Source organism: Phoenix dactylifera, chromosome 8, assembly GCF_051530095.1.
Source record: "Phoenix dactylifera cultivar Ajwa chromosome 8, Ajwa_hap1_PhDact_Kaust_v1.1, whole genome shotgun sequence".
Classification (NCBI taxonomy): Eukaryota; Viridiplantae; Streptophyta; class Magnoliopsida; order Arecales; family Arecaceae; genus Phoenix; species Phoenix dactylifera.
In genome coordinates this window covers 20,477,420-20,535,543 of record NC_143197.1, presented here as the reverse complement: position 1 = coordinate 20,535,543, position 58,124 = coordinate 20,477,420, and the positions used below count along the sequence as shown (strand labels likewise).

Below are 58,124 nucleotides of genomic sequence, written 5' to 3'. Positions count from 1 at the left end.
AGTCGATCAAGGAGATGAGTCAACAGTGCCTACAATACCTAAGTTGTATGTATTACCTATAGACTTGGGTTATAAAAGATTTGTTGCCTTATTATCTGCATGCAAATTTTTACAACTTGAATTGTTGAAAAATCCTATAATCGTTGTATGTGGTGCAACTAAGGGCTACCTCCAAGATTTTTAAATGTCAAGATCTTAGCCATCTTGAATGGTGCACGGGACTAAGAAGGATAGTGATCTTGGTTTATTTATCTTGGACAAGATTGGAAGCCCCAACCCAAGTATGTAGAGTTGACCAAGTCAAAGAAAGCTCTAACCTACCTTTGGGTGGTGAAGTCCTCTTGCTCAGTTCCAAAACTGCCGAAAAAGGTCGAGAGCATGGATTGCGCTCCCGACTCTCAAGTGGCAACTCGGTTTGAAGATCAAATCCCTGAAGCACCCAGAGTCCATAAATCCTCCCTGGCTGAAGGCTACAAGGACTGTGAGGCAGCCACCTCCAAACCCATCTCAACAAGGTGGAAAAAGAAAGTCTCCATTCCTGACACTAAACCCAACCTTCTCCATACTACACGCCCATTGAGCTTTGTTTCTCACCATCTTCTTCTAGAATGGGAAAAGGCATGCGAATATACTTTCTCTAAAGAAGGGGCTAAGGAGATGGTGAAAACATTGATTGAACTGGAGAAAGAGAACGCTGCAATTGCCACTACTTAAAAGGAGTTGCTGAAGCTGTTGATTGGAAGGTTCAATGATGATATTTAAAATCCATAAATTCCTCTTCTTTTTGTTCCTTGTTCTTCCTTTCTATTGTTGTTGGCGATTTCATGTTGGGCTGCCGCCTCGCAGTTGTAGTTACTCAGGTCATCTCTTTTTTAGATACTGTATCTTTGCTAATGTTATCTCTGCTAATCGCCGGCCTTATCTTGGTGAGCTTCTTGAATCTATTGACTGCTCGAATGACTGCGATTGTCTCTTGCTTCCGATGATCACCCGTGGTTGTTGCCTTCGAGTGGACTCCTTTATTTGCTGGTGGAATCAGTGGTCTCCGTTTCATCTCTCTATAGTGTTCATAAATTGTACTGGGGTAGGAACTCTCATGTCCTTAGTGAGTTGAGGATTGCTTAATCTCAATAATTGTCGTATCTTAGAATATTAGAGGAGCTGGGGCTGGTGGCAAACATAGTACAATCAGAGACCTCATTCTATCCTCAAATTGTGATATCATTATACCTTAAGAGACAAAAATTTCTTCGCCATCACAAGCATTTCTTAGAGCATTAGGTGGCAACAAGATTGATGAGTGGGCCCATCTTGCTTCTGTTGGTTCTTCAGGTGGCATCTTGATAGCATGGAATTCTTATTTCTTTTTCTTCAAAACCTCCTTCCAAAATTAATTTTTTCTAACTATGACCCTGTTTGCTCTTGCCCTGCAGCAAGACCTGGTTATCACCGCTGTCTATGGGCCGAATGACGGATGCTTCAGGGACCAATTTTTTTAAAGTCTCATTGATATCAGAAGCATGCACTCATGACCCTGGCTAATTGGTGGTGACTTTAATGTGACTAAGTTGCTAGAAAATAAGAAAGCAAAATTACAGTGTGTTAAAGACAATCTTGAAGGGCTATGATTTTACTTGGAGCAATGGACGTGAACATCCTTCTCTAGCAAGATTAGATAGATTCCTTCTCTCTACTGAATGGGAGGATTTATTCCCAGCATCTTTCCAAAAAGCTCTATTAAGCTCTTCCCCCAATCATGTACTGATTGCGCTAGACTGCTAGGTCATATTTCAAAGGCCCAAAATTTTTCAGATTTGAAGCTTGGTTGAACAAGGAGCCAAATCTTCATAATATTGTAGTCAATAATTGGAGAAAGATCAGAGGTTCCTCTAATATAGCAGCTCAATGGGTTCAAATCCTAAAATGAGTTCGAAATGCTCTCAAGAAATGGGCGTCAAGTAAAAAAATTCTAATAGAGAACTGAAAGAAACCTTACTTCATGAGATAAATCTCCTTGATAAGAAGGAAGGTGTGGATCTCTCACTAGAGGAGGTTAATAAAAGATAACTACTAAAACAATTATTAGACGAGATCTACAAAAAAGAGGAAGTATATTGGAGACAAAAAATACTAACTTTTTCCCTAAGGTTGCTTTAGGAAGAAAGAGGAGGAATATTATTGCTTCGATCACTGAGGATGGCATTGAATACGAAAATCAAAATGGCAATTCTAGTAAACTCCATGATTTCTTTAAGAACATGTTTGGTGGACACTCTTTGCCAAAAGTCAAAACTAATTGTTCCTCTTTGCATGGAGAGTCCATGGTTGATCTAAACAATTTGACATAGGCCTTTACCATTGATGAAGTTAAGAAAGTCATCTTCTCATTTGGAAGCTTAAAACCCCCTGGCTCTGATGGATTTTCTGTTGTATTTTTCAAGAAATTTTGGGATGTCATAGGCGATGATATTATGGCTCTCATTGAAGACTTTCACAAATGTGCACTCGATCTCTTTAGATTGAATTTTACCTACATATCCCTTATTCCTACAAAAAGAGGGTGCTCTCTCACCGCGAGATTTGGGATTATCAGCCTTTTCAATAGCCTATATAACATCATCTTCAAAGTACCCTCTATGTGGCTTGCGAAGCATCTTTATTCACTAATTGATGATTCTCAATCTGCTTTCATCAAAGGGAGGTCTATTATTAAGAGCTTTCTTAGTGCACACAAAATGATTACATATTGTAAAAGATTGAACCTCAAAAGAATTCTTTGCAAGCTCAATTTTGAAAAGTTGTTTGATAGTTTGAACTGAGATTTTTTGGTAGAAGCTCTTTAAGTAAGAGGTTTTCCGAAGACCTTCAACCATTGGATTCATTGCTTACTATCTTTAGCTGTAGTGGCTCTCCTTATGAACGATAAACTAGGAAATTAGATCAAATGTCGCAAAGATCTTCGACAAAATAACCCCTTATCTCCTTCCTTGTTTATCTTGGCTACTGATGTTTTGACAAGGCTTCTTAAACAGAGAAGATCGATAGGGCTAGTTGAAGGAATTGAAGAAATTGATGTCTTTCACAATATTAAAAGCCTTCAATTTGTTGATGATACTCTATTCTTCTATGCCAAAAGAAAAGAAAGTATTGTCGCAGTGAAAGCCATTCTCCTAGCCTTTGAAGGGACTTAGGGTTGAGAATAATTTCAATAAAAGCTCCATTATTGGCCTTAATATGCATGAAGAGGAATCTGATGTGATGGCTGCTTTGATGAATTGCAAGAAAGGTATCCTACCTTTTACTTACTTGGGCATGCCACTATTTGACAAGAGTCTTACAAAACAATATTGGCTTCCACTGTTAGAGGAGATCAATAGAAGATTGGCTGCTTGGAAAGGGATTTGGAATAATAGCATGATGTCAGCTCTCCCTTCTTACTATATGTCGGTGTTTAAATTGCCAAAATGGGTCCTTAACAGGATTGATCAAATACACCGTGCATTCCTTTGGAAAGGAGTGGACAATGTTAGTAGCTTCAATTACTTGGTGAATTGGAATTTGGTGTGTAGGTCCAAAGAACAAGGAGGGCTGGGGATAAAAAATATTGAGCATGGGAACCTAATATTTCTTGCAAAATGGGCTTGAAAGTTTTTGTAGGGCAGTGACTCCCTTTGGTGGAAGCTTATTCAAAGAGCTTACTATTGGAGAAAGAAATTTAGAATGAGGATTAGAAAAAGCCTCAAAAGCCTATCCCCTATTTGGAAAGACATTAGCGAACTATCTGTCATTTAAATTGGGAAATGGCATGAACATCCGCTTTTGGGAGAATAGCTAGTTGGGGCCCTTGATGCTCTCCTCTTTCTTTACTGAGCTCTATGCTAATGCAGTAAGGCAAGATTGTACGGTTGCCTTGCAGTGGTCATGGAGAACACTCTCTCAAAAAGTTAAAGTAAGAGGACCCCTTATAAAACAACAAATGGATCAACTATATATCCTCAAAGAAGCTCTCTCTCATGTAAGACCGTCTCGAATTAGAGATGTCTTCCAGTGAAAATTCTCATAAGGAGGTTGTTTTATGGTGAACTCTCTCTAGAAATTTCTTAATCATGGTGGCCTTCACTGTCCTTTCTATAAGAGCCCGTGGAAGGCAGTTTTATTAGAAAAAGTAAAAAAATTTATACAGCTTGCACTAAAAAATCGACTGTATACAGGAGAGATTCTTGCTAAGAAAGAATGACAGGTTAGTGATAGATGTGTGTTGTGTGGAAGAAGAACTAAAATGATCTACCCTCTACTAAATAGGTATCCATTTGTCCGTAGTTTATGGACAACAATTAAAGTGCAGCTAAATATGAGAGGACGGCTTACCAGTATTAGTGATCTGTGGACTGAGTGGAGAAATACAAAATTCCAACAACCAATATGAAAAGTTGCGGATCAGTTATTGCTGCTATCTGTTGAAAAATATGGAATGAGCGAAATATTTAAATTTTCTTAAAGTAATCAAGTTCTATCTGATGGGGACATCAGAGCCCTTCATCCAGATGATCCTGAGCCTCCGGATTGAGCCAGACCCGTTTATTTGCATATTTATTTTATTATTTTATTTCTGGGCTTATTTGCATTTTAGGGTTTATTTGTGGTTTATTTTATTTCTGGGCTTATTTGCATTTTAGGGCTTATTTGTGTTATTTGTGGGTTTATTAGGATTTATTTCTGTGTAAGGGGGGTTTATGCAAGTTGTGTATTTGGGCCCTATATATAGGGAACTATTTTCATGATTAGGGTTTAATGAAGAATTAAGAATTTCTTTCCCCCACGTTTTCCTCTTCTTCTCTTCTCCTCCCTTCTCTTTCTTCTCTTCTTCTTCCTCCTTCTCTTCCCCTCTTCTTCTGCTTCCATTTTAAATTTGGTCCGGCATCACTATCTATTGTGTTTTGTAGAAATCTTTTCAACCTTCTTCAGCTGAAAGCATCTCTGTTCAGAGAAGCTGCTTGATCCTCATCTCAAACTTTGGAATAATTTGCAACATTGGTGCTGCACGTTGAGAGACGTTGATCTATTTTTTAGAAAAAGGCCGACTCACATCAGGGTACAGAGCTTATATAGTTGCATACTGAAGATAAAGAGATCCTTCAAATTACTTATAAGATTGTTCAGTTTGTTGAATAGTTTAACAGGTCTACCTATAGACCACTATCTTTTGTAAAAGATTTTTATTATTTTTTTGTATTTTTTTTTTTGCAAATCTTTTATTAATAGTTTTTGTAAACTCTCCTTTTCTGATAAAGGTCGGGTGGCTTTGCCTCCTCTTCATAAAAAAAAAGAGTTTGGAATCCCCAACCAAACAAGAAAGAACTAAGATCTCAAAAATCTCGACCAGTGCTATAAGAATCTAGATTTATGAGATGTCGGTTATTATGGCAAACATAGATTTATTTCATTATAGTTGTTGATATGAGGGCACTAAATCCAAATATGTTATTGTACCGTTGACTATCAACCTTCGATTGAGGAAGCCTGTCCCTCCATTAACTGAAAGAGACTTATCAGATTGTCTCCATTGTCTATTTATAGAGGCCATAGATGAAAATAACTTAATGTTGGGGCATTTCTCCTCTGTTTCATAAGAAAAGTTATTCTGTCTAAGCTAGTCTGACTAATCTAATTTGAGAGCAGCTGTTAGTAAGAAAAGAAGGGGAAGAGAAGTCATACCTGTAGTCTGAAAGCCGAAAGATAAGTACAAAAGGTCATTAGCCCAAGTAAAGCTAGCAGCAGCCAGAAAAAAAATAGAGGAAGAGGTATTAATGAAAGCCATATAAGAAAATTTTGATTGATATTTAGATATCATATTGACCAATATATCCGATTATATTGATTTATACCAATAGATATATTTACTGCCAATATATGAGTTGTCTCATATTAATAAGTTGGATTGTCAAGGATTCGTTGCATTGTTTGAGTGCAAATTCTGCAAAAAAAGTATAAATTCCTATAATTATTGAATGCGGCATATTTGTTTCCTAAATCTCCACCTTCGCCAAATCTCCATTTCACATTATCGTTGTATTTTCCATTATCCACCATAACCTCTCTCTTTCTTTGCTTCATTTTATCTCTATAACTTTCTATATCTCTTCTATTGAAATCTTAGTTAAATCTTCTCTACCTATAGTTACTTGACGCATGATAGAGGGCTCTAATACCAAATTGATGCAAGACAAAAGAAGGAGAAGGAGAGAGAAAAAGAAGAGTAGGAAAGAGAAGAAGAAGGATGAGAAGAAGGTAGAGATAGAGGGCAACTCATTATTTTGTATTGTCAAATCTCAGTAATTTAAATTGTCTTCTTAGTTGATAGAGTAATGGATTTATATAGTCAACCCAAAATCCTAATAAGAGTCCATATAGAAATAAAAAATTAGACGCCTCACAAAATTCTATTCCTAGAGTCTAATAAAATTCTATTATTCTCACATAAATAAATTTTATATTTCTATATTTGTGCCAAATAGAAGAATGCCTAGATTTCTTATCAAACGGTCATCACCATCCTTTCTTACAAATTTATGCCAGTGCCCTAAATAGGCACTATTATTAAGGAACATGAAGCATCACAATAAGAATAGTCTTATTCAAGCAAAGGTATTTGTTAGTTTCTATAGTTTATCCTTTTATTTCTAATATTTTTTACAATAAATTTTTAAGTTTTAATTTTTATTTTGTTCTATAAAAATATTTTCTTAAAATAATTAAATCCTTTTAAATATCAACATAATTAAATTATCTTAATTTTTCTAGTCACACAATTTTGGTTTCATATTTATGTTTTTCTTTAAAATTTTCTAGCATGTAGTGTTATGTTAAATATTTTAACTAATGGCTTTTTATGATTAATGTTAAAGTTTTTTCTTGCTTTTAAATTTTGTTTTAATCAAAAGGATTGCTTTCATTCCTATTTTGAATTTTCAATTATATTTTTATTGTATCCTATTTCTAGTTATTTATTTTATTTTATTCATTATTTTAGTCATATCCTTTATTCAAAATCTTGATTCCACTTTGTTGTTATGTTGTCTTAACCCACTTAGATTTATTTTTAGTTACAAAACTCAAATCATTAAACAACATATTAATATTTGGCTGTAGGTCAACATAAATTTTTTAAGGTAACGGATACTCTCAGGGCATTTGCTAACATTAATTGAAAAGATTCTATCTATTTTAGGTGCATCATTCGAAAATAAGATAGAGGCTTGCGTAAGGCAGTAATCCTAGAGGTAACTGCCAATTGAGCCTTGAAGGGTTAGACTACTGATCCCTAAAAGTTAGGTGAAAGCTATAACAAGGGATTTGCAATTCTATAAATTCCCACAAAATTGGGCATCCTAGCTACGTAATCCCCACCAAGCATTTTGAAATGGCCAAAAAACCCATTAATTAGCAAAAAATTATATAAAGCAAGAAATTTTTTTTTTAAAAAAAGTAACGGTAACGCTATCAATTGTGCGATTATTAAATGGCGACAAGAAAATTTTATACAAACGGCAAATTACAACTTGTCCCACTTATTCCTAGGATATATTATACCTATTGAGGATAAAAGGTCTTCTAAAATTTTATACCCTATTTCTAAACTAGAATTAAAAATTTTCTATCTATCAACAGTTTTCTTGGTCACTTTTGATTCCAATAATTGTGACTAATGTTTTAAGGCTTGATCAAGTCGACCAGGTTAGCTCGCCCGACTTGTGATCCATAAGCCTACATGGTATGGGTCAACGCTAGACCTAGATTTTCTAACAACGTGGGCAACCTACTATTGGTCTTCTCAACTCAACCCACTATTTGAAGAATTTTGTTTTTTTTTATTTGGATGGTATTATGGATTCAATTTATGGTTCTAGTTGTTAAACTGTAAATTACGTTTCCCATCTGACAATATGAAAATCTTATAAGATATGCTTATGAGGTGCTCATTCATATGCCTTTTACATTAATTTGTTGTGGAATAAGTTGTAAGAGTTTAAAATCTCTCATTTTCATGGTACAGATAATATATTAAAAATATTATTCCATATTTTATCATCTTTCTTCTTTTTTTTTAATAATTTCTATTTTTGAATTTTTATTTTTATTATTTTTAGTATTATTCAATTTATTTTTTATAATATCATGGGGTAATGGGTTGACCCATGATTGACATGGGCTGGATCAATCATTTGACCACTAATTGGGATTGCAGAATGGATCAATATTTCTACATTGACATATTTCTATCCTAGGGAACTCTAACAGGAATCTTGTCTTTGACCTATGTTCTTGACAAAAGAGAGTCAAATTATCTCATAATATGAACTACCATACATGGTTTAGCAATCTTGATGGTTTATTCTACTAAAGGAGAACATTTCATGCATCACATGTAGTAGGATCACAACTACTAGATGTGAAAATTGATTGGATAATATTGACCTTCATACTTTTCTATATTTCGGTGTACCTAGATATGGATTAGTACTCAGCTACTACTTGTACTTATATATGATGGAAGAAAGACACAACAAAATATTCAATTCATATATATATATATATATATATATATACAGATATGGATATATATACAGATATGGATTAGTACTCAGCTACTATTCGTTTCCAACCCTTTTTAATATCATAAAGATCTCAAAACTCAAAATGGAGTAAATTACAATAATAGTATTTCTTTTTGACAAACATAGCATAGTATGTTTCCATCAAGTAAACGGTATAAATCAGCAAGTCTAAGACCCCATTTGACAGAGCTTTTAGTGGACCAAAAATCACTTTCTATTCCATCTAAAAGTACTTTTGGACGGAATATAAATGTTTGGTAAAAAATTAAAAAGTTGTTTTAGCTTTGCTAGAAAGCTGAAAACGTCTATTTGAAAGAAGCTCCAAAATGGAGTTTATTCAAAAAAGTACTTTTAGCATGCATTGGAAAGTTGTTTTAGATTTATAAATTTTTTTTTAGACCAAAATACTCATGATAAAATCATATAATTACAGAAAGTGTCCATTTATATCATAATGCATGAAGAAAGAAATTTGCAGAAGTTCCAACAAACAAAAAACCCTAATCGTCCTTGGCTTTCTCCTTTGCCACATGATCAAGATATTATTTCTTTTCTCTATTTATTTATTCATTGTTTTGATTTTTCTTTGAGAAAAATTTTTTTTGGCTTCATTCTTCATTTTATCGCAAAGAGTCTGATGGTATTGTAATATCAAAATATCATATTATACTATAAATATAATATTATATTACATTATATCATAATACATTGATATGTTATGTTATATAATATCAAATTATATTATATTATTATGCTATAGTATACAATCTTATATTACTATATTAGATATTACATTATAGTAATATTATACTATGTTATATATTTTATGTATTAATATATATTATATTTTATTATACTTTGTTGTATAAGACTATGCAATATTTTTTAAGATCATTTTGTCATACCAAAAGTAATTCTCAATTATTTTGCTAAATACATATTAAAGTTCCACAGCACTTTAAAAATGTAGTTATCAAACAACAAATAGATTTTTTTAAAACTCTACTTCAAAAAGCTCTATTTCCAATAAAATAGAGCCTAAGTGTTTTTGGTAGGAATCAATACATTTTAAATTTTCTACCCATGCAACAATATTTTTAATTTGGTCGATTACATCCTTATGAGGCAATCTTTCAATCCAAAAACTATTGCTTGGTAGAATTACAAGGATGCAATAAGAAAGTAACATGAGACATGATTATTTATTTGCTGTTTTCAATATAGCATTTATTTTTTTAAAGAGATAAAAGAATGTTGGGAGGCTTGCATAATTAATTTGACACATGAGTGAAAAAATATACTCACAAAGTCTATAATTTTTGATTTATGTCCATACTGTTGCTGGAAATTGGACCCGGAGGTGACCACTAGCTGAGGAGGAGGAGCTCTGGTGCGGGCGATGCGTCAGCGGGCTGCATCCTCCGGGGGACCTGCAAAAAGCTGGTGCCCGGGGTTTCCGGTGCTGGCCCTCCGATGCTTAAGTCAAAGAGGGGCTTAATTTTGGAGAAGGAGATGAACAGTCTGTAGAAGTCCGAAGCCCCCTTTAAAGAGGAAGAAGTTCTCCTTTTATAGGAGGGATACAGGGTTACCTGTGATGTGACCAGATAAATTAAATGAGCTACCGTCATGATTAAGTATGTGTGGAGTGATTGATTAAAACCCCATTTGATTTTGATGAGCTCAAAGCATTTGAGTATATCTTGTGATTACTAATGAATTCAATTGAGTGTTTCAGTGAAAATTCTGTCCAAGTGTCTCTAGACTTGGTTCATAGTATTTTGGATAAGTTAAGAAGTCTGCATGAACCAAAGTCTGAGACTCGAGTCGACTCCAAGCGTATCAAGTTCACTGGCACGAGCTCGAGTCGACTCCAGACTAGTACGAGTCGACTCCGACTGAGAACAGAAAGAAGAACAGAAAGCCTCATCTCAGAACCTGTCAACGAGTCGACTCCTGAAGTGCGCGAGTCGACTCCAATGTTCAACGAGTCGACTCCAGGGTAGTAAGAGTCGACTCCAAGAGGTACACAAAGAAAAGTCAGAGAGCAGTTTTTCGGGTTTGAGATTCGAGTCGACTCCAGTGGAACGCGAGTCGACTCCGATGGTTGGCAGGTCGACTCCAAAGAAAGCATGAGTCGACTCTCAGCGGAACACAAGGAAAAAGTCAGAGAGCATTTTTGGGACTCTGAGATTCGAGTCGCCTCCCGCATTGCACGAGTCGACTCCGAGACTCCGCGACCATCGACAGACAGAAAACCATGTTACTGCCTCTGAGATTCGAGTCGACTCCCAGACAGCTCGAGTCGACTCCAAGACAAGCTTCACGTCAAAAGGCAGAAGACCAACTTTCGGAAACTGAGAGCCGAGTCGACTCCAAGGAAGTTCGAGTCGACTCCAAGACTGGATGAGCCAAAAGACAGAGGATCGGGAGTTCGGGCTCTGAGATTCGAGTCGACTCCAAGGACAGTCGAGTCGACTTGAGTGGACAAAATTCAAAATTGGATCCACGGACTTCTGTGGATGAGCCGACTCCAAAATTGCCAGGTCAGCTCCAGAAGTTGGCGAGTCGACTCCGGGTCAAGACGAGTCGACTCCCAGTCGTGACGGCAACTTTAATTCAAATTTGGAACAGTTGCCGAGTCGACTCCGGAAAAGCTTGAGTCGACTCCCGCTACAGCCGAGTCGACTCCTGATCGCGCGAGTCGACTCCAACCCACCAACGGTCATATTGTCAGGCTGCGCAGAGTGTGCAGAACGGACAGAAAAAGCAGTGTAACGGCTAGTTTCCATGGGGGTTGGCTTAAATAGCCACAGAAGACTGTAGCAAGGCAGAGAACAACCATTCCACTCCAAGCATTCAAGCTTTCAAGCTCTGCAACGTGCTCTTCAACGAAAAAGGGGAAGATCAGCATTTACTGCAACCAACTACATCTTCCCAGCAATTAAAGCCTCCTCCTCCTGCATTCAAGTCGACTACTCATTCGAGAGGAGATCGGAGTTCAAGAAGCCATTCCTCTACTTCAGCTTAAAAGCGTTTGAGGGCTTCTAAACTCCTCCTTTGATTATATTGTTTTACATCTGCTTTTGAGAAGTTTATTTTCCTTTCTTTCTATAACTTGTATTTACTTGGTTCAATCGGGGGATTGAATCAAGGGGACTAAGGTTGGTTGGTGAGCCAAGTTAAAAACCAACGTGTGTAAGGGTTTGATTGTGAGCCCGGGAAAACAATCGGGGTTGGTTCTAGTCGGTGAGCCTGGGAAAACCGACCGAGTTCGTTGTGAGCTCGTAAAACAACAAGTTTGGTTGTGAGCTTGCAAAACAACCGGCTGTAATCCAAGGGGGTTATAGTGAAATTCCCAAGTGAGACTTGGGGAGTGGACGTAGGAGCAAGGGTTAGCTCCGAACCACTATAAAACCTTGTGTTTGTGATTGATTGGCTCTTTTCTTCTTACTCTCACATCACTCACAGCACTTAGGATTAATTAAATAACTTGCAATAGTTTTTAATTAATCATCCATAACGTTTTAAATATCTAAATTAATTTTAAAACCCAATTCACCCCCCCCTCTTGGGTTGTCTATCTGGGCAACAAGTGGTATCAGAGCCAAAAACTCTTCCACTCAAGAGTTAAAAGATCAAAATGACAATCCCATTTGGATCTTCTCACATTGAGGGTCAGTCCACCCAAAGACCCCCTTTCTTCAATGGATCCGACTACTCATACTGGAAGGCTAGGATGAGAATATTCATCCAAGCCCAAGACTATGAGATGTGGACCATTGTAGTGAATGGCCCATACATCCCATCCACATATGTAGAGGGTGTTAAGGTACCCAAATTAGAAAAGGATTGGGATGAACATGACATGCGGAAGGCACAATTAAACTCTAAAGCTATGAATGTGTTTTATTGTGCCTTAGACCGTAATGAATTCAATAGGGTTTCAACTTGCAATTCTGCAAAAGAAATTTGGGACAGACTTGAAGTGACCCATGAGGGCACGAATCAAGTCAAGGAATCCAAAATAAACATCTTGGTTCATAAATATGAACTATTTAAAATGGATTCAAGTGAAACAATCACATGCATGTTCACAAGGTTTACTGATATTGTCAATGGCCTAAAAAGCCTTGGCAAGAACTATACTAACAGTGAATTTGTCAGAAAAATCCTTCGGTGTCTACCAAGGTCGTGGGAAGCTAAAGTGACAGCAATCCAAGAAGCTAAAGACTTGAACAAGCTTCCACTTGAAGAGCTCCTTGGATCACTTATGACGCACGAGCTCACCATGAAACAACACAACGAGGAAGAGTCCTCCCATAAGAAAAAGGTAATAGTTTTAAAATCTACTTCATCTAACAAAGACTTATCTTGCAGTAGCAGCAGTGAAGAAGAAGAAGATGAGGAAGATGGTGGTGAGGCACTTCTTGTGCGCAAGTTCAGGAAATTCATCAACCACAAGAAGTCCTATCATCAAAGGAGAGGCCCCTCAAATTCCTACCGCAAGGACAAAGGTAAGGAAAGAGAAAATGAGGGGATTGGGTGCTATGAGTGCAAAAAGCCGGGACACATCAGAGCTGAGTGTCCCTTACTAAAGAAGGGCAGCAAGTACAAGAAGAAGAAGAAAGCCCTTGTCACCACCCTATCGGACTCCGACGCATCATCTTCATCATCGGATGAAGAACAAGAAGAGAAGGCCAATTTCTGCTTCATGGCCAACGAAAACGAGGTAACTTCCGATACGCATCTTGATTTTTCTTTTGATGAACTTTATGATGCTTTTAATGAATTAATGATAGAATATAAGGCTATAAATCTTAAGAATAAAGAACTAAAAATAGCTAATCAATCACACCTACATAAATACGATAAATTAGTTAAGGATAAGGATTTAATCACCAAAGAAAATATAGAACTTAAAACAAGCAACCAACTTTTAACTCAAAAGACTAACACCTTAACTAAAGATAATGAAAAACTAACTAAGGAATTTTCAGAACTTAAAAAATATAAACAAACCTTAGATAAGGATCTTACAAAAGAACTTAATGATCTAAAAGCTGAAAATCAAACACTAACTAAAGAACTTAACAAATACAAACCCTTCGTTGAAAAATTTACATATAGCTCTGAAAAATTAAACATGATACTAAATAGTCAACGAGCCGTATTTAATAAAGCGGGTTTAGGGTATAAACCAAGAAATAAACAAAAACTTCTTAGTAACTTCTTTGTTAAAGCTGGAGAAAATAAAACTAAGAAAATAACTTGCTTTTGCTGTGGTACAGTAGGTCATAAAGCAAATGTGTGTAATTTTAGGAAAAGTATAACTAAAAGAAAAGTTAAAAGGGTATGGGTTCCAAAAGGAACCAACTTGACTAACCATGAAGGACCCAAAAAAACTTGGGTACCTAAGATGACATGATTTGTTTGTGTAGGAGTGTCTTGCAGCCAAGGTCAACAAAAACTGCTGGTATTTGGATAGTGGCTGCTCAAGGCACATGACGGGTGATAAAGATCAATTTTTCACCCTTGAAGCTAAGAAGGGAGGTGCTGTGACTTTTGGAGACAACAACCAAGGTCACATCATTGGTATTGGTAAAGTTCAAATCACCCATTCTACTTTTATAGATAATGTTAGATATGTTGATGGTCTTAAGCATAACTTGTTAAGCATTAGTCAATTATGTGATAAAGGATATGATGTTATGTTTAAACCATCACTATGCATTATAACAAATTCTAATGATAATAGTTTAGTTTTTAAAGGAATTAGACGTGGAAATGTATATGTTGTAGACCTAGAAGATCTTGCAAAACATAACCAATGTCTAGTTGTAAATGAAACTAAAGATAATGATGCTAGTTGGTTATGGCACCGTAAGTTAGGTCATGCAAGCATGGACACAATAACTAAACTAGTTAAAAGAGACTCCGTGATAGGTTTGCCAAAATTAAAATTTGAAAAGAACAAAATATGTGAAGCATGTCAATTTGGCAAACAATTTAGGAACTCTTTTAAATCCATAAAATGTGTCTCTACTTCTAGGCCTCTAGAATTACTACACATGGACCTATTTGGTCCAACTAGAACAACAAGCCTAGGTGGAAATAAATATGGTCTAGTTATAGTAGATGATTACTCTAGGTACACATGGGTCATGTTTCTAGCGCATAAGGATCAAGCATTTTCTATGTTTAAGAAGTTCCATAAGGAAGTAACAAATGCTAGAGAGTCTTCAGTCATAGCCATTAGAAGTGACCATGGTACCGAATTCGAAAATCAATTATTTGACGAATTTTGTAGTAAAAAGGGGATAACCCATAATTTTTCTGCACCTAGGACACCACAACAAAATGGAGTTGTGGAAAGGAAGAATAGAATACTAGAGGAAATGGCTAGGACTATGTTATGTGAAAGTAACCTTCCTAAGTACTTTTGGGGAGAAGCCATTAATACCTCTTGTCACATATTAAATAGAGTTTTATTAAGACCCATTATAAAGAAAACACCTTATGAACTTTGGAAAAACAGAAAACCAAAAGTTAATTACTTTCATGCCTTTGGATGTAGGTGTTTTGTACATAATAATGGGAAAGATAATCTAGGGAAATTTGATCCTAAATCTGATGAAGGAATATTCTTAGGTTATTCTACAACTAGTAAAGCCTATAGAGTCTTTAATAAAAGAACCCTAGTTATAGAAGAATCTATACATGTTGTTTTTGATGACTCTAGTGACATCTCATCTAGTAAGAAGGTTAATTTTGATGATGATGTTGAAATACTTGAAGAAAAGATAGATGAGATGGGATTACAAGATGATAATCAAAAATTGATTGAAGAAGCATCATCAAGCCAAGAGCCTATTGTGGATCATGGGCTAACAAAAGCTTGGAGGTATGCTCACGGGCATCCTAAGGAACTCATTCTAGATGATCCATCTCAACCGGTTAGGACTAGAGCTTCACTTAGAAATTTGAATAACCATCTAGCTTTTGTTTCACACTTTGAGCCCAAACATATAGAAGAAGCCGAAAATGATGTAAATTGGATAAATGCAATGCAAGAAGAACTAAACCAATTTACTAGAAACAAAGTGTGGGATCTAGTAGAGAGGCCTTCTGAATATCCAATTATAGGTACAAAATGGATATATAAAAATAAGCTAGATGAAAATGAAATTGTTATAAGGAATAAGGCTAGACTAGTGGCAAAGGGTTATAATCAAGAAGAAGGCATAGATTTTGATGAAACCTTTGCTCCCGTAGCTAGACTTGAGGCTATTAGACTATTATTAGCATATGCATGCTCTAAGGATTTCAAACTATTTCAAATGGATGTAAAAAGTGCATTTTTAAATGGGTATATTAATGAGGAAGTGTATGTAGAACAACCTCCTGGTTTTGAAAATCATCAATACCCTAATCATGTGTATAAACTGAACAAAGCACTTTATGGATTAAAACAAGCACCTAGAGCATGGTATGAGAGACTTAGTAAATTCCTATTAAAACATGAATTCCCTAGGGGAAATGTAGACACAACATTATTTCTGAAAAAGCAAAACAAAGATATGTTATTAGTACAGATTTATGTTGATGATATCATTTTCGGTGCTACTAACAATCGCCTCTGCGAAGAGTTTGCTGATTTGATGCAGAGTGAGTTTGAGATGAGCATGATGGGAGAGCTGAACTACTTCCTAGGGCTTCAAATCAAACAATCTGAAGGAGGAATCTTCATCAATCAAGCAAAATATATCAAGGAGATGCTCAAGAAGTTTGATATGGAGGGAAATAAGTCAATCAGCACCCCCATGAGCTCATCATGCAAATTAGATCAAGATGAATCAGGTAAATCTGTAGATCAAAAACTTATAGAGGTATGATAGGATCTTTACTGTATCTTACTGCAAGTAGACCTGATATTATGTTTAGTGTGTGCATGTGTGCTAGATATCAGGCTAATCCTAAAGAATCACACCTAGCTGCAGTTAAGAGAATTTTTAAATACTTAATAGGAACTAAGAACATAGGGCTATGGTACTCTAAAGAATCTAGCCTAAACTTAATAGGATACACAGATTCAGACTTCGCTGGATGTAAGCTTGATAGAAAAAGTACCAGCGGGTCTTGTCAATTTCTAGGAGAAAACCTTATCTCATGGTTTAGCAAGAAACAAAACTCGGTTGTATTATCCACTGCTGAAGCTGAATATGTGGCAGCCGGGAGTTGTTGTGCTCAAATCTTGTGGATTAAACAACAATTAGAAGATTATGGCATTAAACAAGATAAAATTCCCATTAATTGTGATAATACAAGTGCCATAAATCTAACTAAAAATCCAATTCAACATTCAAGAACTAAACACATTGAGATAAGACATCACTTCATAAGAGATCATGTATTGAATGGTGATGTGACACTCCAATTTGTTTGTACTGATAATCAATTAGCAGATATTTTTACAAAACCCCTAAGTGAAGAGAGGTTTAGTGTGCTTAGGAGGGGATTAGGAGTGATTGATCCATCCTAGTGGTGGTTTTCACTAGAATAATTGATTTTGATGATTACAATGTGGTTAAAATAGAGTTTCTTTTCAATGATCATCAAATCAGATCATAATTAGGTGATTTTCCCTCATTTGGCACGATTATAGCATGAGTTTTAGGTGCGTGCCAAAGTTAGAGACGACTCGAGTAAGTTTCAGAGCCGGCTCCTAAGGGGGAGTCGACTCGCGCATTTGCGGGAGTCGACTCGCAAAGATGGCAGCTGAGGGGGAGTCGACTCGCACATTGTCGGGAGTCGACTCGAAGTCTACAGGCGCATAAGGAGAGTCGACTCGCGCATACTCTGGAGTCGACTCGAGGTCGAGTCGACTCGCGACTCAGGGGAGTCGACTCGCAGTCGGGATCCGACTTTTTAACCCTAGGTTTGTCGTTTCGCAAACACTTTTCTTTCAAGCCGCCACTGTTCAAAAAGCCCTAGAGCCGACTCCTAGGTCGTCCCCGATCGTCTCCAACCTCTGTTCGGTCGATTTTTCACCGGTTCTTAGGGTTTTCGTCCGTTCCTAGGTCGTCTCCTGTCCGTCCCGAGTCTCCTCCGTCGACCTTTCTCCGTCCTTTAGGTGTTTCTTCCCGTTTAGGTCAAGATGCCTCGTAAGACCGTGGTTAGGAAGAGGTCCCGTCCCGAGGCCGGTTCCGAGCGGCGCTCCAAGGCGCGGCACGATCCCGCGAGGGAACCACCTCCGGCTCGTTCCCCGCCTAGGGCGGTTCCCGCAAGGCCGTTGGCCGGGAAGGCCGTCACCATCGGGAGGTATGTCGACTTTGACTATCTCTCCCGGGAAGGGTTCGCCATAGGTGATAGGCTTAGAGCCCAGGGCCTAGAGTACTTCCTCACGTTGGACCTTCCCACTTACCCTGGCCTTGTTCAAGAGTTTTATAGTACCGTCCATCGGGGAGATGGAGGTATCGAGGGCACAGTAGTAGGTGTCCCTGTGCGTGTCACGGAGGATCTCATTGCCCACATCCTCCACCTTCCATTAGTAGGGGTGGCTCCCGCACACCCTGAGGATAGAGTTGAGGCCCTTACGGTCGTCTTAGGGCATCCACCTCAGTCCCCCCTAGACGAGGTATCTGCTAGCTCACTTCCTATTGAAGTGAGAATCCTTTTGAGTATTCTGTCCAGGTCCATCTTCCCTATGACAGGAAGATTTGATTTTGTAAATGAGAGGGACCTAGCTATTATGTCTTACATTCTTCAGGACACCCCGGTCAACTTCCCCAAACTCATCTATAGGTATATGTGTGAGCCCCTAGATAGACCTAGGCTCAACCTCCCATACGGCATGATTTTTACTCTTCTCTTTAGGGAGTACGAGATTCCCATTCCTGAGAGGGAACCCTCTCGTGCATTGCGATGGACAGATCGCTTGTGTACGGGGACCATCCACAGGATGGGGTTTCGGAAGAGAGAGGGGGTATGGGTTAGGAAGTCTACCCTCACCGCTCAGACCACCAGACCTTCACCCAGTCCTGAGCCCGATTCAGACTACCCAGACCTTCCAGACCATCCAGACCTTCCATCCACTCCTCCTGCTCCTACCACCTCCGCCGGACCTTCCTCCTCGGCACCACCCTCTATGGCGGTCCGGATTGATCCTGAGCAGCTCCGGGAGCTGCGACAGGAGATAGTCAGAGAGGTGAGGGATGAGCTGCTTCGAGAGCTCCGAGGTGCGGTGCCTGCTCCCACTCCTGCACCCGTATCTTCTCAGTTGGTCCCTTCCTTGACAGCCGTGACTGACATGACGGCTCATGTACGGGAAGAGATCTACAATGTCCGGAGTTTGGTCCAGGCCCAGTTCCACAGCATGAGTGAGGTCACGAGCTCCACTCGACAGATGCGAGAGGAGATAGGTCGTGACATGCACACCACCACCGAGGGGGCCGAGCGCTTGTCGAATGTACTCATCGACAAGCTGGACGCACTTCAGACATCGGTGACTGGGCTTCAGGCGTCGGTGACAGAGCTCTCCACTACACATAGCAGAGCCACCACGTCTATCATCACACAGCTTGGCCATGTCACAGATGCAGTCACCCTCCTCATGGAGCAGAGCCGATGGAGAGGAGGAGCACCATCCTCGAGAGGAGGAGCCACATCCTCGAGAGGAGGAGCCACATCCTCCAGAGGAGGAGATGCATCCTCGAGAGGGGGAGCTTCATCCTCGAGGAGGACATAGATGTGTTTGAGTTTTGTTTTGTATTGTTTTACTTTACTTATTGTATGCTCAAATCTACTTCAATTCATATCAATACAATGAGTAGACATCTTATCTTCAATTATGTGCCATTTGATGATTGGTTGTTCCATTGATTGTGGTTGATTTCCTCCTTTTTGGTATGATGACAAAAAGGGGGAGAAATATGTATAAAATGTGTAAAAGGGGAGAAATATGAAAAAATATGTAAAAGAAATCAATGGAAATAAATAAAAAGATAAACTCTTAAAAACACACACAAATTTGTTCTAAGTGGATTCGGTACCTCGAGGCTCATTATCTCTCTTTTGGGGCTCTTAATGGAGTAATCTCCAGAATCTATTCAAGGGATATTCGGAGATTAGCTGAATCCTACTCAAGAACAAATTGACAGATTTTCCCTCTAAAAACAAAAAATTCAGTTCAAAAACTTCAAAGCATTAAAAGGAAATTCAGAGAATCAAAACATAGTTGAATGCATATGTTGAGGGGGAGAATCTGAATTTTAATCAAACTAAATCATTAATGACATATAAGCCAAACAATTGATTGCATAATATGAAGGCTTATATAATTCCAAATGAAAGGGGGAGCTTTAACTCCGAAATTTGTTGTTTCACTCCTTTCAAACTTGGATAAATTAAATTATCAGACATTTGAATTCATTTATGGATTTTATTCCATTATTTATTGAGCAAGTCATTTTACATATACTCAAAGTTTTGTCATCATCAAAAAGGGGGAGATTGTGGAGTGATTGATTAAAACCCCATTTGATTTTGATGAGCTCAAAGCATTTGAGTATATCTTGTGATTACTAATGAATTCAATTGAGTGTTTCAGTGAAAATCCTGTCCAAGTGTCTCTAGACTTGGTTCATAGTATTTTGGATAAGTTAAGAAGTCTGCACGAACCAAAGTCTGAGACTCGAGTCGACTCCAAGCGTATCAAGTTCACTGGCACGAGCTCGAGTCGACTCCAGACTAGTACGAGTCGACTCCGACTGAGAACAGAAAGAAGAACAGAAAGCCTCATCTCAGAACCTGTCAACGAGTCGACTCCTGAAGTGCGCGAGTCGACTCCAATGTTCAACGAGTCGACTCCAGGGTAGTAAGAGTCGACTCCAAGAGGTACACAAAGAAAAGTCAGAGAGCAGTTTTTCGGGTCTGAGATTCGAGTCGACTCCAGTGGAACGCGAGTCGACTCCGATGGTTGGCAGGTCGACTCCAAAGAAAGCATGAGTCGACTCTCAGCGGAACATAAGGAAAAAGTCAGAGAGCATTTTTGGGACTCTGAGATTCGAGTCGCCTCCCGCATTGCACGAGTCGACTCCGAGACTCCGCAACCATCGACAGACAGAAAACCATGTTACTGCCTCTGAGATTCGAGTCGACTCCCAGACAGCTCGAGTCGACTCCAAGACAAGCTTCACGTCAAAAGGCAGAAGACCAACTTTCGGAAACTGAGAGCCGAGTCGACTCCAAGGAAGTTCGAGTCGACTCCAAGACTGGATGAGCCAAAAGACAGAGGATCGGGAGTTCGGGCTCTGAGATTCGAGTCGACTCCAAGGACAGTCGAGTCGACTCGAGTGGACAAAATTCAAAATTGGATCCACAGACTTCTGTGGATGAGCCGACTCCAAAATTGCCAGGTCAGCTCCAGAAGTTGGCGAGTCGACTCCGGGTCAAGACGAGTCGACTCCCAGTCGTGACGGCAACTTTAATTCAAATTTGGAACAGTTGCCGAGTCGACTCCGGAAAAGCTTGAGTCGACTCCCGCTACAGCCGAGTCGACTCCTGATCGCGCGAGTCGACTCCAACCCACCAACGGTCATATTGTCAGGCTGCGCAGAGTGTGCAGAACGGACAGAAAAAGCAGTGTAACGGCTAGTTTCCGTGGGGGTTGGCTTAAATAGCCACAGAAGACTGTAGCAAGGCAGAGAACAACCATTCCACTCCAAGCATTCAAGCTTTCAAGCTCTGCAACGTGCTCTTCAACGAAAAAGGGGAAGATCAGCATTTACTGCAACCAACTACATCTTCCCAGCAATTAAAGCCTCCTCCTCCTGCATTCAAGTCGACTACTCATTCGAGAGGAGATCGGAGTTCAAGAAGCCATTCCTCTACTTCAGCTTAAAAGCGTTTGAGGGCTTCTAAACTCCTCCTTTGATTATATTGTTTTACATCTGCTTTTGAGAAGCTTATTTTCCTTTCTTTCTATAACTTGTATTTACTTGGTTCAATCGGGGGATTGAATCAAGGGGACTAAGGTTGGTTGGTGAGCCAAGTTAAAAACCAACGTGTGTAAGGGTTTGATTGTGAGCCCGGAAAAACAATCGGGGTTGGTTCTAGTCGGTGAGCCTGGGAAAACCGACCGAGTTCGTTGTGAGCTCGTAAAACAACAAGTTTGGTTGTGAGCTTGTAAAACAACCGGCTGTAATCCAAGGGGGTTATAGTAAAATTCCCAAGTGAGACTTGGGGAGTGGACGTAGGAGCAAGGGTTAGCTCCGAACCACTATAAAACCTTGTGTTTGTGATTGATTGGCTCTTTTCTTCTTAATCTCACATCACTCACAGCACTTAGGATTAATTAAATAACTTGCAATAGTTTTTAATTAATCATCCATAACGTTTTAAATATCTAAATTAATTTTAAAACCCAATTCACCCCCCCTCTTGGGTTGTCTATCTGGGCAACAGTATGGTCGTCTGAATTAATGCGTTGCCGTAGAGGACGAAACTGGAGCCCAGAGTTGTTGTGGGTGACCGGACGTAGTTGAGTGAGTCGATAAGTTGCTGTGGATGAACTGAAATTTTGAGTAAGCCGGAGATCCGTGGAGACCATGCGCATTAATTGTTGACAGTCGTTAGAAGGGTATGGTCCTTGGTTGATGTGTCATGGTGTGGTCGTGATGACCCAAAGATTGATTCATAGATTGATTTTGATGATCACAAAACCTTGAAGTATAGATACTAATGTTTATGTTGCAAGGAGAAAGATATTTATTTTGCAAGGAACATAGCAAGTTAGAAGAACACAAGAAGGCCTCCAAAAGCTCTCAAGAAAAGTTAGAAGAAAGCTACAATTCATTGGCCCAAGTTTAAAGTTCAAAAGGTTCAAATTGGAGGAGTAAAATCAAAGGAAAAATTCGAAAGAATAGTCTTCGAGTCGACTCCTGAGGAATTCGAGTCGACTCCAATGTTTACCGAGTCGACTCCGGGGAAGTATGAGTCGACTCCTAGGAGTCACAGGCAGAAAAGTCAGAGAGCAGTTTTCGGGTCTGAAATTCGAGTCGACTCCAGTGGAACGCGAGTCGACTCCGATGGTTGGCAGGTCGACTCCAAAGAAAGCAAGAGTCGACTCTCAGCGGTACATAAAGAAAAAGTCAGAGAGCATTTCATGGACTCTGAGATTCGAGTCGACTCCCGCAATACACGAGTCGACTCCGAGACTGCGCGACCATCAACAGACAGAAGATCAAGTTACTGCCTCTGAGATTCGAGTCGACTCCCAGACAGCTCGAGTCGACTCCACGATAGCTTCACGACAAAAGGGAGAAGACCAACTTTCAGAAACTGAGAGCCGAGTCGACTCCGAGGAAGTTCGAGTCGACTCCAAGACTGGATGAGCCAAAAGACAGAGAATCGGGAGTTCGGGCTCTGAGATTCGAGTCGACTCCCAGGACAGTCGAGTCGACTCGAGTGGATCAAATTCAAAATTGGATCCACGGACTTTAGTGGATGAGCCGACTCCGAAATTGCCAAGTCAGCTCCAGAAGTTGGCGAGTCGACTCCAGGTTAAGACGAGTCGACTCCCAGTCAAGGCATGCACTTTAATTCAAATTTGGAACAGTGGCCGAGTCGTCTCCAGTAAAGCACGAGCCGACTCCTGCAACAGGCGAGTCGACTCCTGATCGCGCGAGTCGACTCCAATCCCAACGGTAATATTGTCAGGAAGTGCAGACTGTGTCCAACGGCTCTATTTTTGTCTCTAACGGCTATATTCTTGTTTCCACGCCATCTAAAGCTATAAAAACAAGAAGAGAGCTAGGAGAGAACTTATGGAAGTGGGAGAGATCATCTAGGAAAGAGATCTCAAAGAGATTACAAAGGAAATCTCCCATAAGCACAAAAGGGCCATCCAAAACGAAATAGAGAGAAGAAGAGCATCCAAGTGAATCCGAAAGCTTCCTCTCCATCCGTGTGCTGCCTCGGGGATCCTCTACTTCATGCCAAATCAGAGGAGGATCAAGTAAAGAAGAAGCCGAGCTCCTCCATCTTCAAAACTCGTTTGAGGGCTTCTCTTTACTCTATTTGTTTATATTGTCATATTTGCTTGTTTAAGAAGCTGTGTTTTGTTTTATACTTTGTTTTAATATCTTGTAACTTGATTCAATCAAGGGATTGAATCAAGGGGTTAAGGTTTGTTGGTGAGCCAAAGAAAAACCAACGGTGTTAAGGTTTGTTGGTGAGCCAAAGGGAAAACCAACGGTGATAGGTTTGTTGGTGAGCCGAGGGTAAAACCAACGTGTAAGGGTTTGATTGTGATCCCGGAAAAACAATCGGGGAGGTTCTAGTCGGTGAGCCTGGGAAAACCGACCGAGTTCGTTGTGCGCTCGTAAAACAACAAGTTGGGTTGTGAGCTTGTAAAACAACCGGCTGTAATCGGTAGGATTATAGTGAAATTCCCAAGAGGTCTTGGGGAGTGGATGTAGGTGCTGGGGTGCACCGAACCACTATATGTCCTTTGTGTTTGTAATGCCTCTAGTTATTGTCTAACTAACACACTTACTTACTTAGATAAATTGCTTGCTTAATTCTTATCCGCACATCCTTTAGTTGCAAGCATATTTAATCAAGTCGAAGTCTATACATCAAACCCTTGCTAAGTTTAACTTTCACTGTGCATCTATACAACTTAGCATAGTTAATCAAAAAGTTTTAGAAGTAGCATAAAAGCTTTAAAAGACCCAATTCACCCCCCCTCTTGGGTTGTCACTTTGGGCAACAAGTGGTATCAGAGCAGGTGCTCAAATATTATTTGTAGTCTTAACCGACTAGAGCCAAAGATCATGACAACTCAAATAGATAGTTTTCTAGGAGAAGAACAATCAATTGATACACCACCACTATTTAATGGCATAAACTATACACATTGGAAAATACGCATGCGCATCTTTATTCAATCACAAAACTATTATTTATGGAAAATCATAATAAATGATCTTCACACACTCTCTCAAACTTTTAATGAAAAGGATTTAGCACAATTGAATGCTGATGCCATGAACCTTTTATATTGTGCATTAGATAGGAATGAGTTTAATTGCATATCTTCTTGCATGACTGCTAAAGAAATATGGAATATGCTTGAAGACAAATATGAATGCACTAACAAATCTGAAACATCATGTGTAGAAGGAGAGCAGTATCATATTGAAAATCCATACTTGGTGGCACAAGAGGTACATGCTGAAACTGAAAGCAATTTTACATTTGATGAACTCCATGATGCCTTTTCTGATTTGTATTTAGAATATAAGAAACTTATTTGTAAGAACAAAAACTTGAAGATTGAAAATCAAATTCTAATAGATGAAAAACTGAAACTAACCAGTAAAACTGAAATCTTAATTAAAGAAAATCAAGAACTAAATCAAAGAGATCAACTTCTCACTGAAAGTCATGATAAACTTAAGAAAAACAATGAGTTACTTTCAGAAGATAACAGAAGATTAACTAAAGAAGTTGACAGATTAAAACCTGTTGTTGAAAGATTTACCCTCAGCTCTGAAAAATTGAACCTAATGATAAATGATCAAGGAGCTGAATTTGATAAAGTTACATTAGGATATCAACCTTGGTACACCCAAAAACCTTTTAAGAATATGTTTGTTAAAACAGTTTTTAATTACTCTAAAACAGATTCTCATAAACAAAAGCTAAGTAAAATCTCTTCTGTTGTTCCTAAATCTATACATTACAAATTTGATGAACCAAAAAGGGAGAAACAGAAAATTAAAAGTTTTCCTACTACTCATGTTCGATCTAAGTTTGTTAAATTCAACAAGAGGATACAGAAATACATCCCTTGTAATCCTAAAATCTGTAAATTCATGGACAAAATAGCTATTAAGAGAATATGGGTTCCAAAAGGAACAATTATAGCTAACCTACAAGGACCCAAAAGAGCTTGGGTTCCTAAGTTGAAAATATGATTATTCTTTCAGCAAGCATGTCTAGCTATCCAAGGTTCTAATGAAAGATGTTATCTAAACAATGGGTGCTCTAGACATGTGCTAAAGAATTGAATTTAAAATGTAATTAAAAAGAATGATTTAAATGAAAGAAAGGATGAAATAAGTAATTCTTACATCTTCTCGTATTGAAATTACTTTATTAGTTGATTAAAACATAACTTGAAAGTATTAATCATTTTTGTGATATAAGTGATATTTGTCTTTTTGGGTATGAAAAGAAAATATATTCAAATCACTTCATTTTTTTTGTATGCTCCACTCACTATTGGATAAGTTGCTAAATGATTAATTAATTCATTAAAAATAACTCTATGAACCCTCTATATGCTTGATTAAGAATTTTTGTCCATGGCATTATTTTTATTGATCATCAATATGATAATGTGTACTTGGTATGCTTTTGAATACCAAGATTAAAGAAACCATCCTTGGCACATAGAATCAACTCATGCTAGTATGTACTTAATCTCAAAAGACCTTGCCATAGGCTTGCTTAGATTATCTACTTAAAGGTCAAAGTTTTGCTATGCATGCTAACTAAGGAAACAAACAAAAATCATTTCTAAATCTAAAGATGTTGTTTCCATCTCTAAGTCTTCAAAAGCTTACATTGGACTTGTTTTTGGAGAATAAAACTGAAGTATTTTTCTGTATTTACTAAATCTTGTAGAAGCGTTTCAAATGAAAAAGGTTTCCAAACTGTGAAGATCATGGCACAGTGTTGAAAACCAAAATCCAGATTAAGGTTATACAGAAAATAGTATTAAATTCAATTATTTCAGCTCCATGGACATCATAAGTAAAAAGGGGTTAATAGAATTCTTGAAGAAATGAAAAAGACAATTATGTATGATAGTCATCTACTTAAATAATTTTTAAAAGACTATCATCACTGCTTGTCATACATATGATTTCTATTAGATCTATTTCTGATGAAAATTTTGATCTTCTGAAAAAATGAAAAATGAACCATTGCATATCTTTTATATTTTTCAGTCGTACATGTTATGCTTGATATGCTCTTATGAAAATAATGCCAAATCTGATAGAGATATGTCTATCCTTGGATATCATTCATCAAGCAATGCATATAGAGTATTCAATGAAAAGTTTTTTAGTTGCAAAAATATCAAGGTATTTTATTCTTTATGAGACTAATGATTTATTATCAAGATACTAAAATTAAATTATGTATGTATATGGTTAATCTTTTACATATAACGATCTGAAAAACTTGTTAATAATTAGAACCAACTTGGATTTTTCAGATATGCTCTTAATGAAGAAAAAGTGATGACTACTAAAAGACTAAATCAAAAAGGATGAAATAGATCTTGATGAAATTTTTGCATGATTAGAAGTAAAGATCACCATCATCATTTGCTTGCTTTATGAGCTTTATAGTCCATCAAATGAGTGTGTAGAATGGACTCCTATGTGCTTACTTTATTAAAGAAGATATATGTTAAATAACCACCATATTTGAAAACACTCATTACAAATATGATAAAGCAATATATGATTTGATACAAGCATCAAGAGCATGATATAAAAGCTTAAATAACCTTTTTGATAGAAGGTAATAGTGATAATTCTTTGCATCAAAAAAATGTGTGACACCTCACTTGCTCAAAGTATACATTAATGACATCATTTCTGGTTCTACTAATGAAGAGTTATATTGCAAGGTGAGTTTGAAATATGTATGATGAATGAATTAACATCTTCTCTCAAACTCCAAATTAAGACAAACAGGAAAGGGGATCTTCATTGACCAATGTTAGTCCACAAGAAAACTCTCATAGAAGATTGGCATGAAGAAGGTATGTCTATGACCCCATCTTGTAGAATTTGAAAAGAATGAGCAAAATAGATCTATTGTTTAAAGCTGTATTGAAGCATGATAGAATAATTATTTTATCATACAGCTAGTAGACCAGATTGTATGCTCATTATGTGACCTTGTGCAAGACATCAATCTAACTTTAATGAATCATATTTTATTGATAAACAAATAAATCATAATCTGAATTGTGATAGAAACAACTGTTTAAGATAAGTTGATTAAAACTTAGCTAGCGTGCCTTATTGAATAAAATCTAAACTAAATTGATTTTGAAAATAAGAAATTGATTTGACCTTGATAAATCTACCTATTGCCTCACATGCTTGTCCTTGAACCATCTGATTTAATGAAACTATCTCTTTAGTTCAAGTGATATGTGCTTGCTTATATTTAGGGAATCTCTTGAGTAAAGTGACTCAACATGCAACTATTGTCATATCTTATATTGAGTCATCTAGTTAAAAAAAAAAATATATATGTTGGATGAATGCTTTGTATCTTAAAGAAACTAATGACCTTCCTTCAAGAAAGAAAAATGAGAAATTTCAACTTGAAGGATATCTTCATGTAAGATACACTAAACATTCACATGCAAACAAGAGAGAGGATCTTCTTCAGCCAAAAGTTCACACATAAGAAATCTAGTTTGGCTTGAAGAACATATAATGAATAGGTAATTTTAGATACCTTTCTCACAAATTAATTGAGCAAAGTCAATAACTTAAATCTTATTATGGCATGATTAAGGTCTTTAATTATTAATTTTTGATATCATGTCTATATGTGTATTGACTGACTTATACTTTTAGAAATTATTTCATGGTTTGCCCAAACTAAAATATATCTTTGCCTATGTCATAACCATGAAATACACAAGTATATGCTTAAAATTTTGATGTAAAATAACTTGTGAGAAGTTATGAATCCTTGAGCACAATGAAAATGTTGTTTGCATAATATACATCTATATGATACATAAGATTATCTCTTTATTCTACTCTTTCATGTAAATTACTTGAGAATGACAAAAAGGGAGAGAGATAAAGAAAAGAAAATGGACATTGTTCAAGAGATGAAAAATCTGAGTAAAGGCAAATACTCCAATCTTAAGGAAAAGCAAAACAAACATAGTATACTCGGAACATTTGTGAGACGTTTGGAAGAGATAAAATCTGTAACTAATTACACTCAAACAGGGAAAGTTAGAAGTGAACATTTTAACCTTTCTATATTGCTCATCATAGGGATGGTGCCAATGGGGAGGCTAGTGGTAGTACCCGGCACTATTTGACCCAACTATTCGGTATAGGGCATATTAGGGACGACACAAGAGGGAGGCTAGTGGTAGTACCTCGTGCCCCTTCCCAACTCCACCGGATAGGGAGCAAATAGAGTATAGAGCATAAGCAAATAAAAATAAAAGACAAAGTAAATGAAAATATATAAGAATAATCAAGTCAAATTTTTAATCACTTGAAAACACACTTTAAGGATGAAATCAGTGCAAGATAATGTTTAAATAAGGGGAGTTTATTTGAAAAGAATTGATTTTGATCCTTGACATGCTTGTTCTTAATATTTTAATGCATGACTTAACACATAATATATTTTGCATGTGGCATGATGTTTTAAATTATGGGTTCTCAATGTTTTACAATGCTTCATGCTTGGATAATTTGATTGAATATTTGGAATACTATATAAAATTTTTTTATTATTAAAAAGAAATTTCAGATTTGTCATTCACAATCATCGTTAAAATCTGAAAGGTGAATAAATTTGTAAAAAGGAGAAGAGAAGGATATTTCTATTTAGGCAAAATGAACTGAGTTTGTTCTATCCTTCAACTTTCTTAACTTTGGTATATAATGTGCTAAACATAAATACAAATATTCTGAATATCCTCTTATATGTGTGAAATATGTGTCTTCAATCATAATGATTTAAGATGAGCTACAATGTGGAAGATCCATATCTCAAATTATGACTTTGAAAGCCTCTATTGAAAATCTTTATGAAATTCAGAATCTGATTTTGTATAAAAGCTTAAATTCAATATGATTTCTAAATAAAATCTTAATTTAAGAAAAACAGAATTAATTTTGATGCCTTGGTTGGTTGCTCCGGTACGCATCCGAAACATATCTTTTCTTATCGTTAAAATGTACTAATATTGGTCTAAATGATGTGTCTTTCAATGATCTTGATTACAAGCAATTTTTTTTTATGATTCTATTTTGATATAAAAAAAAAATATTTATTGTGCTTCATGTATACATTGCTGAAAAAACCATGATTAAGAAATTGAGTTCTATAAATATATATACCTCAATGATCATCTATATATTTTTCTCTCCTACATTATTAAAGACTTCCATCAATAGAGTGAATGATCTAAAAGCTAGAAATATTTCACCTCACTCAAATGACTCTAAAAGAAAGAAAATGTAAATGCTGTTGAAAGAAACTGAGCGTCAAATGAATCATTTTCTGATTAATATTTCAGTACATTTTCTCAAAGATTAAGAGGAAGCATAACTTGTTCTTGATAGATTAAAAAGGGTGATTGCTATAAATTTTGAATAATTCTTGATCACTCTCCATTCTCGATATCATAGAATTTCAGTTCTATTCACGTTTGTCATTAAAATCTGAAATTCAACAAAAGAAAAGAATGATTAAAGAAGTACTCATCTTTTGAGGGGGAGCTTTAGATATTTAGTATCTTATCCTAAAGTTACTTCAATTTGATGTATACCTTAAATCTTATGGATTGATTTTTATGAACTTCCTTATATTGCAAGACGTGCTTTAAATTACCTTGAGATGAGTTCTATAAAGGTTGTCTTATCTCAAACCTTGAGTCTTATGAAAATAAGCTGAAACTTATAGAAAATATATTTTTGAGATTGACAATTTTATTGAACATTATCTTAGGATTCTAAACTCTTAAATGGAATGATCAATTGAGGGGGAGAAAGAAAATTTCAGAAGGAGAGGTCTTATGGAACTTAATCGCATAAATCTATAACTAAAGGAGAGAGAAAGAATACTAAATGAAAAGTGATTCTAATACTCTCCAATATGTATCATCTGAAATTTAAATCTGAAAATCTTTATGATACACCTTGAGGCGTGTTATTTGGTTAGTATATCTCATGCATCACTCTTGAACCAAATTGCAAATCTTAAGAGCCTCTAATTTAATGAAAAAGGAGGAGAATAATGTGTTAAATTTTCTTGAGTATCTCTTAGAAAATCTATTTTTTTTTAAACTTCACTAATGAGCTCTAATTGGCTTGCTTTTTGGAACTTCAATTTTGCGCAAATTCATTATTTTATGTATCAAATTGTGCTTATTTTCTAAAGAAATAAAAGAAAGTCTTTAAAAGAGCTCTAAGATGTATCAAAAATTGCATGAATGTATATTTTGATATTTGTGCCCCAATGCTCCTATTATCATAAAAGAACTTTGAAGTCATTAAGAGAATTAATTAATTTGCTCTCATGGTTGATAAAATACTTAATAGATTGGGCAAAAGGTCCTAAATGAACAAGCTTTCATACTTATTATTGAAGAGAGGTTAGATTTCCATTCGTGTGGTACTTCTTGAATTAACTTAAGAAAGATTCCACCTACACTTGCTTAGAAAACTATCTGTGGTATCACATTCGATGTGTTCTGCTCTGAAATTATCTTAATTGGCTCTGATCTATGCTCATTAATCTGATTCTAATATTATTGCCTTGAGTTATATGATTCATATCCTTGCAATAATTTGACTTGCAAATCAGAGTACAATAAGGAAAAGAAATATATGAGCATTCTGATCTTTGTGCTTAATGTTTCACTATCTTTTTGATATTGTCAAAAAGGGGGAGAAATATCTAAGTATATGCTCATAATGCCTTTATGCTTTAAATTGAATACAAATCAGCTTAAATTGAAATATGTTGATTGTGTTAAGCTGATTAAATCTAAAGCATTATCATGAAGTATGTTTTTTAAATATATATGTTTTCTACTTCATGCAACTTAGCTATGTATTACTTCTAGAAAACAATATCTTTTATATTGCATATACTCCAAGTTTTGTCATCATCAAAAAGGCGGAGATTGATGACCCAAAGATTGATTCATAGATTGATTTTGATGATCACAAAACCTTGAAGTATAGATACTAATGTTTATGTTGCAAGGAGAAAGATATTTATTTTGCAAGGAACATAGCAAGTTGGAAGAACACAAGAAGGCCTCCAAAAGCTCTCAAGAAAAGTTAGAAGAAAGCTACAATTCATTGGCCCAAGTTTAAAGTTCAAAAGGTTCAAATTGGAGGAGTAAAATCAAAGGAAAAATTCGAAAGAATAGTCTTCGAGTCGACTCCTGAGGAATTCGAGTCGACTCCAATGTTTACCGAGTCGACTCCGGGGAAGTATGAGTCGACTCCTAGGAGTCACAGGCAGAAAAGTCAGAGAGCAGTTTTCGGGTCTGAAATTCGAGTTGACTCCAGTGGAACGCGAGTCGACTCCGATGGTTGGCAGGTCGACTCCAAAGAAAGCAAGAGTCGACTCTCAGCGATACATAAAGAAAAAGTCAGAGAGCATTTCATGGACTCTGAGATTCGAGTCGACTCCCGCAATACACGAGTCGACTCCGAGACTGCGCGACCATCAACAGACAGAAGATCAAGTTACTGCCTCTGAGATTCGAGTCGACTCCCAGACAGCTCGAGTCGACTCCACGATAGCTTCACGACAAAAGGGAGAAGACCAACTTTCAGAAACTGAGAGCCGAGTCGACTCCGAGGAAGTTCGAGTCGACTCCAAGACTGGATGAGCCAAAAGACAGAGAATCGGGAGTTCGGGCTCTGAGATTCGAGTCGACTCCCAGGACAGTCGAGTCGACTCGAGTGGATCAAATTCAAAATTGGATCCACGGACTTCAGTGGATGAGCCGACTCCGAAATTGCCAAGTCAGCTCCAGAAGTTGGCGAGTCGACTCCAGGTTAAGACGAGTCGACTCCCAGTCAAGGCATGCACTTTAATTCAAATTTGGAACAGTGGCCGAGTCGTCTCCAGTAAAGCACGAGCCGACTCCTGCAACAGGCGAGTCGACTCCTGATCGCGCGAGTCGACTCCAATCCCAACGGTAATATTGTCAGGAAGTGCAGACTGTGTCCAACGGCTCTATTTTTGTCTCTAACGGCTATATTCTTGTTTCCACGCCATCTAAAGCTATAAAAACAAGAAGAGAGCTAGGAGAGAACTTATGGAAGTGGGAGAGATCATCTAGGAAAGAGATCTCAAAGAGATTACAAAGGAAATCTCCCATAAGTACAAAAGGGCCATCCAAAACGAAATAGAGAGAAGAAGAGCATCCAAGTGAATCCGAAAGCTTCCTCTCCATCCGTGTGCTGCCTCGGGGATCCTCTACTTCATGCCAAATCAGAGGAGGATCAAGTAAAGAAGAAGCCGAGCTCCTCCATCTTCAAAACTCGTTTGAGGGCTTCTCTTTATTCTATTTGTTTATATTGTCATATTTGCTTGTTTAAGAAGCTGTGTTTTGTTTTATACTTTGTTTTAATATCTTGTAACTTGATTCAATCAAGGGATTGAATCAAGGGGTTAAGGTTTGTTGGTGAGCCAAAGAAAAACCAACGGTGTTAAGGTTTGTTGGTGAGCCAAAGGGAAAACCAACGGTGATAGGTTTGTTGGTGAGCCGAGGGTAAAACCAACGTGTAAGGGTTTGATTGTGATCCCGGGAAAACAATCGGGGAGGTTCTAGTCGGTGAGCCTGGGAAAACCGACCGAGTTCGTTGTGCGCTCGTAAAACAACAAGTTGGGTTGTGAGCTTGTAAAACAACCGGCTGTAATCGGTAGGATTATAGTGAAATTCTCAAGAGGTCTTGGGGAGTGGATGTAGGTGCTGGGGTGCACCGAACCACTATATGTCCTTTGTGTTTGTAATGCCTCTAGTTATTGTCTAACTAACACACTTACTTACTTAGATAAATTGCTTGCTTAATTCTTATCCGCACATCCTTTAGTTGCAAGCATATTTAATCAAGTCGAAGTCTATACATCAAACCCTTGCTAAGTTTAACTTTCACTGTGCATCTATACAACTTAGCATAGTTAATCAAAAAGTTTTAGAAGTAGCATAAAAGCTTTAAAAGACCCAATTCACCCCCCCTCTTGGGTTGTCACCTTGGGCAACAGGTCGGCAAGTAAAGCATGGTACGGTGAGACTGCTGCAGGGCGTGGCCACAACATGTGGACGACGAACTCGGTCTTCTGAGCTCGGCCTTCTAGGCTCGGCATGCATGAGCTTGGCCTTCTGAGCTCGATCTGCATGAGCTCGGTCTTCTAAGCTCGGCCTGCATGGGCTCGGCCTGCGTGAGCTCGGTCTGCATGAGCTCGGTCTTGCCGTTGGATTCATGTGTTTTGACTATATTTGTGGGGTGGTCCATTTTTTCCCCAACACTACCCCCCGACTTCCGAGTTCGAGCTGCTTTTTGGCTCGAGCGAAGGAAGTAGTCTAGTCGTCGATTGTCCTGTAATATAGCCAAATATCTATGGAGTTATATGCGCTAAGTAGGGTGTACCTCTCGTGCAGTCGGAGCTAACGGCCTTAAGCCGAGCTATCCAAGCCGAGCTAAGCAACTTTGTTCCGAGGTCGACTTCAGCGGCTTTCTTTGGCTTGTGGGCAACTCAGCAGGGTGCCCCCACTCAAATCGGATCGTGTGGTCGTAGGAGGCGTCAAGTGCCATGGAAATGTCGTGGAGATGCCGTCACGAGGTCGAGGGAGACTTGGCTCATGGTCGACTCGGCGGCGCTCGGCGGTGCTTCCCGAGGTCGAGGAAAATTAGGCTCGCTATCGACTCAGCGGGGCATCCCGAGATCGAGGGAGCTGGGGCCCACTGTCGACTCAGCGGGGCATCCCGATCTTAGTCGAGGGATTATGCACGAGGTCGAGGGAGCTGGGGCTCGCTGCCGACTCTGCGATGCTTCCCGAGGTCGAGGGAGCTGGGGCTCGCTGTCGACTCGGCGGCGCTCGGCGGTGCTTTCCGAGATCGAGGGAGCTTGGGCTCGCTGTCGACTCAGCGGGGCATCTCGAGGTCGAGGAAGCTGGGGCTCGCTGTCGACTCAGCGGGGCATCCCGACCTTAGTCGAGGGATCATGCGCGAGGTCAAGGGAGCTGGGGTTCGCTGTCGACTCAGCAGGGCATCCCGACCTTAGTCGGGGGATCATGCGCGAGGTCGAGGGAGCTGGGGCTCGCTATCGACTCTGCGATGCTTTCTGAGGTCGAGGGAGCTGGGGCTCGCTATCGACTCAGCGGGGCATCCCGACCTTAGTCGGGGGATCATGCACGAGGTCGAGGGAGCTGGGGCTTGCTGTCGACTCTGCGATGCTTCCTGATATCGAGGAAGCTGGGGCTCGCTGTCGACTCAGCGGGGCATCCTGATCTTATTCGGAGGATCATGCGCGAGGTCGAGGGAGCTGGGGCTCGCTGTCTACTCTGCGATGCTTTCCGAGGTCGAGGGAGCTGAGGCTCACTGTCGACTCTGCGATGCTTCTCGAGGTCGAGGGAGCTTGGGCTCGCTGTCGACTTGGCTGGTGCTTCCCAAGGTCGAGGGAGCTTGGGCTCGCTGTCGACTTGGCGGTGCTTTCCGAGGTCGAGGGAGCTTGGGCTCGCTATTGGCTAAGCGGGGCATCCCGAGGTCGAGGGAGCTAGGGCTCCCTGTCGACTCAGCGGAGGCATCCCGACCTTAGTCGAGAGATCATGCGCGAGGTCGAGAGAGCTGGGCCTCGCTGTCGACTTTGCGATGCTTTCCGAGGTCGAGGAAGCTGGGGCTCGCTGTCGACTCAGCGGGGCATCCCGACCTTAGTCGGAGGATTATGTGCGAGGTCGAGGGAGCTGGGGCTCGCTGTCAACTCTGCGATGCTTTCCGAAGTCGAGGGAGCTGAGGCTCGCTATCGACTCAGCGGGGCATCTCGACCTTAGTCGGGGGATTATGCGCAAGGTCGAGGGAGCTGGGGCTCGCTGTTGACTCTGTGATGCTTCCCGAGGTCGAGGGAGCTAGGGCTCGCTGTCGACTCCGCGGGGCATCCCGACGTTAGTCGGGGGATCATGCGCGAGGTCGAGGAAGAAAGGTTCACTGTCGATCCCGCGATGCTTCCCGAGGTCGAGGGAGCTGGGGCTCGCTGTCGACTCAGCGGGGCATCCCGAACTTGGTCGGGGTCTTTGATGGAGATCGAGACTAAGCTCGATATTGATGCGGCGAAGCCCCCCGAACTTGGTCGGGATCTTTGATGGAGATGGAGACCGGAGATGGCCTTGTCCGTTGGCGACCGTGCGCCCCCACTCGGAGTGAGGCGATGTTGGAGATAGAGATACCTGTAGGTCGTCTTTTGCATTCTCCAACCTGGAGATAGATAAAATATTGAAATTATTTAAAGCCAAAGTGGCGTTCCGTACCTTTCGGAGATGTTTTAATGGCTCTCGAGCTTCGAAGTCTCTCAGGACTTGGCTCAGCACCAGCCTTCTGAGCTCGATTTTCTGGGGGAGGCATTCTGAGCTCGGCGGCCTTTTATGCTCGGCCTTCTGAGCTCGGCATTCTGTGCTCGGCAGCCTTCTAAGCTCGGCCTTCTATGCTCGGCGGCCTTCTAAGCTCGGCAGCCTTCTGAGCTCGGCATTCTATGCTCGGCCTTTTATGCTCGGCGGCCTTCTGAGCTCGGCATTTTAAGCTCGACCTTCTATGCTTGGCGGCCTTCTGAGCTCGGCAGCCTTCTGAGCTCGGCATTCTATGCTCGGTAGCCTTCTGAGCTCGGCAGCCTTCTAAGCTCGGCCTTCTGTGCTCGGCGGCCTTCTGTGCTCGGCGGCCTTCTGAGCTCGGCAGCCTTCTAAGCTCGGCCTTCTGTGCTCGGCGGCCTTCTGTGCTCGGCGGCCTTCTGAGCTCATGCCTTCGGAAGTCATGCCTGCCGAAGTCATCCTTCCGAGCTCGATGGGAGATTTGGTGATGACGACGCTCTATGGGAGAGCAACATCACGAGCGTCGTCCTAAGGACTTACACCCATGAGGAGGGAGTACATACTAGTCTCTTACTTGCCGCAGGCCTTGATGATCCGAACGAGAAAAGTGGGGACATGTAGTCTTCGTCCTGATCGCGGAACAATAGAGAAGAGTTCGAAGGGCAATGGGATTTAATGGGACTGTACCCTTTGCCACAGAGGCTTACAATCTCATTTTAAAATTTCATAACTCTCCTTCTCTAGACCTCCGTTTTTATTTCTCTTCCCCTCCAACTCGTTGACGTGAGACTTGGGCTACTACTTCTCACTGGTTGCCCCCACGTCCCACATCGTTGCAGCGGGAGCCATGCTTGATTCGAGATAGCTCGGGAGAAAGTTTCTTCCTCTGCTTAACGTGAACCCGTGGAGGCGGCACAGGACAAGCCTCCACTTGTTGCAGACTTTGGGTTGCAATGGCTAGCACTTGGACTTGCTGCACCAGCGCGTCGAACTGCTCGGGTTGGACTTATGGAGCTTGATCTGCTTATATTTCCTTGAAAAAGGTGCTCAACCTACGGGAACTGTTTGTGATATTGGAGGTCTTAGTGGTAGATTCTGGACTGAGCGTCCGGGGCTTGGAGCATGATGCCGGGGGTATCAGAGACTCCTCTGCTCCTTAGTTTCATGGCCACGACTCGGGCCCTTCCTCTAGCGCCAACTGTTGCTGGAAATTGGACCTGAGGATGACCACTGGCTGAGGAGGAGAAGCTCCGGTGGCGGGCGGTGCGTCGGCGGGCTGCATCCTCCGGAGGACCTGCAAAAAGCCAGTGGCCGAGGTTTCCAGCGCCGGCCCTCCGATGCTTAAGTCAGAGGGGGGCTTAATTTTGGAGAAGGAGATGAACTGTCAGTAAAAGTCCAAAGCCCCCTTTAAAGAGAAAGAAGTTTTCCTTTTATAGGAGGGATACAGGGTTACCTGTGATGTGACCAGGCGAATTAAATGAGCTACCATCATGATTGAGTATGGTCGTCTGAATTAATGTGTTGCCGTGGAGGATGGGACTGGAGCCAATCAGTTGTTGTGGGTGACCGGACGTAGTTGAATGACTCGATGAGTTACCGTGGATGAACTGAAATTTTGAGTAAGCCGGAGATCTGTGGAGACCATGCGCATTAATTGTTGGCAGTCGTTAGCAGGGTATGGTCCCTGGTTGATGTGTCGTGGCGTGGCCGGGAAGCAAAGCATGGTATGGTGAGACTGCTGCAAGGCGTGGCCGCAGCATGTGGACGACGAACTCGGTTTTCTGAGCTCGGCCTTCTGGGATCGGCATGCATGAGTTCGGCTTTCTGGGCTCGGCATGCATGAGCTCGGCCTTCTGAGCTCGATCTGCATGAGCTCGGTCTTCTGGGCTCGACCTGCATGGGCTCGGCCTGCATGAGCTCGGTCTGCATGAGCTCAGTCTTGCCGTCGGATTCGGGTGTTTTGACTATATTTGTGAGGTGGTCCATTTTTCCCCCAACAATTATTAATAGCAAATTCTATCTGTTTCATTTAAAGCAAATTCTAGCACTTGATTGATGTCTATATCCATATTTGCCAAATAGAAATAGGTGCTATATGCACTTTTTTATTATTTGGATTTTTATTAGATCCATTTTCAGCCCTTACTAACATGATGACCTATCACCAATGCTCTCCCTATATTTTTGGATTTTCTCGAGTATAGGTATTTTACTGATGAAATTTCTTTGATACTTCAGTAGATTCATACCTGTGAGGATCCGTGCGGGCGTGTGTTTAGTCCCACATCGGTTATTCGCTGGGTAGATCTTGGGTATTTATACAGGATCAAGAAACCCAAATAGTAACTTTCGGCTAGCCATTTTGGGTGAGATCCTGGGTCGTTACAAATTGTATCAGAGCGGACCCGGCCCATAATCTATGTGGACTAAGGGACACTGCAGCACGGATCCATTGGGGCTAACCATGAGCCGATGGTGTTTGTGATTAGATTTGAATGGATTTGAATCCTTAGCCTGACGAGGACGTCAGGGCTTGAACGGGGGGAGTATGTGAGGACCCGTGCGGGCGTGTGTTTAGTCCCACATCGGTTATTCGCTGGGTAGATCTTGGGTATTTATAAAGGATCAAGGAACCCAAATAGTAACTTTCGGCTAGCCATTTTGGGTGAGATCCTGGGTCGTTACACATACATATATACATACAAAAAGCCGCTCTTTTCTCTAAACATATTGTTAAGAATATCACTACCATATATAAATTTTCTTCCTCCACATTTTTCTTATAAACAAGCAATATGTCCTTGATCTCATCCTGTTTATGGACTCCCCAAACTCTCCTTTATGCTCATCTTGGATGCATTTTAATGGAATGGCGTATTTGAACAGGTGAGATTTAGATACTACCTATCAGTAGCACCATTGTGATTCTATTTTCTATATATCATACTCATTTTAAAATGAGAGGGCTTCAATGAGTGATATATGTGCCACAAATTATGTTATTAATTTGCTAAGCAGTTTCCTAAATTCTACCTAACATGTGTCACTAATCCGAACCAATAAAGACAGTTAAAGAGTATTTGCTAGAGAATAGAAGCATCTATAATAACTTGTTCTCTGAACGAACTTTTTTCCTTTAGAAATAAACTCCTGTGCATGCTTCTCGCCATAGGACAATATTGTAAGTTGAGTGCAATGCTATCTCAAAGAATTTATGCGTCCCTTTCTAAATTGAATGAACTCCCCTTGCGAAGCAAAAGGGACGTGTGATTATTACAAAGGACTTCCATGCAGCAGAAAATGTGTCACCATAAATGGTTTGCCAAGTCTTATCTATTGTTATTCTACAATCAGATCATTCTCACATGTCACATGCTAGTAACAAGATAAGATTAATTAGGATACCATATTCCACACCTTTAGACGAATACAACAGTGAAGATTCGAGAAAGTAACCAAGTATACCACCATTGTTACCCAAGAACACAGCATCAGTGGAAGTTTGAAGTCGATGCCAATTGAGGAGAAAGGGTTGTTTATAGATCTTATGGCGCTCTTAATAGGAATCCTTAGTGTCGCTGCTTCAAGCTCTGAAACAAAGTAGACAACAAATAAAAGCACCAATATTGGCCCACAATACAAATGCTTAAATAGTGGGAGCGTTTTTCTGCAGGCGCCTTTAGGTTTCTGTGTCACTGCTCGGGGTTCCCTCTCTTTATACAATTTTGACAAGTTACTCAAGATTATCTGCCAGATTTTCTGTCATATTTGGCTTTTTCAAGGTGGTCTTGAAAGAGTCTAGAAATATATATGATCCCTAGACATGTTTCCACTTTCTAGTTTGTAAGTTTGTATATAACCTTTTTGTTTTACATAAGCATTCTCCAATTCATGCTTCCCATGAGTTTGCCTACTCACCTCTAGTAAGAAAACGAGATATGCCTTCTTGAATTTTTCTAATATTTTCTTGAGTGGCAATCTTGGATTGACATCAAGCTCTGGCATGACTTATTGATGTCGAGAAACAAATATGGTGCCAATATCAGCACAAACATAGGATAACATGGATGCATGTTTCTATTTGTTAGACTGAATGCACACAATTGTTTTACGTACCTACATTATCATATTTGACTTCTTATTTTGTATAAACAAGGATACTTTGGGCTTGATGCGAGATACTTCACCGGATATTTGCTTACGGTTTAAAATATATTTTTCGTTAGTTCCTATATACTTAGAAATGAATTTCTATTGCTTCCCTCGATATTCAAGTCAATTTTGGAAATTAATTTAAACTAGATAATGTTCCTAGAGTGGCTTCCTAGGTAATTTTGTCGACAACAAAGCGTAAAATTGATGGTCAATGCAAACTTGGGCAATTATCTCCTAATGTTTTTGAATTCATGATTATCTTCATTTTAACTATTACCAATTCTATGCCTACGCTCCTCCAAGCCACCATCGTTCTTTCTTGAAATAGGAAGTTCATTTATTTGAAATTTCCATCTTGTTATTTTGATCTCCATTATCATCATCATTATTGTGCAGAGAACTTATTTTATATTCTATAATAAATAAGACAATAATAATAAGCAATTCGAATTATAGAAGAATTATCGGCACCATATACTCTAGAAAACACCATAGTAATTCTTGAACATAAAACCTTCGTCCAATAGCGGAAAGATGATGCTATTTAGAATTATTAGAATATTATATACACATTTACTCTTTCTCGATCATAAAACATCATTTTTGCTGCATATTATCACAATTATACCACATTTTAGTGCCTAAATTAAAGAATTGTGTCCGCTAAAAAGTGAGAATTACAAGACAACTAATGTGTAATATAATCTTCACACATTTTTCTATTAGCATCCTTGCTCATATTAATTGTCAATTTCAAATTCCTGTTTTGCATTATCCCCCTGAAGAAAGAACTTTACTATAACTTTACATATTCTATGCTTTTTTAATAATTATTTGGCATTCAAAATATTACAAGTATAATAGGAGATAGACCTTAGGCATTTAAATTAGGATTTGCTCCTATTTTTCATGAATTTTGAAAAACTATTTGCAATGTTAAGATCCAATGGCTGACAAGGTAAAAATGACACTTCAATCTCATACTTGTACTCGATTTCAGGATTGCTTCACGTGTGAGACAAAAACTCTTGTCAACTTCCATGGTTCTTCAAGGGACACTACTTGCGTTAAAAAAGGAAAACTTAAAAAGAAAAGGGGCTAAAATACAAATCCCCGTTCCTTTTCATTTCCCTTTTCAGTTCGGCATGGGGTGGCCAACGAGCTCCTTAGAAGCCATCGCCTGCCACGCTTCCTCCGTTTTCTTCCACTCTTGTCTTCCTCTAACACGATTCCCATTCCTCTCTGGCACTTTTGAAATTTACGTGGATGCCCCTGGTATTTTACAAATTTAGAACAAACCATCTCCTTTAGGGACCAATATAATAGATACCCTTCCACGTATATTATAACATATTTTGAAGTGATAAAAGAGAGCTTGGAAACATTATTTGCAATACTTAATGAATCAAAGTTTTTATTACTAACAAAAGGTTATGTTATAGCTTAAATACAAGTGATTCTCTGTTTTACTTGGTTTTTTGCCGAGAGATTATATGATTGCCCTAAGTCTTGATAGATGCGGCAAGAAACATGATCTCTTCTAGTGCTTATCAATGATAATTCATTAGTGTTGATGACAATTGACTGTCTTTCCTAAAGATGCCTTATTTTGAGGACTAACTTAACTTGCCATTCTAATGCAGCGTATCATCCTTTTTGAAAGTACTTTTTTTTAAAAAAAAATCACCATAGAAACGTTCTAAAACTATTAGAAATTAAGGTATCTAGGGTTGGTCTTGCTAAAGCAAAGTTGGATTACAGCAAAGTATCCTCAAAATCCCACCAAAGCAAAGTTGATGATTCTCTCTCTTTTACCATCCCTTGATGCCCAAAATTAGTCACACAAGAATATGACTTCTTGCTCTAATTTATGTTATTAACTAGTTGTGTGTCTTATAACTATGCTTAGGCTAAAAAATGAAAATGAGGGGCCACATGGAACATTCTCATGAGCAAATGCAAATGCGTGTACGAGCGTTCCAAAGTCCTCCAAATGTGAGCACGGACGTTACTGCTACATTCACATGTAACTTGCCTCCTAAATATGATAGAATTTTTCTGATGTACGATTAATTTTTATATTATCAGCAATTTGAGCTTAAACATAACCTACCCTATAGTTATCCAACTTGCCGGATGGCTTTGTCAAATTCAATTATATAATTTGAAACTAACTTTTTAAATAAATTAAGTTCACTTGGAGAGTAACAAAATTATATAATTTTGTTTATCAATTTTTTTATAGATAGAAATTTTCTAAAGTATTTTGTTCCTCCATGGTATGCAAGATAAATAAAAATAAAAATATTTAAAAAATGATAAAAATGTATATATTTCATTTTAGTGGATAAAATATACAATATTTTGATTATTTTTATATTTTAAAGCAAATATACCTTAGGGATCACTCATGCATAATTATCTATATCATTTTATGCATAATGACCTGTCTACGCCTTTTTTTTTTCTTTATTTGCATTCTTATACCTTAGGGATTGTTTTGATGTGACATAAATTGAAATAGATGAGAGGAATAACATATTTTTTTCTTAGCTTATTTTATCCTATGTTACCAAACATCATTATCGTATACTTAGGTCTATAATTTTAATTTTTTAAAAAATAGATAGAAACATTTTAAAAATATTATAATTAAAAATGTTATCTTTTTTTTTTTTTTTACTTGATCTATGCCTTTTTGTTTTGTTCCAAATAATGCTGCTTCTAGCCAAAATTAAAAAAAAAGTTTCCAAGATATGTCCACACAAGGCTATTATGGGCAATTCAAATATCATCCTCCTTTTTTACCCACCGGAAGGCATGCCCCCTCCCCTGCTCTCACACCATTCACTCTCCTCTCTCTTCCCCCCAGCTCATTTGTCCTGCTTCCAAAACCCCTCCTTTTTGTACAGACACCCCACTCGCTCGCTGGCTCTCTCTCTCAGGAGTCTTCGCCATGGCTTCCGAATCTCTTCTCCTCCTTGGCTGTCTCGCCCTCCTCCTTCCCTTGGCCTCTCCGGGCTCCATTCATGATCTCCTCCGTGCCCATGGTCTTCCCCCGGGGCTCCTCCCCCGCGCGGTGGAGTCCTTCTCGCTCGACCCCCGTTCCGGCCTCCTCGAGGTCCATCTCGACTACCCCTGCTATGCCCGGTTCGACAGCCTCGTCTTCTTCGACCGCGTGGTGCGTGGAAACCTCAGCTACGGTGATCTCCATGGCGTCGTCGGCGTCTCGCAGGAGGAGCTATTCCTCTGGCTCCCCATCCGTGAGATCCTCGTTACCGACCCCTCCTCGGGTGTCATCTTATTTGACATCGGCGTCGCCCACAAGCAGCTCTCCATTTCCCTCTTCGAGTACCCGCCGGAGTGCCAGCCGGGGAGGGAAGGGAAGATCGTTCCCGGCATCCGAGAAGGTGCAAACGCCTTAAAAATGCCAACTTTTTGATGCTTGCTTCTTGGTTTCTCGTAGAATTTGGGAAAGTTCAGATTTTTTGAATCAAAACAGGATCTTCCTTGTTTTGGCATTGGATTATGATTGTTTAAAACGTTTATCAAATTGGAGTTTAGTTTCATTTGAGCTCCGTTTTGGACTCTGATTGAACTGCGATTATGTAATTTTGAGAAAATGGAGAATAGTGTTAAAGGGTATGGATTCATGTTGATGTGATTTATGTTTCTGCAGTTGTTTAATGTAGATTGTGGATACTCATTTTTCTACTCTGTTCCTCCTCTAGATGAATTTGATCGGTTTCACCTTAAAAAGATCATTTGTTTTAATGATACTGGGTATGTATTGGCTCTTATAATAGGGAAAGTAGTACTGTTGAGCGTTTCACTTCTTGTCCTTGAGCTTTGTTACTAATGCTTAGTTCCAAATGGTTCAGGGCTATTTCTTTATTTTATTTTATAATTGTTGTCTCATTGTGACACGTTACTTTTTATAACGTTTTGTTTTGTAATTCGTTTTTGTTTAGTAGTTATGCATGCAACTGTTTAGCAATTGAGATGGTCTATTGATATATTACCGAAATGGAAATGACTACGTGGTACCTTTGTTTCCAAGTGATTCTTGTCTTTCCACTCTAACCAAGTGAAACATGCGATTCTTTTGCAGGATTTCGTGGCAGAGAAGAGAAAGCACTCGAGGAGCAACGATGAGCGAGAAATAAAAAGATGCTTCACATTTTATCTCCCTGTCGCTCTTCCCCTGTTCTCTCTAACTTAATATGTGGTTCTTGTCTTCTACTCCTAATATGGAAGCATTGGTGAGATTGTATCAGTGCAGCTGCTTTAGTTTAGTTCCCCCCTCTTGTTTCCTCTGTTCACAGATCCATGTGTCATTACCAGCATATGTGATATTGGAGCGATCTCCTCCTCATCTTTACAAAACTTTGAGAGTGGGGTGTAATAATGAGATGTTTAGCAACTAGACTTGAACAAATGGTGCTTGAGATGAGTAATGGTATGGCTAGAACCAGGTCTATCATACATTATGGAGGTACATTGTTCCTCTTCCCTTCAATGAGACCTTGGTTACATGTTTCTTTTAGTGTAAGTTTAGAGGATTGTAGCAACTCAACTGCATGGAATCGAAAGAATTTCTTGCTAAAGGATTTACTGTTTATGCTAATGATGTTTGTTCTATAGCTGATTTTGGTGAACACCTTATGGTAATATCCATTTCGAGGAGAAGTTGTCAGATTTTAGTATATTTGTTTCATTAACGTTTATTCAGAGCTCTATACTGTCTATCAATAATTACTGTTTTTTTTTTTTTATGAAAACATATCATATTACTATTGTTGTCTTGTTTCTGGGTTCCATCCATTGTGAGATCTATGTGTACTTTTTATTTTAGGCTTCTATCATATTTGGTGAAGGTTGGTCCAGCTCAAATCTCTAGTCTCATCCTTGAGTTCTCTGACCTAGTTCCATGATACTGACCAATTTCTATGATGGAACGAATTAGAGATGGGACTAGCTTGGGCACAGGGCCAGCCCAAGCCTTAGGCGACCGCCAGCACAGGGCCAGCCCAAGCCTTAGGCGACCGAGGCGGTCGTCTAAGGCCTTGGCCCAAAGGAAGGCCTCCTCTCCAGCCTAGGATCGCCATTCATCTCCACTCTCCAGCTGCCCATCCTAGGATTCATAGCTGCAAGCTGCCGCCTGGATCTGCCTGCTGCCCTACCTACGAAGTACGAATCTAGGATCCAGGCAGGCATCCAGCGGACCAGCAAGGCATGAGAGCCAACGGCAACAAACAACGGGGCTATGGAGGGCCCTACGCCCCTACGGCTACGATCCATAGCCAGTCTTCTCCATCTGCCGGACCGCCATCCTCGGCTCGGCTGAAGACTCTTCTTCGGCGAAGAGTTTAAGTTCTAAACTCTTCTTCGGTTCTTCCTTCCCTAGACTCTAGTTTCTCCTTACTCAGTTGCTCACTTACTCCTTAGCTCTTCCGAGTTTCATCCATCGCCCGTTTCGCCGTTCGCCATTGGCCCCGTTCGCCACTTGCTCTCACCTTCCTTGGTCCTCCCCGTCGGCACGCGGCCGAAGAGAGTGACGAGGGAATCAGGGAGGCAGCATCGCCAGTGTGACGGCAGACAGTGTCTCTTCTCCTTCTCGGCCGACGGCCCAGCCTTCCATCCTTGCCGGAGGTGAGCTTCCATTCCGCCTTTACTCTTTAGGGTGTTCATTGTTCTGTTGACTGTTCTCTTTGTTGGTTAACTTGAGTTACTTGGGTAATGGGTAACATGGGTAATGGGTTATTTATTTTTGTTATCATATACTCGACCAACCAAAAATTTTTTACTTTTAATTTATTCTGAATCTCTGATTCAGTATATTGGTTCAATGGTTCTCTTCCTTTGTTATGCTTTGTAGCGGGAAGGAAATTTAGAGGTTGGGGTTTATTTAATTGTTTTTTACACATATCCAGCTTTTTTGTTGTTTCCCCTAGATGTCTTCAAAGTATGCTGGGCCAACTGAATGATATTGGCTTCCTAGAAAAAAGAAAAAGAAAAAGAACGGTATGGATTGTTGGACTCTTATCAAGTGCAGAAATTTGACTTCGTTTGGAGTCTTGGAGATTACATGTGATGCTTATTAAATAAACATGAAAGCATAAAACCATATTACATGGATTTTTCTTTTTTACTTTTCATCCCACTCTAAAGCCTAATCTGAATAAAAACGCACATTACAAACAACATTGCATACAAGAGTAGAAGTAACTATAAAAACTTGACATGAACTCCAGTTATAAGCAAACAACTCTAGTTCTCTCCATTTCCCATTATTAAAGAATTATGCCTTAGTGCATGTTTTTTACAAGCCATTCTTGAAAATATGCTGAGTCTTTTAATCTAGAACAGGGCATGTAACCAGAGTATTAGCATTGCTATTGCTACAAACGATCCGTGCATCAACAATTCCATAAAATATTATTGAAATTTTCTGACAAAAGATAAAGAGCATGATAAAGCCCAGGGTCATCTTAACGTTGCTTGAAGGATTAGAAAAAGGAAGATATGTCGGAACAAACTATGCAAAGACTTCTTTCTGCCATAAGTATTTCTAAAATTATTGATCTTAAATTTATATGGGGAAGAGTGAAAAGCCTGCTGAAATTAAAGTAGAATGCTAGTAGACATATGCAAAGCCTGCTGAAAAACTGAAGTAGAGTAAAGTGATTATTTGCTATGGCAGTTTATCTTCAGACAGAGATATAAATCATATTTTAAATTTTTAATTGATAAGTCTGCAAGTTAAGATTCAGCACACTGAAGTAAACATGAAGAGACGAAACAATTGAGCGTAGTTGCCAGTAGAAAAATAAAACCGTGCCATGGTAGTGCAAACTATGTTGTGCCGTGCCAGTAAAACATGAGAGCAGAGGTGGAGTGTCGATTGATACCAATGCAACCTCCATCTATAGTTACACTTCAAAAATTGTTACTTACTGTGATGGAATATTATAATGGAACCCAAAATATCTCTGAATGATAAAACAGGCCTCACACTGCCTGAAACCAAGCTCTGAAATGCCAACTTCCAATTGGTTTCCAAGCTTCAGTCTACAAATCCGCATGTAACAAAGCACATAGAAACCCTGTAAGTATTCACTATTCAGCAAGCATTCCTGAACCTAAGAATGCTGAAACTTTTTCCTGGTGGCAACAATAAGCTCCTAGCCGTTTCACAAATGGAGAACAGTTCCCCTCCAACATGATCGAGGTGTTCAACTGTCAGGAACTGCCAATTTGGCTTAAAAAGGAAAACCAAATCTCTAACGAGCTTATCATAACAACAAAAAGTACTCTTGGGTTCTGATATCACAATGCATTCAGACACATAGCGCATTTTCATCAGTGGCTTAAATAAATTTTTAAATTATTTTACACTTATTAAAATTTTTATTATTTTTTTTAAAAAAGGCCTCCCTTTGTGAATTCATCTTAAGCCACCAATGCATTGGGCTGCCCCTGCTTGGGCACCTGAATTTATAGTTTAGACATACAAGAGGGATTGGGATTGCCAACTGAGTCCATAGAAAAGTCGATCTCTTTTCTTGGGTCTTGATATAGATAAAGGGACTACGACTTGACGATCCTCACTTTAGTATTTAGGCCAGTTTTCGGTCATCCAAGTTCTCGAAAAAAAACTAGAGAGGAAAAAAAGGTGCTGGATGATTATCCAAATTAGCTTCTGGCATTAAGAGCTACGGATTGAACGATTTGGATTTTTGTACAGCCTCTAGTTGAACTAGGAAGAATCTATTATAATTCTATTATTTTAAATAGCGGAAGTTTTTTGTGGGACTAGTTCTTAGTTGTATTTTTCCACCACTTCTAACAGCTTGCAAATATGTATAGTTATCATTAAGTAGAAAAATCACACAACTCAACCTATGTCAACTACAAATAATAGCAGCAGTACCAGTAGAACATAATATGAAAAACAGTAGGAATTAAACGTTTTGCTAACAACCAGCAGATTCGACCTACTACCTCAGACCCATTCACTGTTTGTGCTGAATTTATGTTGTTAAAATATTTGCAGAATAAGAAAAAAAAACCAAAAAAAAGAAAAAAAATAATTTTATTTTTCTATTCCGTCACATTCAGTATATCTGGGAGTTATATATACTCATTTACAGACTTCATACAAAAAAAATAATATAAACTGATGTAAGATTATGCTTATAAAAGAAAGTAATACTTGCTGATACAAATTGTTATATGATCTCCAAAATTACTCTAACAAAATCATTCTAATAAAAAAAAAAATACTGATCAGAATTATGCTAACAAAAGTTGTTGCGTAATTTCTAAAATTATGCTAACACATGTTAACATCGGCATGCCCATCCAAATTCATGGTTTTTGGTCCCGCCTCTTGCCCGATGCTCATGGCTTGCATGATTTGGGACATGCCAGGGAGTCGATGGAACTAGAACCACGCGTTGCCGGATAAAGTATGCACCATAAAAATTACACTGATGGTAATTACGGTACGAGTTTGGCCCATAAGCATTATAGAATTCCCAGTACCAATATCCTTGCGCAGCATGACCACGAGAACTGCCAGAAGCATTGTTACCTCCTCCAAAAGCATGTGAAGAATTAGGGGTAGTATTTGGACCCCCATTAGCATCAGTAGGACTTCCATATGTACTAGAACTATTAGGACCTCCATGAGCATTAGCTCCACCATGACTACTGGAAGTATTACGAGTATTCCTGGTACCTTGACGAGCAACTTTTGGTCCTGCATGGGTGTTTGCACCACAACTTTGTGCCTCGGCATAGCCTTCGGATATCATGTCCCAGGCCTCCTTTACTAGTATGAAGGCTCCGTCGGCGGCGGCAGAACGGTTCTTGTCAGGGTGGATCTGGATGCACAACTTCTTGTATCGTCGTTTGATGGCTTGAAAGGTATCGGAAGGGGTGACGCCGAGTACCGCGTAGCGCCAGTGGGTGTCACCTCGCTTTCTTTTCTCGCCGGCGATGTGGACTTCGTAGGCGGCGATCGCCTGCGGGAGGCCGGGAAGGGAGGGGAAGAGGGTCTTGGCCTTGAGGGCAAACTTCATGGCCCCCTCGACGTCGTTGGCTTTGAACAGATCCTCGGCCATGGCCATGGCCCTCTCTGCCTCTTCTTGGTTGCTCTGCATCTCCAGAAGCAAAAGGAGGAGAAGGGAATTGGATGGAGGAGAGAACAAAGAAGGGGCGGTGGGTATGGGAGTAACAACGGAACCGTGTTTGCGTGGAGATCTTGGAGAACTCGGATGCATATATAAACTCCATAAACAGCGACTGCAAAAAGAGTCCGAATCCTCTTCGGTTCCGGCTCCGCAATCCCCGGAATCAATTGACGGCGGGGCAATCGTTGATGCGTTGGGACTGGGCCTCCTGCTGTACGTGAAACGACACCCTGTAATTTGCATGATAATTTAAACTATTAGGAAATAAATTAAAATTAATTAAAAAATAATTTAATTAAGTATATATATATTTTGTAAATAGAGTGGATAATCTCGAGAAAATAAAATTAATCTCAATTTGATCTCAGTTTAATACCAATAGACATATGGATCATATATATATTTTTTAAATCAATCTCTGAATTCAGTGGCTTGGGTTGGACCTAGCATGTTGAATTTGACCCGCCAATCTTATACACAATCATAATCTAAACTTGAAAACTAAATTGAATAAAAGAGCTAAGGTTAAAATAATGAAATCTTCTGCATTACTTACAGAGTAATAGTGTGCAATGAAACTTAAAACCATATTTTAGTTAGATTAAGTTAAACAAATATTGGATCTTTTCGAGCCATCTACCAAGTTAATACATATGGTCTCGGATTTAAAGTAGAGACGTAGAGACGTAATGAGACTATTTTAAAAATTGTATTGTTTTAATATAGTCATAATAAATTTGTCGAATGTTATAACTTGTCTCCAGTTCCCATATATAGATATCACCAGGAGTGCTAGTTTTTTACCTACCCTAGGTCCTACATGGACCTAACTTGGACTCATAGATGCAAGGGTCCAGTATTAGTCTAAAGATAGATCCATGTAACCATTAAGGTTCATGTTTGGATCTACTAAAGTAGAACTGAACCCTATCAGCCCTGGCCATTTTTCGAGTATTAATCTGAATTTTATAAATCCAACCCAAACTAAAAGTGGACCCTAATGAATACTTGATAATCTACTTGGTAATGATGGATAACTTTAGTCTAATACCATGGATTTCATATAAAACTTATTATACGTTGAGTTTTCATTATTGAATAATTCTAAGGGTATAAAAGAGGATACAGCTTTTCAAATAATGGTATCTTGAAAACTGAACTCAAGCTCTATCAGACCTAATTCAACAGGGACCTAATTTCCTTCGAACCCAATCCCGATGTGCTCCTACAGACATCCCGTCTGATTTTGGACCGATAGAGTTTGGATTCAAATATCGACTCAATCTCCCCACAAAGTTCAAATCTAAGATAGTATAGTTTTTGACCTGGCACACCAGTCCAACCTACAATATGAAATATCTATCAATAATATGTCAATGCATCATCTGAGATTTTTTGGGTTATTTAATAAGTCAATATAAAATCAATGCCTTGGATAGATGGTTAATCTCACTTTTACCATATTGGAGAAGTTGACATCTCTGTTATTATCTATAAAGATCACCAAATCCATACCTAATCCAACACAGACCTAATCTCTTTCGAACCCTCCCCGTTTGATCGATCCTACCCACATCCAATCCAATTCTGGAAGGATAGAGTTTGCATTCCAAATATAGACTCAAGCTCCCTAACAAGTTCAAATCTAGGATAGCAGTTTATGACTCAAATCTACCAGCCCAACATGCAACACGAAATATCAATCAGTAAGATGTCGATGCAGTGTCCAAGATTTTTTTTTTTAGTTACTTAAAAATAACTTTTAATAAGCAAGTATAAAATGAATGCCTTCAACAAGTACCTAGTCTCACCTTTACCATATTGGAAGAGATGTCGATATTTTGGCTACTATCAATCATGATCACAGAATAACTCGGTTCAGTCCAAAGCTTTCCCAGCTTAAAATAATAAAATTGAGATCTCCACTTAATCGATATCAGTCTTGCATGGAGATGATTAATATCTTAACATATGAAATTTTTCTTTTGTTGTTTCTCCCAAAAGAAAATATAGTACGGACGAAGTAGTTATCAAGTAAACAATTGGTTGATCGATCGACCAGTTTTGTATGTAAATACGTGCTTTAAGCATGCATTTTGGTGCATGCAGGCTTAGAGGTATCCCCGTTGTGCATACAAGTAACTAAGGCTGCAAACGGGTCGATTTGACCCATGACCCGACCCGATCCGACTCGTTTAGATCCGATTCGACCTATTTTAAAGGATAGGTGGGGCTGGATTGAGTTCTAAAATTGGACCCATTCTATTTTTTTGAGCGGGTCTGATTTTTCTGAATTATGACCTGACTCGACCCGACCCGATCCATTTAAAATTTGGGCAATTTTGGGTTTCCAACCCTACGACCTGACCTGAACTAAGTAACCATTTGGGTCTGCGGGCCACGAGGGTGCAGGCCCAGCTGCCTGGCCTAGTGCATTGCAAAACTCCTTATTGTAGTGATTCAAAATTTCTAATTTTGATGCCTGGAGTAGTGAATAGTTGGAATGCGCTACCACTTATGAATAAGTGAGATATTCTTTGCATGGTTGGTCATGCTTTTGGTAGAATACTTATGCTTGTGGTTGGTCCGACCCGACCCATTTGCATCCCTACAAGTAACTTGAATCTTAAAAGTTGCACGAAATCATCACTACAAAAAAAATTGTCTTTTTTGACGCTTTTTAAAGCCTATACCGATGCTTATAAGCATCGTTATTTTTTTCGCTGATGCTTTCTAAAGCATCGCAAAAGTGTCGGCTAGGTGGAAGTGGGAAAAAAAATTTTCTAACGCTTTTCAAAAGTGTCGCTAAAGAGTCAGTTTTTAGCAATGCTTTTTAGTGACGCTTAAAAGCGTCATCGGGCAGTTAGCGACGTATTAAAGCGTCGGCTTTTAACCGCTATTTTTAATAAAAAATAATTATAACTACGTTTAAAATGTTGTTTCTTTTAGCAAGCTCAACAAATCAAGATACCGGAATTTCCAATGGCGAAGCTCGGAAGCTGCCCCCACCTCTCCCTCCCACGAAGGTTCCTCAATGGCTGAAATCTCTCCCCCTAGCTCCTGAGTACCACCCTACCCTAGCCGAGTTCCAGGATCCCATTACCTACATCCTCAAGATCGAGAAGGAGGCCTCCTCCTGAGTACCAATCAAACACCTAAATTTGACAATCAACACACAACAACCGTTTCACGATGCAACAGATCCAAAACATCAGCAGCCAAGATTCCAATTTCTAAGTCTTAGAAACAAATCATATCACATATTCCATCCTGACCAAGAAATATAACAACCCCTATATAGTTCAAGAAAATTCCAACCACTAATGCGATTCAAATTAAATAGAAATCAATGAGAAAACTATCAAGAAACCAATATGAAGGTCCACGAGAAAAGATTCAATAAACAAGAATAAGAAGTCACCAAGATGATCAAGTTATGACGAGAGACTCCACTCCAATCCTCTTGAAGAGCGACTTGACCTCTATCGAAAACCTCCAGTCCCCATCAACCAAAATGTAAGCGAATCAATCGACGTCATCAAAGAGAGAAATCAGAATTCACGAGCACCAACTCTTGGAGTAGATGACGACGGGTTTCTCCGATATCATCTTCATGACAGACATCTCCATCATCGAACCAAAAAAAGAAGAGGACATCGATCGGAGGCTAGTGCACTTCCTCTTCATCCTTCGCCGCTGCAGAGGGCGGAGCGGAGAAAAGGGCAGAGCAGGGGAGGAGGGGAGAGAGAGGCGAGCTGAAGAAGGTGATCGTGTTGCACATTCCTGAGAGCTAGTTGGGGAGATAGCCTGGAACATGCGGAGGGTGTCGAGGGTCAAGGGCTCGAAGAGAGAAGGGGAGGTGGTTAGGGATTTGTAAGGAGAGAAGAAAACGGGGGTTAAGGATTTGCAAGGAGGGCGGCTGGGGTTTGGGATTTTGGGGGGAGGGGGGAGAATGGGTCTCCGACAATGCTTTCTAAAGCATCGTTGAAGGAATCGGCCTCCGACAATGCTTGCTAAAGCATTGTTTCCATTTTGGTTTCTAATGATACTTTTTAGCATCGTCTAAGTCAGGCTCCTCCTACCCATAAAAAAAGCGTCAGTATATTCCGATGCTATTTAAACGCGTCGGCAAAATTGGGCACGCCAGTGAAATTGCCGACGCTTCTCCCTACTGTCGGCAGTTAGGTGTCGGGAATAACTATTTTTCCTTTGCTGCATGCTTGCAATGGTGCCAATCTTTGCCCATATATTCACCAAACTGCACATGTATTCGTGCCAACAAGAGCCTAGGGCTAATGAGCTAATCTGGGCTTGAGGCTGTTATAATTAATTGCGCTTTAGAAAATCAAGAAACAAAAGCATTGATGAACTCAGTCATGAATTTCTTGCCTGGCAGGTTAATCACTTGCACAAGTCAATTCTCCAGCAAAACCCAAGTCTCTTCCGCATAATGTTTGCATGTTGGAGAATCTCAGCTCGACTCACCTATTTGCTTTGTATGAAGCTCGAGCTTAGCTCATTATCTAATTAGGGGAATCTGAGGGAGTTTATTACCAAATTAACCAACCATGGGCTGTCCAAGTTAGCTTCACACTAGAGAAGTTCTGCAATCAAGCCTAGACACGCTAGGAACAGCGAACCCCTTATTCCTCCGATTACTGAAATTTTGCTTTGCCACCACAAGACAACATCAAAGAAAATTTTCCCTAATTTCCTTTACGTGCTTAGGAACAGGAGACAAAGCAACCTTCCTGTTAGGAAAGACCCCTTCACTAGATGAAAACTTTCCTATCTTTGTGTGAGTAGAATGAAAATACCACAATAATTAATCAATGTAAGAACTACTAAAAAAATCAAACCATAAAAAAGCGACAAGAATTTTTAAGGTGGAAAACCCTCAAATATGAGGGAAAAAAACCACCGACCTAAGTCCACCACAAACCTCCACTATCAACAATAATGGGCTTACAAAGTATCTTCTCTAGGCTAAGCTAGAGGATCACATATACATCAAGGATCTCTTCCTTGGATCACAAACAAAGAGTTTATATGAAAAAGAGTTTAGGCTCCAATAATAAAATGAGAACAATCTCACCGAGTGTAGGTTTGCACAAGGTTCTTCTTCCTCTTGAGATGCTTTGAATAAGATCTTCACCTCCTCCTTGAGATGGATTCCATAAGCACTTCTCCCAAGACGGCTACCCTCTTTTTTTTTTCTCATCCACCCTCTAATAGAATAATAAACCCTAACCCCTCTTTTCCCTCTTTTTGTTTCTTTATTTAAATTGCTAGGTCCCACCTCACATAAGGTGGGACTCGGCCAACAATTCTCCCCCTCCCACCTTATGTGAGAGGCTCCACCAAGCTTACCTTAAGTATACAAATATCATGCTTCTTCTTAGACAAAATTTTAGTCATCATATCCGACCCATTCTCATCGGTATGCATTTTCTCTAGATGCAAAAGCTTTTCTTCCAACACATCCCGAATCCAATGATACCTTACATCAATATGCTTCGACCTTGAATGAAAGCTAGGATTCTTGCTAAGATGAATGGCACTCTGATTATCACAATAGAGAGTATACTTTTCTTGTTTCAAGCCCAATTCTTGGAGGAATCTTTTCATCCACAATATTTCCTTACATGCCTCTGTCACCGCAATATATTCGGCCTCTGTAGTGGACAAAGCAACACATTTCTGTAATTTGGACTGCCATGAAACAGCTCCCCCTGCAAAAGTCATCATGTATCCCGATGTAGACTTTCGAGTATCAATATCACCAGCCATATCTGCATCTGTGAATCCTTCTAGCATAGTTTTTCCATTTCCAAAGCATAAGCAAGCTTTGGAAGTACCTCTAAGGTATCTAAGTATCCATTTGACTGCATCCCAATGTTCTTTGCTAGGATTCGAGAGAAATCTGCTCACAACACTAACTGCATAGGTTATGTCTGGTCTTGTACACACCATGGCATACATCAAACTTTCTACTGCTGAAGCATAGGAAATCTTTTGCATCTCTTCTTTCTCCCTTTCGTTTGTAAGACATTGCTTGTTTGTGAGTTTGAAATGATTTGCAAGTGGAGAGGAAATCGGTTTAGCTTTTTTCATATTAAACCGCTCAAGCATCCTTTCAATATACCTTTCTTGTGATAGCCAAAGCTTCTTGATCTTCCTATCACGAGAAATTCTCATGCCAAGCATTTGCTTTACGGGCCTCATATCTTTTATGGCAAAAGACTTGCTTAAGTCTTTCTTCAACCTATCAATTTTGTTAGTATCACGGCCAATAATTAACATATCATCTACATAAAGCAATAAAATGATAAAATCACCATCACTAAACCTTTGCACATAGACGCAATGATCGGATTTTGTCCTCTTGTAGCCGTGGCCCATCATGAAAGAATCGAACTTTTTATACCATTGCCTTGGTGCTTGTTTAAGCCCATATAAGCTTTTCTTCAACTTGCAAACAAGATGTTCTTTGCCCTTAGTTTTAAACCCCTCAGGTTGCTCCATATAAATTTCTTCCTCTAGGTCTCCATGCAAGAAGGCTGTCTTCACATCAAGTTGTTCAATCTCAAGGTTCATACTAGTTGCCAAACCCAATATAATCCGAAGAGATGACATTTTCACAACCGGAGCAATAATTTCATCAAAATCTATACCTTTCTTCTGACCAAAGCCCTTCACAACTAATCTTGCTTTGTACTTAGGTTTTAAGCCGCTCTCATCCTCCTTTAATCTGTATACCCATTTGTTCTTGAGTGGTCTCTTACCCTTAGGAAGCTTTACCAAATCAACAGTATGATTTTCATATAAGGATTTCATTTCCTCTTGCATAGCTTGAAACCATTTATCCTTGTCCTTATGATTCTGCACTTCTTGGATGCATTCTGGCTCCCCCTCATCTGTAAGAAAAACATACTCTGAAGCAGGATATCTAGATGATGCTCTGTGCTGTCTAGTAGACCTTCTGACCTCTGGTTCTATCATTTCAGACTGACTTGATAGCTCACCATATTCTGAAGCTTCATTATGACCATTATCATCTGTAGAACCCTCACTAGCACCTGTATCACTATGCTCACTGTCATCCTGCACATCTCCCCTATCATCATCATGTACTATAGGTGGAGGAACTGGATCAAGATTAATTGGAGAACTGTTCAAATACTTCGGCTTCTCTTGCTTTCCAAAGTCTTCAATGAACTGATCTTCAAAGAAGACAACATCTCTACTCCTGATCACCTTTTTGTCTTTTGGATCCCACAACCTGTATTCAAATTCTTCATGGCCATAACCTAAGAAAATACATTCTTTAGACTTTCCATCAAGTTTAGACCTTTCATCTTTTGGAATGTGAACAAATGTCTTGCATCCAAACACCTTCAAATGACTGTAGGATACATCTTTTCCTGTCCGAACTCTTTCTGGCACATCACCATCCAAAGGAGCCGATGGAGAAAGGTTGATCAAATCCACTGCAGTCCTCATAGCTTCACCCCAAAATGATTTTGGCAATTTTGCATGAGAGAGCATACATCTGATTCTCTCTACAATTGTTCTATTCATTCTCTCTGCAACTCCATTTTCTTGCGGTGTTTTAGGAACTGTCTTTTGAAGTTTAATGCCATAATCTTTGCAATATTTTTCAAATGGCCCTCTGTACTCACCTCCATTATCTGCCCTGATGCACTTTAGCTTCTTGCTTGTCTCTCTTTCAACCATGACATGAAAGTGTTTAAATATATCCAAGACTTGATCCTTGGATTTCAAAGCAAAAACCCATACCTTTCTAGAATGATCATCAATAAAGGTAACAAAATAAAGTGCACCACCAAGAGTTCTACTATCCATCATGCATACATCACTATGTATCAAATCTAGAATGTTAATTTTTCTAGATATAGGTGTTCTATGAAATGCAACTCTATGTTGTTTTCCGGCTAAACAATCAACACAAGTTTTCAAAGACACACCTTTGGTATTTGGTAGCAACTCCTTCTTGGCTAGAATTTGAAGTCCTTTCTCACTCATGTGCCCAAGCCTTAAGTGCCAAAGCTTTGTAGAGAAATCATCATCAATTATATTCACCTCTCCTTTCTTTAGCTTTGCTTGCATCATGTAGAGAGTATTATTTTTCTTTCCTCTTGCTATCAACAAAGAGCCTTTTGTGAGCTTCCATTTTCCTTCACCAAAATGATTGCTATAACCTTCATCATCAAGCTTGCCGGTGGAGATTAAATTGAGGCGGATATCCGGAATATGTCTAACATCTTTGAGTAGCAACTTGCACCCTGTATTGGTCTCTAAACATACACTCCCCATGCTAACAATTTTGGATAAACCATCATTTCCCATCCTAACACAACCAAAATCACCGGAAGTATAGGATGTGAAGAAACCACCATGTGGAGTGATATGAAAAGAAGCACCGGAATCAATCACCCAGTTACTATCTTCATATGCAAGGTTGACACAACAATCACTAACAACAATGACATCTGCATCAGCTGCAACTACTGTAACATCCTTTTCCTCTGTCTTTGCTTCACCTTTTTTTGTGTTCTGCTCTCTTTTCAATGCTCTGCACTCTCTTTTCATATGTCCTAGTTTGCCACAATGATAGCATTTTATGCTTTTCCTTGACTTTGACCTGCCCCTGGATTTATCTCTATTGTAAGGATGCTTGCTTTTGCTTCTACCTCTTCTTTCTGTCATAAGAGCCTCAGCTTCAGGAGATATTCC

At 39.3% G+C, this 58,124-nt stretch overlaps 2 protein-coding genes across 2 annotated transcripts; one reads left to right on the top strand and one right to left on the bottom strand.

The window, feature by feature from the left end:
- The first annotated feature begins 43,000 nt into the window (after positions 1 to 43,000).
- Positions 43,001 to 44,791, top strand: LOC103724204 (uncharacterized). Its single transcript, XM_008815395.4, has 2 exons — positions 43,001 to 43,580; positions 44,282 to 44,791. Exons 1-2 carry the CDS (start codon positions 43,127 to 43,129, stop codon positions 44,323 to 44,325), a joined length of 498 nt encoding a protein of 165 aa, XP_008813617.1. The 5' UTR covers positions 43,001 to 43,126; the 3' UTR covers positions 44,326 to 44,791.
- Positions 44,792 to 48,502: 3,711 nt separating this feature from the next.
- Positions 48,503 to 49,424, bottom strand: LOC103724207 (uncharacterized). The gene has a single exon (XM_008815399.2). It carries the CDS (start codon positions 49,335 to 49,337, stop codon positions 48,516 to 48,518), a length of 822 nt encoding a protein of 273 aa, XP_008813621.1. The 5' UTR covers positions 49,338 to 49,424; the 3' UTR covers positions 48,503 to 48,515.
- Positions 49,425 to 58,124: the final 8,700 nt, after the last annotated feature.

What these genes read in the sequence shown, in the direction of transcription:
- LOC103724204 (XM_008815395.4), top strand. Translation starts at nt 43,127, where the DNA reads ATGGCTTCCGAATCTCTTCTCCTCCTTGGCTGTCTCGCCCTCCTCCTT. An exon ending in CGTTCCCGGCATCCGAGAAG is followed by an intron (nt 43,581 to 44,281) that starts GTGCAAACGCCT and finishes ATTCTTTTGCAG; the next exon opens with GATTTCGTGGCAGAGAAGAG.
- LOC103724207 (XM_008815399.2), bottom strand. Translation starts at nt 49,337, where the DNA reads ATGCAGAGCAACCAAGAAGAGGCAGAGAGGGCCATGGCCATGGCCGAG.